Source organism: Lactuca virosa, chromosome 4, assembly GCF_052849685.1.
Source record: "Lactuca virosa cultivar CGN04683 chromosome 4, Lactuca_virosa_CGN04683_v6, whole genome shotgun sequence".
Lineage (NCBI taxonomy): Eukaryota > Viridiplantae > Streptophyta > Magnoliopsida > Asterales > Asteraceae > Lactuca > Lactuca virosa.
In genome coordinates this window covers 3,292,494-3,364,113 of record NC_136429.1, presented here as the reverse complement: position 1 = coordinate 3,364,113, position 71,620 = coordinate 3,292,494, and the positions used below count along the sequence as shown (strand labels likewise).

Genomic DNA, 71,620 nt, shown 5'->3' with positions numbered 1-71,620 from the left:
CAGAGTCAAGAGGGTATATTCATAAATCAGGAGGCTTATACGAAGACCTTACTTGCGAAGTTCGGAATAGTGGGAGATTCAAAAGTGAAGGTACCAATGGCATTGGGAATGAAGCTTACACCGTCATTCGACAAACCAGCAGCTGATATGACTCTCTATCGACAAATGATAGGTTCATTAATGTATCTAACCGCCAGTTGTCCAGACATTATGTTTTCTGTTTGCTATTGTGCCAGGTTTCAGGCAAATCCTCACGAACCCCACATGACCGCAGTTAAGAATATCTTCAGATACTTTAAACGAACAACCTCACTTGGAATTTGGTACCCTTCTAGCTCAGGGTTCTTTGTGCAAGCTTTCTCTGACGCTGATCTTGGAGGTTGCGGTCTAGATCGAAAAAGTACAACTGGGGGATGTCAATTTCTTGATGGAAAACTTGTCAGTTGGCAATCAAAGAAACAAACATGTGTCTCCTTATCGACTGTTGAAGCAGATTATATTGCAGTGGCCTCTTGTACATCCCAAGTTATTTGGATTCAAAGTCAAATTCGTGATTATGAGATCAATATGAAGCGAATCCCCTTATATTGTGATTCTAAAAGTGCAATTCGCATTTGACATAACCCAGTGCAACATTCCAAGACTAAACATATTGCCCTGAGGTATCATTTCATAAAGGATCATGTAGAGGATGGCAATGTTGAAATTCACTTTGTAAGATCTGCTGATCAACTGACTGATATCTTTATGAAGGCCTTACCTGATAGGGGTGGGAATTATTTGGTCAGGAACCGACAAAACCGAAAACCAAATCGAACCGAAATCGATTTCAGACCGAACCATATTCAAATTCGGTTTTTGGTTTGGTTTGAGACCAAACCGAATTGTAAATTTGATTTTTGGTTCGAGTTTCGGTCTCATGAAATTTGAACCAAACCGAACCGAAAAACCGAATTTCATAAAACAATTAATTAAAAAATAAATTTTATAAATTATATTAAATAAAAGTATTAATTATAAAGTAAAATTCATTTTAACCTATTTACTCTTTAGATCATTTTGTATGAAACTTTAGATCTTTCTGTTCGTAACTTTAGGTTTCTATGTTAAAAACATTTTAATTTATGTTTGAAAATTTTTTAAGTTAATATTTGGTTTCCTCGGTTTTCAAACCGAACCAAACCGAATTAGAATCCGATTTTCGGTTTGGTCTAGAGAATTTGAATTCGATTTGGTTCGGTTTTCGAATTGGACAATAAAAAATTTCAAACCGAGGAAATCGATTCGAGGAAACCGAAAAACCAAAAAAACGAACCGATTCCCACCCCTATTACCTGGACAAACCTTTAATTGAATTTTTCAAGGCTTAGGAATGATAGAAGCTGAATCTGTTCCAAAACCATCTTCGTAGTTGGTAAGAATTCGCTGCGAATGGGTCCGAGCCCTCAGAGCGACTCGGAGTCTACTGTTCATGCGGCGAATGGGTCCGAGCCCTCGGAGCGACTCGGAGTCCACTCTTCATTCGGAGGTTCGGAGGTTCGGAGCTTCATGTATCCTTTGTATATTTTGTTTGTTGCTATTCATTCTGATTTTGTTCTTTCTGTTTTTATCTCATTTTCAGAAAATCAAAAATACAATAATGTTTTTTTTCTTTCTGTTTTTATCTCATTTTCAGAAAATCAAAAATACAAAAATATTTTCTCTTTCTGTTTTTATTTCTTTTTCAGAAAATTTAAAATTCAAAAATATTTTATTTATTTTCGTTTTTATTTCTTTTCATGATAAAATTAAAAGACCAAAAATATTAGATATTTGAGAAGGCTTGAAGGTACATATTCTTTATGATCTCAATTCTGAACAACGGGACAGGTATAAAAATTCTGAATCTATGCACTAGTTAAGTGTCCCTAGAAGCATGCTGTTGCATGTTGTCTGAAGCCTCTAAGACTCTATGTTAGAAGCCTTAATGAATCGATAATACCATTCGTTTCTTCCTAATCAGGCTAAAAATTCACATAAGTCACTGAGCTACCTTACTATTCTCATAATGAGTTAAGAGTTGACTGCTTGGTCATTCTCGTATAGCAGAGGTAGAATTCTCTTCGGAACCACCTTTCTAAATTTCTCCATCATTTTTCACTTTCATGAACGTAACCCTTGAGACGCTCAGATATTACCACTGAGGTTTACGGTTACACAAATTTTGTGTTAGTGATCTTCAATTCGTTATCACCACGAATTAAGTGAAACCCAAATTCCAACACCAATTTCAGAATTGACGGTGAACAATTTAAATGTTCTAGCTTTTTCACCATAGAATTGACGTTACCCAACCCTAGTGGTTTGTAGCTTGAAATCTCATTATTTTTATTTTTTGCGAGATCTTAATGAAATTTTCTAGACCTAAGACATTTCTTCCCAAAAGATCCAATTTTTCTTTTTCTTGAGATTTCTACACTATCCAGCTACTCAAATATTTCCGAAGCATACTTGTTAGTATGACTACTCTGGTCAAACAAGTACTTCTTCCGAACGTTCGGACTTATGTTAAGTTTCGGAGTTTGGTTGAAGATGAAGCCACCCTCATGCCTAAATAAGAAGAATCATTTCACTATTTCTCAACAAACAAATGATCGTAATTCAACGGGAAACCACACAAGCACTTCTGAGTCTCTCTTGACTCCGAAGGAAGAGATCGTTGCCCGGGATCCATCTGCTTTATGTCAATTATGACATCACTAGAATCCCACATGTTTATTTTAATTTATTTCTTTATCTTTGGCACACTCTTGCACGAAAATTCTTGTGATTTTCTAAAGTCTGGTTCTTAACTCTAAATGATTACTTTCTTATTCTGAGAACAGGATGTGGTGATGGTTGCTTCGTTACGAATGTGCATAACTGAAACGGAAAAACTTATGGGATAAGATTTCAATTTGGGCGCGTGAAAATTTCAAAAAGTGGCTGACATCACATTGTCAGTTCCGCCGCCTGACACACGCCTAGCTGTCACGTATTTCAAGGCTACTTTTTCAGGATTGTGGAGTGCCAAACGCAAATTTCTCTCACCTGTCACACCGTATAAGAGGAAATTCGACTCTTGATTATCATTTACCACTTTCAAAGCTCTCGAATTCTCTGGCAAGAAAACCCTTATTCTCTTAAACTCTGTTCATCTTCTCCATCTGCATCAATGGAAGCTTCTTCTGAAACTCCATCTATGGTTGAGCAAACGGCTCAATCGACTCTGCTGAACATCAAGGCCAACTAAAACCTAATCCTCAATCTTGACTCATCCAAATACGATGTGTCTCTCCAGCCGATGATCGAGTGTCTTCGTCATTCGCCTTTGGCATCGGCGCTTAACATGGATGAGAATGTTCCTTTGGTTCACCTCTCCAAAGCATTCTCCACCGCTAGTTATCAAGAGGGTGAGGCTGTCATTACCTTTGACATTGATACTCAGAAAACCTACATCTCCAAGTCAAGGTTCAGTCGATTGCTAGGGTTTTCTCAAGATAGGGATTTTGTTGATCCAGACTCCATCTCTTCCTCTGCTATTCTATATATGTTTTATCAGATGGGTTATTCAGACACCCTAATAATTTTGTCAAATTTCAAGAAGCCCAATCTTCCTCCCATGTGGAATGGGTTGTTCACTTAGGTAACGATTGTATTCTGCCCTACCGTGCCTTTACAGAGAAGTTCTTCACCGAGCTCTTCTAAGGCATTGATTTTAATCATTAAGCACAACTGCGATCATTGTTCTTTGTGTTTGATTCCTATTTTATGTTCTGAATCTATCGATCTTTATTTTATTGTCACAACATGACCTTGTAGTTTGTCAAACAACTGGTAGAGCTTTAGTTTTTTCAGAGATCCATTACTCTAAAGACATGACTTAACATTACCCAACCTTTTCCTAAATTGTTGATGAACTTGAGGTTGTACTCGAGAGGAGTTCGGACTACTCCATGTGTTGTCACGTTGTTCACCACGATCCTATACCGGTTTGATACAAAAGCAACAAATTCACCAGGAGTTGTAGTGAAGGTGTCAAAGTCGTTTAGCATCGAGGTCAAACGCTTATCCTTCATGTTCTCTAACCCTTCGAACAAGTCTTGAAGTGTATCCCAAATCTCTTTAGCAGATTTGCACAATTTAATGTTCTTAAAAAGAGAAGGAGGAATCCATGAGAGTGGAAACAACATCTCTTACCACTTGTCTAATAGGAACATGAGGACCTTCTTTCACCGACCTCCATATTTCTTCACCTTTTTCTTTACCAATAAAAAATCTCTCCATTCTAACTTTCTAGTGATCATATTCTTCAACAACTAGCAATGGGGAATGCGATGGGCAACCCACACTATTTGCTATTTGCATTGAGTACATTTGTTGAGATTGATTAGAAGCAGCCATTGAAGTTAAGATATTAGAGCTGAAGTGGTATATAGAAGAACTTTTATCTTGAACACACAAATGATTGAGATAATAAGGTAATCAACACTCAACTATAATCTGTTCTTATTGATTCAAGGACAACAACTTAGGCTCGGATACCAATTGTGAATGCAAGAAGATGCGCGGACAAGGTTTGAGAACTCAAACCTTGAATTAACTTAAGATCAATGTCTGCTTGTAATGAAGATCCAGTCAAGTCTGGTAAACCAGTCTTGTCTCAGAATAGATATAATCAACAAAGTGTTCAAATATGGAAAAGTAGTAAGTATGAACAATGTAAAGTAATTCAAGAACAAGAAGAATGTAAGAGATAATGATTGACTGAATGATTCTTGATTAGAGTGAAAAAGGTGCACACTTATCTATCTTGATACAAGGAAGACACATCCTTAAATAGCTAAGGAGTAACTAAAAGACAAATCATATAAGTGCGCATGGACTGAGAGACTTATGAAGATCAACAGACTGACACACCCTTGTTGTTGATCTTGTCTCTTGTACTATACTAGAAAACAATAAGAACACTACAAAATAGTACTTACAACAATTAATACATTACAGACTCAAAATACTTCTAAACAAACATAGATCTTGGACAAGTCTTCATCTCGGAACATTTACACTACAGACTTAATCAACATCTCGGATTGCATAAGCATCAATTTTTCATGTTCCAACATGAGTAAATTCACTTGCGAATGTTACAAAACTAAATTTAAAACAAACCGATTTCATTTCGTTTTTTTTTTAATTTGGTTTATTTTTATCAAAAAAATAAAATAAATATATCAAAATTTATAATTTTTGTACTTTTTAAATAAACATTACTATTGATGTATAAAAGACATTTTTTTCTAAATTTTAGCTCAAATTCACATTGTGAATGGTGGACTCTATATTATATTCAGTTCAAATTCACAGTGTAAATATAAGTAATTCAGATTCAAATTGTGAGTTCTAAAAGTTAAATTATTTACAGTTCAGATTCACAATGTGAACAACTTCACTTATGAATTTTATAAAATTAAATTATGAATAATCAAAACGTTAAAATATTATAAAATTACAAGAATTAAATTTCAATTTCCATGTAAAAATATGCACACATGAAAAGTACATATATGCACAAACGTCGAAAGTGTATATGTTCTTCAAAAATAACTTTTATATGTGCAATTTTTTTCAATATTTTTTTTGTTTTTTTTTTGTGTGAATGAATTACTATGTGACTGACTTAATGTTTTAAGTCACTTTAAAAAAAATCATACAAAAAAATTTGCAAAGTTCACGGGGAAAATATGGGTGCGCAAAAAAAGGTAATTATTAATTGTTTTGTGGTTAATGTCATAAAAGGGTAATCAACTATTCAAAATGTTATAAAATACCATTCTAACAATAGTATTTTTAAAAACAAGATGATAGATGATTACCTTTTATATATATATATATATATATATATATATATATATATATATATATATATATATATATATATATATATATATATATATAAGCTTCAGGCTTGGGGGAGTGGTGCGGTTCAGAACCGCGGTTTCGCCACCGTGGCAGCGTGAACACTGCCCCCCGAGTGTGTTCAAGTGCGGTTCAGACCGCAGTGTGGCACATTTTGGCCGTGTGTTTTGATTGGTCCAAGCCTTTTGACCGTTTCAATGGTCCTTTTTTCGAATTCAATTTTTTTAAACTAACCCTATATATACATCTCAATTTTTTACAAAAACCTCATTCAAATGCCTTAACATTTTACCATATTTTTCTCAAACCCTCTCAAAATGTATTCTTCTAAAAAGCCTACCAACGGAAAAACACCCACTAGAAACACCACAAACCTAACACCTTCATATGATCAACCGATTTATTCGCCTTCGTATTTTCCACAACAAATCTCACAACTACAACGAACAACACAACCACTACCACACACACAACCACAACCCGACCTAGATTTTAATCCGTTTGAGTTTTTGTCTCAACCTGAGTTTGTTCAACGAACACAATCACAACCTCGAACAGTCATTTCTGATTCCGAACCGAAATTCGTTCAAGAAACTCAACGCACTCGAGCACCAAGTAAAAGAAAAGAGAAGGTCGTGGAACCCCTAGAAGTGTTAGTGTTGGCACAAGTATGGATTGATATTTCAGAAGACGCGACGACTGGAAAAGACCAAAAACATGACCGTTTTGGATTCAGGTTTTACATAGGTTCCACAAAGGAATGAACCGTGGAGTCTGTCGTTTAAAACATCAAGTGTACTCGAAATGGAGGAAGATGAACATGGAAGTCATGTTGTTTAATGATTTGTATACCAACATGAAACGTCAATGGAAAAGCGGAGAAAGCGATGATGTGATTTTGCAGAAAGCATTGAAAGTGTATCAAAAAGAAAATGTGAAGGCTTCTAAGTTTCTTGAAGTTTGTAATCTTGTGAAAGATAACAAAAAATGGCAAAACAGCAAAACATTAGGCAATTTTTCGGTTTTTTTTTTAAATGTCATGTTATTTTTTTTAAATAATGGAATGAATGGATTTTAATTTTTAATTAATGAAATGTTATTTTTTTATTTATAAAATTTAAAGTTTTTATTTAAATTAAATTGTTAATAAACAAAAAGTATGACACCATTCTTTAGGTCTAGCAAGAAACCATACTTATCACCTATATACCACTGTGTTAAAAAAAAAAAAAAAAAAAAAAAAAAAAAAAAAAAAAAAAAAAAAACCGTAACACCACTCCTTCTAACCGTCATCATTTGTAAAGTCAATTTTATCATCTCAAAACATGATAAAAATAGTAAAATACTGTTATGAAAAGAAGCAAATGAACCAACCTGCATCAACACACCAAAATAAATCGAATTTTGTTTTGGTTTTTTAGAGGACGGTTACTGTTCATTATATTTTTGCAGGGGTCCAAACTGAAAAGTTTCCTTTTCATTAAGCTTTTCTCTTCCCCACACACATATTCACACACCTAGTAAAAAGGCACTTGGTACTCTCTCTCCTCAAACACCTAGTAAAAAGCTCTCAGTATCCTCTTTCTCTCTCTCTCTCTCTCTCTCTGTCCACATTATTATAGTCTCTCTCTCTTTCTCTCTCTCTCTCTCTACTCTCTCTACCTTTCTTCATTCGGTATGGTAAAAATCTCCTGATTTTCCCTCATTTTCTGAGATGTTGCAGGCTCTAACTGCGATCGGTAAGGTATTATTGCTATATTTATACATACATATTCCTAAATGAGCAACCTTACTTTTTTGCTTTATTTCCATATAAATTTTTTGCAACTGGTTATAGATGTGGAGTACGAAACAGATTTGAAGATGATATCTTAATTCTGATTTCTGTACAGTTGAAGTTTGGTGGGTGTTTTCGATTGCGGAAACCCTAGCTGTTCGGATTTAGTATGAACAGTTGTGTGGTTTGAAAAGGGGAAGCGATTCAACGGTGTGTTTTTAATGATTATAGTTTCCGGTTTGGGTGAAGTAAGTGCTGTTTGATTTTTGATCTGAAAATATCCAAAGATAGGAAGAATAATGATAATAAACTAGTTTTTGGAAAAGCGAATGAACGGATGAACTGGTTAGATAGATAGATTTGTGCTTGGGAAAAGCAAATAAATTTTTTTTCTATAACTCACTCTTTTAATTACCTTTACATCTCTACTGTGAAAGTGAAAATGACATTTCCACGTCATGTGGGGAACAATCCTCATCGACTCCAAAGAAACAGTGCTTGCCCCTTTTCGCATTTTAATTGGGGACATCATTATTTTCATGCAACTTTAATTTACTATTATCATGCCGGGAGAAAAGAAACGATGTTTCTTCTTGTTTCATTTAGTTACATTGATTGATGACCTTTTTAATCAAATTGCCTTTTTTGTTTGGAACAAAAGCTATACAGTTTGCAAGAATGAGCGAGTTTTAGATAGATTAGAAAACCCATCACACATTCGTCCTCATCATTCATCCAGATTGTATTCGTAGTGAGTTTGCTTTTTCCAACAAGAATAAATAATGAGTTATATGTAACGAAAAGTCATTCATAGTGATAGTATCATCATCTGTATAGTTGAAAAAGTTGTTTTGTAGCTAGATTCCAGGGACAAAGATCCAAATTGTGTGGGCTCTCTATAACTGAATGAACATCTATAAATCACTACTACTGTTGGGGTCCTCTTTACTGTGTACTTGGCATATGCTGTCTGTATGGCAAAAAGTTTTCTTCCATGTATTTCAATTATTGGGTTTGGGTGGTTTTTAGTCAAGACTTTGAGGGATTCATAATTGAATTTAAATGTTTTAATTGTTTTGCAGATATAAAAGGTATTTGCATTCCATGAAATATTCAGAGGGCCAAGTGAAAACAGAGGAATTAGTTTCCAGACATGGAGTGGAATACAAAGTGGGACTGGGAAAACCATGAAATATTCAGCTCAAAAGTTATGGCAAGCCCTAAAAAGCTACAAACCAACTACGAAGAGGAATTGGATGGATCTTTTAATCTTTCCGGTGTTGTTGGTGGCAGCGGAGGGTCCGCCTCTGACATGGGGAACAGCTCCATATCAGCTTCAACCGAATCATCATTTAAGGACGGAAATGGAAACGGAAACGGAATCGGAATCAGAGTTTCCAAATTCCCATTCCAGGGTTTCGCAGGCTTTCCCAACTCTTCAAAGAAAGAATTTGAATCGCCTCCGCCATCAGTTAGCTCCGGCGAACCGTTCATCGGTTTAAAACTCGGGAAAAGGACATACTTTGAGAACAACAACTCAAAAACATCATCTTTCTCAGATATACCTATTTCATCGGTTTCTACAGTCAAGAAAGTCAAATCATCATCATATTCCCAAACTACCCCTACCCCACGCTGTCAGGTTGAAGGATGCAATCTTGATCTCTCATCTGCAAAAGAATATCATCGGAAACATCGAGTTTGTGAAAGCCATTCCAAATCTCCCAAAGTTGTAGTCGGTACCCTTGAACGCCGCTTTTGCCAACAGTGTAGCAGGTGATGGATGAAATTCACAATTCCATTCCGGGGTCCATTTTGTCTGATAAAATTTCTTATTTGCATGCATAGATTTCATGGTTTGTCGGAATTTGATGAGAGGAAGCGAAGCTGTCGCAGGCGTCTTTCGGATCACAATGCAAGGCGCAGGAAACCACAGCAGGAGACCATTCAATTCAACTCAACAAACATGTCTTCATCATTTTATGGTACACATCTCATGCTTTTTGGTTTTGGTTTTGGTTTTATAGATAGATGATATTGAAAATGGTTTTTAGGTGGGAGACAAAATTTGAGTTTTGTTTTAAACAATGGTGGCCCTCTGGTTCAAAGTAGACCACCTGCTGTAAGTTCAACATGGGAAAATTCATCTGTCAACATGCCTACTACTATTGGTTTCAATAGGTCAGTGCCATTGAAAGCCACCAGAGTCGAGGCTCTTGATCAAGGTTTGATTTACATTTTTTTTTTTAATTTAGACTAAATTACAACTTTGATCCCCAGTGTTTTGGTCTTTATTTGAGGTTTTTTTCGTCTCTGTTCCAAGTAAAACATAAGTTTTAATTATAAAAAATGTTGCAGGTTTTAAAGAGTCATTGAGTCCTCCAAATGTAGACGCGCTCGATATTCGTCGTGCTCTCTCTCTTCTGTCAAACAACACGTGGGGTGTATACGAGTCGGATTTAGTTGCGGTGGAGCAGCATCACAATCACAATCACAATCACAATGGCAATCCAATCCAACATGGGATGCAGTCTGTTCCCCAACTGCCACCAGTGGAGGAATACTGGCGGCAGCCTGAGCCACCCATTGATGCCGCCGCCAAAACAAGCAATTCCATTTCCACCACTCAATTCCAAGACTTTCAGCTTTTTAATCGCTTCTATTCCAATCCAATTCCAATGGATGAAATCTATGATGATTCTTCCATATCCAAATTTAAACTTGTTTAGGTGCTGCTCATTCTTAGGGCTTCCCATGCTTTGCCCTGCCCTTATTAATAACAAAGTCAGCAGGGGTGGGTCTCCGTACAACTGTCTATTCACATATGTTTTGGTTGTTGTATTCATTTTGCATTTCTTGACACGTGTAGTGTAGTATAATGTTGATGTATGGGATTTTACTTGCTGCTATTATATCCATCCATGGTTATTGGTTGGAGTTTTCAGTTTTGTGGGTGGGGTCCACTTACCGACTGTACCGCTATGGTGTATGTTATCATATGTTATACATGTACATCATCATCAATGCATGGCTCCAAGTACATGAGCCATGAGGTGAAGAGTATGGGGTGGGAGTAGGTGCCAAAAATTCACTTATTGAAGACGATGAATGATGGTAAGAAAGAGTGGTAGGGTAGTGACCACCCTAACAATGTAATGTGGTGGTCCTTGACCTTGAGTTGTTGTATGAGGGCTGCAACCAAGCTGTTTCAGATGGACCTTTGATATCGACGGCCTATCAACACTCAATTTGTCTTAAATGAAAAGGCCAAACTTTGGAATTAGCATGACTATAGGTTTTAGTAGCTTTTTTTTATTAAAAAAAAAATACTTTGGATTAATAATTTTGCAACAACTTCTTGTGTTGTTCATACCTGATACCTCTTTAGTTTGGTTTGGGTCAACAAACTAAACCAGAGTTTTGATTTTTAGACCAAAACCATAATCAAGCTTTCTACAGTATGATTTTGGTCTTCCAAACTTTTCTCAGATTCAGAATTCTACTCTTTTAAAATAGGTAGAGCATCTACAGTTAAAATTACCAAAGGCTTCTGACCTAACTATATCCGGTGTTGCCCTTCCTCCTTGAGAGTTGAGGGTTCAAGTCTCGTCGTGGACATAGGTGGAATTAAAAATAATTTAGTTAGAAGTAGATTACGTAAAAACACTACTTTTATGTTATTATTTTGCAATGCATTTTGTATTCATAATTTTATATCATTATTCAGCAATGAATAAATGAATATTCACAGGTTAAAACTAAAATTAAAATTTATTACAAAAATACATACATAAATTTATAAAAGAATAATAACATTATAATGAATATATGAATAATCGAACGTTAACAATTAAAATTACTTCAACAATACACATACAACATTTATTGCAAAATAATAACATAAACATAATGTTTTTATGTTTTCACACTATTTACTGTTTTTATTTGAGCTTTTATATATATATATATATATATATATATATATATATATATATATATATTGAAATTGTTCATTAAAAACCCGATAAACCTTTTCCCATAATCCATCAAAAAAAAAAAAACAATACAAATATACATAAGATAAGTGTCAGAGGAAATTATAAAGCTTCTACTAGAGGTCTAATAAAAAACACATTCCAAATACATAGATGTTGGGGATGAATTTCAAAATAAAAAATAATATGAGTTCAAAAGCAATAAGAAGAAGCTAGCATTGAAAGAAAATTATGTTTTTTAATCAAAATGAAGTCAATTTAGATGGTTCTATACCTAATATTACATACATGGCAGCCACAAACACACACACACACACACACACATATATATATATATATATATATATATATATATATATATATAATCTAGAGATTTTTAGTAAATTACTTTTTTCATTAACTTGTATATGTATGGTTAATAGAGGAGAAAAGAATAGGCAAGTGAAACCAAACCCAAGGGTTCTTCCAAGTCAAACTAATTTTGGTTTGGTTTTGGTTTTAGTGAAAACGTAAAACCTAACCATGTGCACCTTATTAATACCGAGGCGAGTAGAAACCAAAGTTTATCAGCATTCATTTCACAGCCACAGCCAGTCAACCAAGCAAATGTGCCAAGCTTAACAGTCCGTCCTTTTGGTTTTACTTTTGGATATCAACAAAACAATTACACAGGTCAAAATGTGTAGAAAATAAATATTAAAAGATTTTCTTATATGGTTGAAAATAAATATATATAGATTAGTATTAATGTCCCTCCCTAGCCTACAATATAAACAAAGACCAGGTTAGATAGTTATGAGTAATTGAGAGGTCCCTGATGAACTATGTATCAATTAACCACACCACCGACACACATGACAAAAACTTTAGCAGCTTTCCAGCAAAAAGAAAGCTAAAGCTCTGCTGGGGTGGGGACCACTACACCATTTAGTCTAGGTTTAAGTTAACCGTGGTCCAACAAACACATAACTCATAATACACCAAAAACAGACACCTAATAAAGACAAAGACAGCCCTAACTGTTCATGCAGAATCAACAATAATAATAATAATAGTAGTAACAAGTATACATATCCAGCCAGCTCTTACCCCCACCCAAACAACTGAATCAGTTTGTTAAGACCATAAACTCCGGGGTTTTATATATAAATAAATAAGCTACAAGAATTTAACAAAACACAAACCACAGTAACTGAAACTCAATAAGATAACCTCAGCAACAGGAAGGAAGGAACACGACATGAATGAGAATGACTCACTTTCAGACCCGACCCGACCCGACCCGACCCGACCCATACTGAGACTGAGCAACTCTTGACCTACTCACTGGAACAAAAATTATTAAGTCAGAAGGATCACCACTCACATCACATATCAGTAAATTACATTTTTACCCGCTTGCTTTTTGCAATTTTCGTCCTTTTTGCTCCTTGTCCCAAGTAATATATGACTATGCTTTTTCAGACCACAATCATCTATACTCACCAAAACTAGTCATTTTACTCGGAATTGGAACAAAAAGAAAAGGTGACAAAAATTGCAAAAGAAAACTTTCAGGGACCAAAAATGCAAGTTACTCTCCAAGCAAGATTAAAAGCAGATCAGAAAAACAGAAATGGTAAAGGGTAAAAAATGACTAGCAACAATTTTCGCTTTACATTCATAGTATAGTATAGTACCAAAAACAAAACAGATTTATTTAACCAAAAGAACAACTGGATTAAACATTTGACAAAACAGACCTGATCATTGCCTTCTACTTCTTCTTCTTCTTCTTCTTCAGGGAAATTTTGGGATTCTGATGGTTTTTCAGCGTCACAGTTCTGTCTGTTACATTTTGTCCTAAATGGATAATTTATGTTGTTACATTTCTCACACTTCCAGCTCCCCTCAGGCATATCTGTTTCACAAAACAATAAATATATAAAACATATATCCATCCAACCAAATATATCCGTAGTATACATATGCATGTATCACTTACTCGAACTCTTGCCCGACTTTCCACCCTGCATATTAACACCATATAATAAAAATTAATTAAATAGTCAGAGACTATATATATATATATATATATATATATATATATATATATAAAATATAAGATTTGTCAAAAACCTGAGATCCTGGCTTAGATGTATTGCATTTCCTCATGTTACAAACCGTTCTAAAAGAGAAATTCACATTTCCACATTTTGGGCATGCCCAGTCATTTTCTCGTGTACCATCTGAATTTCCAAGTAAAATAAGAACATAAAAAAAGATATTGTTTCATCATCATACAAAATTATAAGTATAACATACCTTTCTTTTGAGGTGTCTCTTCTGGGAAAAATCCAGGTCGTGGCCCCTAAGATGATATAAATATTATTATAAATAAAAAAATTGTGTAATATTTTGTATTTTAGAAAAAAGTAAAGATTTCAACACATACCATGGGCAAGCCTAGACCGTATCGATCCATCAACTGAGGTACACCATACATACCATTCCCTATGATGGGCCCACCAGGATACGAGGGGGCAGAGAGGTGCATGGGTCGATAAGGGTTTCCACCTCCAGAAAGGCGGTGGTTGTTATAGTTGTAATAGGCGGAGCCACCAGATAATGGGACATCATAAGGAGACATAGAGGTTCCATTGAATAAAGATGAGCCATAAGGCATGTACATTGAAGATGGTGCACCAGAATTTGCATAAGGAGATGATGAAGAGTAGCCATGCCCATGACCATGCCCCTGTGGTGTCAGCATTTGCCTTGGGGCAGATTTCTGCAAATCAACAACTCTTTTACCTCTTTAGTTTGATGCAATAAACAACAGTTTCTAATTGTAAGATGTGTTTACTGTTTAGTAAGTAACTTACTGAATTATGATCAGCTGGTCTAGGCTGCGTACAGTTGCGCATATTGCAAGTTGTCCTAAAAGAGAAGTTGACATTCCCACAGCTGGGACAGGTCCAGTCATCTTCCCTACGACCACCTGAAAATCATATATTATACACATCCAATCCAGACCAGAATTTAGGATTCATCAAAATGTTGAAATAACAACTGTCAATATGGGGATGAAACTTGCATCTCAAAAGTAGAAGTTTTTTTTTTTTTTTAAGATAGGAGCTTAAAAACTGCAGGTGGCTCAAATTTAATATATAGCCTAGGATCAGAAATTGGAGAAACATTTGTTCAAAGTTTAAACCAAGCTAACGCCAACCACTAGCTAGTCAATCAATACAGAAACGGCTAACAGAATTAAGTGAAGAACAATAAACTAAAAAGCAATTAGCATGATAGATTATGAACTGAGCATACCATCGGTTCTAGCTCTTTTGACGGCGGAGGAGTTTCTGTTATCCATCTAAAACCAGAAGATAATGCAAATTATTATTATTATTATTATTATTATTATTATTATTATTATTATTAACAAGGTATACAAATAAGTACTCGAGGAGAAACCCCTTATGAATTTATGATCCATGTTAGATCAATGATAAAAGCGATGATAAGGACTGGAATGCATAAATTCGATGACGTATAAAACAGATAGAGTTCGAAATGTTTGTTGGCAGGATAAGAACATCAAATTTCATAACCAAACCCTATTTTCCATGTACGGTGAAGGAGAAAGGTGATACAAATCAAACAAAACAAGAGTTGGAATGAAGAAAAAAGATTAATAGATAATAATCAATCTAATTAGGCAGGATTAGAAAGTGATTTTACTTGAGACATGGCGAGTGGCGACGGCTGGAGGAGAAATTCGTCGAATCGGCCGTAAAAAAGCAGACGAGATCCGGAGAGAGGCGAGAAGCGAAGTGTTTGTGTTTGTGATAAACCAGCCAACTACTGAACGGACTCAACCAGGGCCGGGGATCAGGGACCCAGGGTGTGAAGTATATTTGAAGCCCAATTTTGCTATGGAAAAGCCCGGCACCCAATCATAAGTTCAGACGAGTAAAAAAAAATGCCTTCAGCCCTAACGTATAACGTATTAAAATACATAAACTATATTTTTAAACGACGATGGATTTCATGTAGGCCCCCATTTGTTGTTGGAATTGAGCTTGTCTATGCATTTGCAACTCAACTTCAGTTTGTCTTCTTTCCATCTCATTTCTTATATCCATTTTTCCATTCTAACAACTTGTTATTGAAACTTTTGTACCTAAAAAATGATAATACAAACATATATAATTAGTTAATCTAACAATATAACCCTTATTATACATTTAATTTTACTAAAATCGGAAGGGATGATATATTAAGATTGATTTATGTAATTCAACAAAGCATGGAAGTTGAATGATCACTTCATTAGTTTTGCTTAAAAAGATAACCTAATAATATCACCGGAATAAATTGTAGACTAGAAACAATTGTGAAAAAATTTATTATTTGCCAAATTTACACCTAGAAACTCAAAAAAAAATAGTTTTAAAAATACAAACAAGTTTGATAATTACCTTCACAAGGCTTGTAACCAGATCAAACATACTTTTTTTATTGAATTTTCATATCATATGAAGTTGCACATTTTTAAGGAAATGCAAATGTAAAAGAAAGACCCTACTATAAAGCAATAAGAAAGGAATGCAAATAATGGTTTTATTGTTTACTTGAATGAATATCACGAGAGTATACATGTATATTTATATTTGTATATATAGCTAATCTAGGAGATAAAAACGGAAGGTTACAACAAGCTTTGAATATGTAAAATACATTTGAATTTGAATATCTAAAGGATAATATCAGATTGGCGGGTTATATCTTAATATGCCCCCGCAAGATGGACGATCCTGAGATGAGACCAATCTTGGATAGCAAATAGTGAAAACGTGGTCTTAAGAGGGGTTTGGTTAGAGCATCAGCTAACTGGTCATTTCCTGCAATATGTTGAACTCGTAAGGTGCCTTGTTGAACTTTCTCTCTCACGAAATGAAAATCTAAAGAAAGATGTTTCATTCGAGAGTGGAAAACTAGATTGGCAGAATATGAAGTTGCACTTAAATTGTAGCAATAAATGGTTAGGGTGGTACTTGATTGGAAACCAAGTTCGCTGAGGAGAGATGTAAGCCATTGAACTTCAGTGGTGGTGGAGGCGACAACCCTGAATTCAGCCTCTGTTGAGCTTCTTGCAAGGGTGCTTTGTCTATTTGAGCTCTCATACCATATAAAGCAATAAGAAAGGAATGAAAATAATGGTTTTATTGATTGCTTGAATGAATATCACAAGAGTATACATGTATATTTATATTTGTATATACAGGTAATCTAGGAGATAAAAACAGAAGGTTACAACAAGCTTTGAATATGTAAAATACTTTTGAATTTGAATATCTAAAGGATAATATCAGATTGGCGGGTTATATCTTAATACCTATAACTTAATACACAAAGTTAAAATAGGACGTCTAGTTTATGCTATAAGTTAAAAATCAGTGAACATATATCACTACTTTCACGCCATGAAAATAAAAAAGCTGTGTTTCATCATATTCAATACAAATAAACTGGAACTATTAGCATCCATGACTTCATTAGAAACAAAGGATAACTAGTAAAATCATAATGGTTTGGCAAGTTTTACATCAAAAAAACCAAAAAAAGGCAGTCAAATGACACGTTTTGAACATGATACTTTTTTAAACAACATACCATTGAGCCCATTTATAATTCTTACTTCAAATACGAACATATTAAAGTAAGAGCCATTATACAACTTTGCTTCAGAATTTCAACATGAAGTCATTCAAATAGATGTCAACATGAATTTAAACAGAATCTCAACATTCAATTAGATAATCATTTTAAGATTTCAGATTATAATCACAATTTTCAACATTCAATCATATAATCAGATTTCAACGTGAATTTCAACATAATTTCAACATTCAATTAGATAAACAACATTCAATTAGATTTCATAAGTCATAAGTCATAACTATAATATGAATTCTAATAAACTAATAAATTCAACAGTTTGATTTGTGATTTCTATAATGATTCAAGTTCAACATTGAATTATAACCTATTAAAACGGAATAACTTATGATAATCGATTACCTGATAAAACTATAAACCGATAATGACTCATGATTCAAATGAGTAATTGAACCTACCCTAAACCCTTCACCCTTGCAGTCGCTGAAGCCTGAATGGCAAGATGATCGGCGATCACTTCTCTTCTGCTGCGTTTTGCTAATCTGCAATGACGTTGAATTCTTCTCGCGTGTGGACTACAAGAACGATGAGATATTGAGAGTATTGGTTGAAACTGATTTGAATATAGTTAAAAAAAATTAGGCCCCTTTAAAAAATGGGTCATGTACACAAATCCCTCTTGCCCTCCTTTATCACCGGCCTTGCATAAGTTCATACTTCATAACATCCAAAGTCTGATCCAATCACATTTTGCAATACTTTTTAAATCATCTTATTTATGATTGAATCATTTTAGTTCATCACTTGTTGAAATCTATAATTAATTTGATCAACCGGTAATAAGTAACAAGTAACATATCGGTTTCGTGTTGGCATTTGACTATGTTATAAACTGAAATTTCATATTTTTACGCTTCTGAGCTTATAAAAAGTATTCAATATTGCGGAGTATTTTACACAGATCATAATCCCGTTTTTCTGACTTGATTAAGAGTTTGTTTAATTAGGTTAGTAAAAAGTTAGGATTAACTGAAGAGCTTGTTTTGGTGAATTAACTAGGTAAAAGAGAACTTACTACAACTTGTTAGTAGTTTTCAGTACCAACTTTGATAGAACACATCTTAAATAACAAGATCTAGATTGATTACATAATTAAGAAAGTCATAGTAGAACTGAAACGTTTTTTATTACCGAATTTCATTTATTTTATTTCACTGCAATTTCTAGTTTTAATTAATAAACAAAAATCCTCCTTTTATTATTTTCTACATTTGACTAGTATGTATCTTACGCAAAGAGGCATTGACTTTTACCCATTAGTGCAACCAAACAGTGAAATTATTATTTGTTTAAGACGTCTATGACAATGTTTTAACAAATTGGCGTCGTTGTCGGGGACATGGTACTACTAATAGTTTTATGCCAAGATCTTTACATATAGGTACACCATTAGTCTTAAATCCAGAAATTAGAAAACCGCAAAAAAGTTGAAGAAGCAAGCTAAACTTCAGAAGTAACAAATGAATTTCTCAACTTGATCATCCTCCTTACTGCCAGAAATCACCGTTTCATCATTCCCAAAAGCACCACCGTCTTCACCTTCTCAAATTCCAGTTAAAACATACTCTCCAGCACCTTCTAAAGAATCCAAAACTAAAGACCCTTCTGAATCTGATTTTGATAAATCAGCCATGAATGCCGAAGAGGGCGAAGAGAAAACTCTCAGATAGCGGGCCATGCAAGAGGTCACTCAACAACCTCTCTGCATTACCTTTCCTGAAGCCCAAAACATCGAACTCAAATATGGGTTAATTCATCTCCTTCCCACTTTCAGATTCCTTGAAAATGAAGACCCACATAAATTCCTCAAGGAATTTCATGTGGTATGTTCAGGAATGAAGTCGCATGCCATCACTAAGGACCATATAAAACTAAGGGCATTCCCCTTTTCAGTACAAGATACAACAAAAGAGTGACTATATGATCTTCCATCCGGCTCCATAACCACGTGGAACATGCTTGCAAAACTATTTTTAGAGAAATATTTTCCAGAAGTGCGAGTATCAAACCTTCGCAGAGAGATCCTTAGTATCAAACAAGAAAAAAAGAGACTTTACACACATACTAGGAGCGCTTCAAAAAAGTGCTTGTTCGGTGCCCACAATACGAAATCAATGATTACCAGCTTTATCAGTGTTTTTGTGAAGGCCTAACACCCATGAGACGAAGGTTGATAAATGCTTCCAGTGGCAGATCCCTAAGTGACATGACACCAACCAAAATCCGAGAATTGATAGAAAAACTCGTCATTGAGTCGAAACATTTAGGGAATGAAGACGAATGGTATGATGATCAACCGCGAGGGTTTAGAGAAATAAATTCCTCACTTAGAAGCTCAGATTTATGAACTGAAAAAGCAGTTTTGCTGCTGACAAAAGAAAAAAGAATAATATCTGTGAAAAACGGTGTGGAATCTACCTGAAGACTGAATATTCAACTTATATGTGTCGACTACTACAGGAGGATGTAACTGCATTAAAAGTTTTCAGAGGCTATCAACGGAATTTTCAGAATAACTTCCAGCAACAACAACAATATCATAATCCGCCTGGATTCCAACGGCAGCGAAATTTCCAGTAGCAACCAGGTTTTCAACAACATCAAAATTTCTAACAGCATCCACTACTACAAAATAACACATAGAATACTGTTAAAATGACATATAGAATACGGTTTTGCAGCCGTACTCTATAAGGGGGGTTTCCTATTCGAACATGTAATACAATACGGTTGTAAAACCGTACTCTATAATCATCATATAGTACGGTTTTCTAGATAATACAATACGTTGCAAAACCGTACTCTATAATCATCATAAAGTACAGTTTTTTAGATAATGCAGTACGGTTGCAAACCAGTACTCTATAATCATTATAAAATACGGTTTTACGGTTTTTTAAAAGTATCCTTATTCTTTAACGAAACACATTGAATACTGTTTTTTCAATGTAACCGTACTCCTTATAAAATATCATAAAGTATAGTTTCTTATTGCCAAAGGACATTCTAAATAAATATATTTCATAAATTAAATACAATAATTACACTTTTCTATAAAGAAAACATGCCTATAAATAATTTATACACACAAACATTTCATGAACAAACATAATGTATATAAAAGTCAAAACAAAAGCATGATTAGTCATTAATTTCTAAAATTAACAATATCCAATTCAAACATGATTTGCAATAAACCTAATTTGTCCATCCTAATCAACGAAAAATTAAATATATAAAAAGACAAATAGATCCATTCGGTAGATGTCAAACTCCATAATTGCAGCCACATACCTGCGACATAAGACAAGAAAAGAAACTAAAAGTTGCAACTAATGGAAAAAAGGGAACATATAGTTGTGATGAGAAGAAAAAACTGAGTTAATTGCAGGAAATAGCAACATAGTTTCATTTATTTGTTTATTAAGACATCCGACTACCATTTCTTCCTATTGATATACATTGAGAGATATATCCCATAATAGAGAGATCCTCCAAATTCAATGTATTTTTTACAATATATATTTTTCGTAGTTTAATGTCCTAATAAGATAAAGATATGAAAGTATGATGCTACAGTAGGTTCATATTTTAAAGTACAATGTCTTGATGAGTTTTTTTAGTTACAATGTTGTATAAAATGAAATGCAAGTGTAGTGTTATAATAATCAAGTACATTAAAGTAAAATGCTATAATAAACAATTAGGTAAGAATAACTAACCTTTCAAAGGGGCACTTGACTCAAATACTTACTCTCAAACCTTGAACTCCACATAACGATGATTTCATTTAACACCCAATCCGGAAACGGTTTTTTATCGTTCCAGTTGTTCTATATATAAATTAAAAAATAATTTATAATTTAATAATGAATTTTTTACATATTAGATAAATTGCACAAATATTTTAAGATACTTACTTTGTTTGGGAATTCATTTTGTTGAGTCAACACGAACTCAAACATCCATCTCATGACGTAAAAACCGCACTCCCAACTTGATGGTTGTTGGTTGCACTACAAATATGAACAATAAAGGATTAGAGAACTTTTACTTTGAAACTAGGGTTTTGATCTGATGATGGAACAAGTTCTGTGTTCCAGGTATCAGTTTTTAATAAAAAAATTAACAAGAAGCAAGTTCAAGGTACCCATGAAGTACTTTTACCTCGACAAGTGTCCATTTCATTGGATGTGTTGTGTCGATAGCTTCCTTAAGCCTTGCAACAGCCCTAAAATGAAGATCAGAAAAAAAATTTAAAAAAGCCATAGAAAGAAATAACAGTCAGAAATACAAAAAGATTTCTTACTCTTCGACATATTTCACGACTATGTAGTTCTCCACGGGCTTCTCATCCGGATTTTTTTGGGAATTCAAGATATACCCTGTGCCTTGGTTAGGGCAGATTACTAGCAGCATCTAATGCAATCTAGTAATGTTAATACGTTTTAGTATACACAATAAAGAAATAAAGCCAATAAAAATCAAAGCAGTAAGATTTAATACCCTTGCCAATAGGGTGCGACAAAAAAATGTTTGTCTTTATGGAAGCCCATTGCATCAACAATGTAACTTACAACATCCTCACCATTTGACTCGCATATTGTTGCCTGAATCTCACTCGGGGAAATGAAAGCACATCTGTTCACTTTATTCCCACCACGTGTTTCAAGCATTGAATGTAACATGCTATAAACCAGAAAATATACATTATAAATGTAAATACTATAAACGAAAATAATTTAAACATTGTTGTTTGTACTTACATTTGAAACCATGTTATGACACTAATATCAAGCCATTGTTTATTCAACAGACGTAAAATCTCCTCGGGGTAAATGTATGTTTCAATTTTCTGAGCTCCAAGGATCCCGGGTTCGGCTTCAACATAAATCGCATCATCAGGAGCATCACGATTCATCAAACGTCTATATATTCTTTTCATGAGAAGGGGCATTTTTTCTAGGTCGACTTGCTTATTAGAATTATGTGGTATCAAACTTTCCTTTGCTGGCTTAGTCTTCTTCATAACACCCTTCGAGATTACTGGCACACTCTTGGTTATGCGAGGTTGCTTTGTTTTTGTACAAACATTAAAAAACTGTTTGATTATCACATATTGGTACAATTTAACATATACATATAATAACTAATAAGGTTGGAGAAATTACCGGGTCGACAGCTACCGGTAGAAAGGAACATCTTTTATCTTGTTCAACATTTGGCTTGAACTGTGAGGACTGTTCACAAGTTAGATGTGTGCACAACTATTTATTACTCTAATTCTAAACAAAGTTAATGATAATTCTATGTACCTGAATGATCTTAATTGCATTCCTTGGCCACTCAACTATACCATGAAGCGCCTCACACATCTTACTTGCTTCTTCGGTCGAGACGGGAAGAGGGATACAATCATATTGGTCATAGATCTTGTCTATGGATACCCTCAAATGATTTGCATTTAAAGGAACTGAATGTATTTGTCCATTCCCATATGGAAAGACCATCCCTTTTGCACATTTCTGGTTCATCGCGTCGTATGGTATCACTAACTCGCAAGCAGTAGGAGTCTACAAACATATAATGTATATGTTAATATATGATCAAATATCTTGTATATAAGAAAAAAAACACATGATTACCTTTATCCCATCCAACTAATCTGATACAGTCGAGACGACACTATTTTTCTTCAACAACGGACTGGTAATGTGTATGCCTTCATTCTTTGAGAGAAACTGTTGCATATATGTTTTCATCTCTTCCATCTGAGCATTCATCTCTTCTATCTTGGCTTCCATTTTGGCCTCCATCATAGCCTCCACCTCCACCTCGATCTTCATCTTCTCCTTAATATCTTCCAAGTTATATTTATCATGGCTCTTCCCTTTTTTCTTATCAACCCTAGGCATGGATTGTCTCAAGCCAACGTTGTGCCCAACAGCCCTCGTACGACCTGGATGCTCGGGTCCTAACACCTCTGTAAGCACATCGGCTCCAGGTCCAGGAAACCAATCTCCATGAGATAATTGGGTATCCTTTTCAATCTGTTAATCCAAATAAAATTGCAAGGGTAATTAAATCCTAAATAGTTTTAAAATAAATGATAACATTACAGAATGAATACTTAACTTACCAATTCAGATGCCAAGGAGTAGAGATCAGTAGGTAACGAGTATATCCCTGTGGGATCACGTTTTAACCTAGCAAGGATAAAATTCCTTGCACGTTCACTTCTTATATTATGGAACTCCGTTGACTCACCAGACTCCATCTCTTTTTCCCATTGATGTTTCATACCACGATAACCACGTGGGCCTATCCGAGGCGGATACTTGTTCAACTTTGCAGTCGTTGTAGCTTTGTTGCTTATTTCCTGGAAAGAAGTAAGTAGCAGAATTAGAAACATTGCAATATACTATTATCATATAAAGAGGGCTAAAGTGAGCCAAACCTGGAAGCTCGGTGATGTTTTGAGTTGAACAAAAGCGTTCCATGTAGGCTCATCTAGGTATGGATATTCAGGTACCAGATTTCTACCCTTCTTTAGGTAGTCATTAACAAGCCTGCTCTTGTAAGCCTTCCATGATTGATTGCAAATTTTTAGTACCTGTTTTTTGTGCCTATCATCTTCTATATTCCAATGTTTCTGTTTTTTTAACAATAAAGTACAATAAATATTAGTAATATATATATATATATATATATATATATATATATATATATATATGTATGAATGTATGAATTAAATGAAAGTACAATTAACAGGCTCACAAAAATACCTTTGTGTTTAACCACAATTCATCGATTTCAGCCTTAGGAACTTCATCCCAACACAATATGAGGATAGAAATCCTCGTCCTTACCATGACTCCACAATAATTGCTAAACTGAGATTGGGTCTCTCCGATATTTTGGCCTAGCTCATCAAATTCAATTTCCAAATCCCCTTTGTTTTTCAGGTTTCCCCTTATCAGTGTCACACTTCTTTTTTTCCTTTGTGGTTGATCCATTGTATGCCTACAAAACCAAGTAACATAATTTCAGATATACATATTAAGGAAGTTGTTGTTAATGTGTATTAATGTGAAGAAGAAGGTGGTTCAGAAGTTTAAATAAGTGTTTGATGATAATTGTTGGCTTCTTCAAATTGAGAAGTCGATGTGCTGACTTCAGTTTATTCTCCTTTATCGAGCTCTGATAAACAAACATCAAATTCTAATCCATCTTTGAAGTCTATCCGGTCGAACCAGAATACCAATTTTCAGTTATATTTCCAATAACAAAATACTAATGCCCTAACTTAAAAGTAATGAGTTACAATTTGTTATATGTACAGAAACCAGGAAAGAAAAGAACTTGAAAAAGTTTGATACTATCACACTAATTTGTGCCTGTATCTTGGGTTTCGTTCACGAACGGGGGGAAAATGATGATTAGAAGAATTACCTGTTAAATGTTCTCACAATACGATTGAACTGCTCTCTGCTTTTGTCACAGTGGTTTGCTCTTCGATGCTCTCACAGAATTTTCTTTGATATCTATGGTCTCCCCGTCAACTGCATTCTCAAGCCTTAAACCCTAAAATTGAATATAGCGGGGAAAAATACGCGCCTAAAATTGCTCCTACCATGATCTAATGGATCATGGGTTACTGATTTCTCGAAAATTAGTAGCATATTCCACAAAATTTTGCTCCACATATTCCACAAAATTTTGATCATGGAGCAACTGGAACTCAACCCTTTTTCCTGTATGTCTATTGAAAAGCAAAATTGTGATTTGTGATTTAATAATATGTGAGTACCTTTGGCATATAAACCCTCGGTTAACTCATAAAGGTGTTAATGATTATGATTATAAAACTAATATATATCCGTATCAATAAGTATAAGTTTTTTTTAAATAACCAAATAATCTTATATTACATCTATAAATATCAATATTATAAACATATAGATACATACATATCTAGGGCTGTTAATCGGTCAACCCGAACGGGTTTCAGGTTAAAAGGGTCGGGTAAGTCGGGTTTTCACAAAAAAATATTTTAACCCAAAACCCGACTCTATTAAGGACAGGTATGGGTTAATCGGGTTCGGGTTAATCGGGTATCAGGTTAATAGGGTCGGGTTACCCGGGTTAGTCGGGTTAATACATTAAGAACTTAATTTGGACATATTTAAAAGATTAATCGGGTTCGGGTTTTTTTGACACCCCTATACATATCTTTTGACACCCCTATCCATATCTACATGCATACACATAAATAAATATAACATTTATAAAGCACATTGTTAACGTAACTTTACTAAAGTGCAATGAAAATCTTATAATATTTAAACCAAAAATACTAGAATTATTTATAACTTACCAAAATTCTCAAAATAATTTGAATCATATTCACGCGTCTTCCATTATTTTCCGCTTTAATGTCTTTTGTCAGGGCGTGTTACTGCAAAATACTAATTGTAATAATAGTTATTATAAAGTACTAAAATTTTATAATCAATTTTTTTAGTTTCACGACAGATAAATAGTTTATTACCTTTCTTGCTTTCCGTTTCCGTTTTTTTGCAATCCATAATCCTTCATTGTGATCTGCTCTTAAATAAGCAGTATCATCAATATTGATATTTGTAGATGGGATACCAATAGAAAATGGGGGTAGCTCGTCAAACTGATTGTATTCTTCCTCGTCCACTACATTTTCAATGGCAACTATACGTCGTTTACCATGCAAGACAATGTGTCATGTTGAATCTTTTGGGTCCTCCACGAAGAATACCTGGGTAGCTTGTTTTGCTAGAATGAATGGTTCAGATGCATAACCATCTGTGGAAAGATCAACAAGTGTGAAACCGTCGTTGTCAATTTTAACACCTTGTCGATTGTCGACCCATTTACACTTCAACATTGCTATAGCGAAGGAATTATAATTCAATTCCCAAATTTCTTGGATGACACCATAATAAGAATTTTTAGCAATCCTCGACCTTGTTTCATGGTTTGTGCTATAAAATTCTGTCGATGATGCTATTAGCGTCACCCCGCTATTTTGATGCGTACTTTTATCATCTTGCTTCTTAGTATAAAATGTATACCCATTAATGTCATAGCCTTGGTATGTTGCAACAACATGTTGTGGGCCGTTCCCCAACTCCACTACTAATGGATCCATGTTTTCTCCCCCATAACTTTGTTTCACCTTGTCTTTCAACCATTGTGAAAAAGTTTTATTATGCTCAGTGGTCAACCATCTATCACTCTTATTTTTATTTTTTTCTTTTAACAGTAACTTGTGCTCATTTATGTATGAAGCAACCACTGTCATGTGTTGTAAGACTGTAAAATGTGCAATGTGGAAACTATTTCTGTCTGGAACTACCATTTTCAATCCAACTGTCCCAACCCCTTCAAGTCTTCCCTCGTGTCGAGAATGTGGAACCCCTATACTTTTCACACCTTTTAAATAGCTTGTACAAAACTCAATTACCTCTTCTGTGGCATATCCTTCAACAATACTGCCTTCTGGTCGATGTCGGTTCCTTACATACCCTTTTAAGAAACCCATATATCTCTCGAATGGATACATGTGTCGTAAGAATATCGGACCACAAGCCTTAATTTCTCTTACAAGATGGGATATTAGATGAACCATGATATCAAAAAAGGAAGGTGGAAAATATATCTCGAGTTGGCAGAGAGTGATGATAATATCACGTTGCCATGAATCTAACACCTCGGGGTTAATCACTTTCGAATGAATCATGTTAAAAAATAAACAGAGCTTTGTGATTGCATGTCGGACACCGTCTGGCATTATTCCACGAATTGCAATGGGAATCATATGTGTCAACAGAACATGACAATCATGAGACTTCATACCAAGCAATTTCAAGTCTTTCATCGACACCAACTTCTTAATGTTAGCAGAATAGCCGGATGGGACTTTCACCCCGTGCAAACATTTACAAAATTTGGTCTTCTCGGCCTTAGACATGGTATAACAAGTTTGTGGTAGATACGTACGCTTTCCATCACTCTTAACAGGTGCAAGTTCCGACCAAATTCCCATTTCGACCAAGTCTTCTCGAACTTTGATACCATCCTTCGTTTTCCAAGGAATATTCAATAACAAGCCTATCAAACTTTCAAAAACATTTTTCCCAATATGCATCGGATCAAGACAATGTCGGACTTCCAGGTGCTTCCAATATGGCAACTCCCAAAAAATAGACCTCTTCTTCAAATATTTTTTTGGAGGTTTCTTACAACACTTTCCAAACATAATGTTCAAGTCATTAACTCGTGATAATACATCTTCTCCCTTCTTTGCTGGTCTTGTCACTCTGTCTTCAATTTTACCATCGAACAAATGTTTTTGTGTACGATACACATGTTTTACTGGAAGGGACCTTCTATGACCCATGAATACATTCTTCTTACAATTTGTTAACCATAATGAGCATGTGTCATCTTCACAAATAGGACATGCCTTTCCTCCTTTTGTAGTATATCCTGACAAGTTTCCATATGCTGGAAAATCACTTATGGTGCAATAAATCATCGCTCGAAGTTGGAAAAATTCCTTCATGTAGGCATCATATACTTCTACGCCCGAGTTCCATAATTCCTTCATATCATCAATTAATGGAGCCAAATACACATCAATATCGTTCCTAGGTTGCTTCGGACCTTGAATTAGCAAAGTCATCATGATATATTTTCGTTTCATGCATAACCAAGGTGGAAGATTGTAGATGCATAAAAGTACCGGCCATGTGCTATGGCGACTACTCATGCTTCCGAATGGATTAATTCCGTCTGAACTAAGTCCAAACCTAATATTTCTAATCTCCCTACCAAATTCTTCAAAATTAGAATCAATATTCCTCCATTGTGGTGAATCAGCAACATGTCTCATATTTTCGTCTATTGTACGATCTTCAGCATGCCAACGTAATAGTTTGGCTTCTTTGGCATTCGTAAATAACCGTTTAAGTCTTGGTATGATAGGAAAATACCACAATAATTTAGCAGGGGGGCCATTCTTTGTCACATCACTATTTTTTTCTGTTTCGCTTTCTCGCTTATACCGCGATGTTCCACATGTAACACATTCATGTAGGTCAACATACTCGTTTCTATAAAGGATACAATCGTTTGGACATGCATGTATTCTTTCAATTTCCAAGCCCATTGGGCACACCAGTTTCTTCGCTTGATATAATGAAATAGGTAACTCATTTTCTTCGGGAAGCATTTCATGCAATATCTCTAATAGGCTTGTGAAACTCTTATCACTCCAACCATTGTTTGCTTTTAAGTTAAGCAACTTTAGCACAGCTGAAAGTTTGGTAAATTTTATACATCCAACATACAATGGTTTTTCAGAGACTTCAAACAATTGTTGGAATTTTTGATGATCTTTTTCCGCAACATTATCCTCCAGATCATGCAACATGTCATCTAAACCATCACAACTCTCATTATCCAAATGATCACCAGCCTCATCATGACTACACTCTGGAGCAGTTGTATCATGATCAATTAACAGTTCACCATGTCGTGACCATCGTGTGTACCCACTCATAAACCCCTCACATATTAGATGTTCTTGTATTATTGTAGAATCATTAAACTTATGACAATTTTGACACTTTTCACAAGGACACCAGATGTGACTTTCTCCTTTATTCTTCCGATCATCCTCAGCTACTTTAAGAAAATCAAGCAAACTTGCCAAATATTTTTTGCTAGCACGTGGTATTTCATACATCCAAGTATTACGATCCATCTGGAATTTAAATAATAAATTAACAAGCAATATGATGCATGCATAATATACAAAATGTTATTCCAAGTGGCAAAAATGCTAACCCACTTTTTTAATATTTTTTTGTCTATGTAAAGATGCAGTAAGATATTGACTACTTAAGAAGAAACAAACAACATTTCCTTTAACTCTCCATATTTGACTAAAATAATCAACTGTATCTTACATGACTTTATTCTCATTTATTTAATTCGAATTGCATCCTATAAACCATGTCCATTTTAATAGGTTATTATGTAGTGGAATACATAACTAAATAAAAAACAATGATATCATATATATTATTATTATTATTAGTAAAAAACAAAATAAATTAAACAAATACAAAAATGCTTCCTGAAAATAGGGGTAAAATAATCTCACTGTTTTTATTTTTATTTATATTTTAAATTATAATCTCTTCTTAATATTAATATATGATTTTTTTACTTATAATATATTATACTAGGCCTTCTGGAGTACCGACAACGAACCTGGTCGTCGTCTAGCTAGCTACTAACCACGAATATGAACACCACCTTGATCCTATCATTGTGTTGACCTGGAGCCACAATTGTGGTCTCTCGTGCTTCCCACCACAACCAATCTTCTTCTCTATTCCTCTCTTCTTCTCTGTTGCAGGTGAAATCGACCACCACCACAATCACAGTGTGATGAGTATACCAATTTTGTTATGGAAGGAAGGTGGAAGACGATGATGCTAAGATGGTGGTGGGGGTGATGGTGGCGTGTAATGGTGGTGGGTAGTGGTGATGGGTGGTGGTGGTGGGTGATGGTAAGGTGGGTGGCAGTGGTGGTTGGCGGGTGGTGGTTGCATGTGGTGGTGGTGGTGTTTTCAATGGGTGATGGGTGGTGGTATCAATGGCTGATGGGTGGTGGTATCAATGGGTGATGGGTGGTGGTAGTGGTGGTGATGGATGATGGATGCGGGTGGTGGGTGGCTGGTGGTAATGGCGGTGGTGGGTGGTGGTAGTGGTGGTGGTGGTAATGGTGGTGGGGGTAGTGGTGGTGGGTAGTGGAGGTGGGTGATGGTGATGGGTGGTGGTGGAGGAGAGTTATGGTGATGAGTAGTGGAGGCGTGTGGTGGTGATGGATGGTGGGTGGTGGTTGGTGGTAGTGGAGGGTGTTGGTAATGGTGGTGGGTGGTGGTTGTTTTGATGTGTGATGGGTGGGGTGGTGGTGGCGGGTAGTAGTGATAGGTGGTGAGTGGTGTAGGTTAGTGGTGGGTAGTAGGTGGTGGTGGTGGTGTATGGTAGTTTTGGTGGGTGATGAGTCTAGTGGTGGCGATGGGCGATGGAGGTGGGTGGTGATCGGTGGTCGGTAGTGATGGTGGTAGGTGGTGGTGGTCTTAGTGGGTGGTGGTGATGGATGGTGGAGGCAGGTGGTGGGTGGGTGGGTGGGGGTGGTGGTGATGTGTGGTGGAGGCGGGTGGTGGTGATGGGTGGTAGGTGGTGGTAGTGGCGGCTGGTGGTCATAATGATGGGGGGTGGTAGTGATGGGTGGTGGAGGTGGGTGGGTAGTGGTTGTGGTGGGTGGTAGGGGTGGTGGGTGGTGGTGGAAGGTAGTGGTGGTGGTGGTGGCGGGTGGTGGTGTCGGTGGTGATGGGTGATGGATGATGGTTGTGGTTGACGGTAGCAGGGGTTGATGATGGTGGTGGGTGGTGCTGGTGATGGTTGGTGGTGGTGGTGGTGGGTGGTGAGTGGTGTTGGTTAGTAGGATTTTAATTTTTTTACTTATTTTTTATTTATATTAAAATTATTTGATGATTTTAATTTAAAAAATTATTATGGTCAAAATTGTTTTTATATATATATATATATATATATATATATATATATATATATATATATATATATTATCAGTTAATTGAAACTTTATAATTTTTAAGATCTTTTATATATATTTTAATTATTTATTTATAAATAAAAAGAGTAAGCTTAATAAAATCTATACAAATAATTAGATAGTGTCTTGTATATTCATCGTATTAATATATATTTTAAAGAATTATTTAATAATTAGTTGTACTTGTAATATAATAATAAGAATAAAATCAAAATTATATTATTTAATTAATAAAACTATTTTTTTAGATATATCAATTAAAAAAAGGATCAAATAAATATAAATAGTTATGTCGTGATTGTGTTATATCAATTAAAAAAAGGATCAAATAAATATAAATAGTTATGTCGTGAGTGTGTTTCCATATATATTAATATTAATATTAATATTTAAATATATAAAGTCATAAAATAAAATATAACAAAGGGTTACATATGATATCTAAGGAGGGTACAATCAGCGGCAAACAGAGGAGTGAAACAGATTGTTCATTGCACAATTAAGAACTTTTGACAGCTAGCATTTAAGAACTTTTCTTATATAAAAATAATAATAACCTCTTCATCTACAAAAGGAACCGATTGTTCATTGCACAATTAAACGGAGAAGAAGTAAAGCAAAACAGAGTCAAGATGTGAGAGTTAGACAGCATATATACATACATCGATTCGAGAGGGAGATACCTTAAGAGAGTTCTGACTAGCGACGGAAGATGGTTTCGTTGAGCGAGTGACTGCCGACCTCTTGGTGGTGACCGGAAACGTCCAACTGTTAGTGTTTTATAGTTTATGACTTTTCTTTTATGCTCTGTCTGTCTAATTTCTATATATATATATATATATATATATATATATATATATATATATATATATATATATATTCTCTAAGGAATCCAACGGTATGATTTTTTTAGTTTAGAATTTTCAAATTTTAATTTGTATCTTTAATCATATTAACAGGTAGGCGAAAAACATGGTGATATATAGACTTCGATCAACGTTTTTTGGCTTGATTAATGCTGATTTAGGGGTTGTTTGATATTGATGCTAACCCAGTCAGAAAGGAGGACTCGGTCCTCAATCAGAAGCTGTTGTATTTGATTTATCGACAGACTCGGTCCAAAGAAATCTGAGGATTCGGTCCTCATCTCAAAACCTCCTGACCGAGACAAAGCATCATCTTTTCCTTCCTTGCCCTTCTCCTTCTTTTGTAGGCGCCTTCTTCTCCATCGCGTATACGCATCGACTTCCACTTCACCAGCGATATCGTGAACATCGACTTCCACTTCAACGCAGCATGGTAGCGACTACGAACTCCGAAATCAGATAACTTTAAGCTTTTTTTCTTGTAAATGCTATTCGAAATCAGATAACTTATAATGTTCGGATCTGTTATCTATACATGGAATCTGTTTCTTGCAAAATAAATTTGAAAGCGACATTGAATCTGATTTGAACCTGTTTTGTGATCTTTCTCTTAGTGGTTATATGATGTAGACAATTTTTTGTATCACCTGTTTGTGATTAGTTCGAATATGTATTTTGTACATGGAATTTGTTCGTGTTTATGGAGTATTTAATGTTGATTGTTGAATCTGGTGCAATACCTTGCTCTTCCCTCATGCCCTGTTGCTTTTTTGTACAACTTGTTTCATATTTTGACCATTTTGTCCTTGGTACCAGTTTGGAAACTCATATGGTGCAGTTTAGTAGTGCAGGAGTGCAGGGGTATGTTTTGTTTCATCTTTTGACCATCTTGAATGGTCTTGAAAAGGAATAAGTAGTGTAGGGGTATGTTTTGTTTCATCTTTTGACCATCTTGAATGGTCTTGAAAAGGAATAAGTAGTGTAGGGGTATGTTGGTCATGATTTTGTCCTTTAGTTTCATTCTAGGCCTTTTAATTTTCCATCATTTTTACTAATTAATTCATGCATCTAATGTAGGGGAAGATCTTGGAGGATTTAGAGGCACAATTACAAGTTGCTACATCATCAATTGATCCATCTTGCAGTGGGTGGTTAAGGCTATTGTCCATCTTTATTGCATGATTTCATTTTCATAATACATTGACTGGTTTGTATTAAATTTGATTTTAACTTTTGTGTTAACTTTGAATGGTTTGTATTCATAAAGATTGTTACTTTTTTTGTATTGAGGAAACAAAAAAAATTAAAGATGTTTAGGTTTTTGGATCAAACAACAACCTGAAAATATGCTTGTTTTTTTAGGGATGCGTTAGAGACCAAGAGGGCAGAATAGGTATATTGGTGAAAATATGGTTTAGTTTTTTCTTCACTCGTCTCTTTATCAATTTTCATTGAAAAAACTAACAAAAACCAATGAAAATAACATTGTTAGTTTTTTCTTCAGTCGTCTCTTTATCAATTTTCATTGTTAGTTTTTTCTAGGATTGAAAAAACAACCTTTGGATCAGCAATCTAGAAGCTGCAGTGTGGCCTTGGAAGACATCGTAAAAATCTTATCCACTAGCACTCATGCGTTCTAGAACGAAACCAGAGCGAGTATAAAAAATCTAGAGCAACAAATGTCTCAACTTGCTACTTCTGTGAGTCGACTGGAGTCTCAAGGTAAATTATCGGGGCAAACTGAAAATAACAAGAGAAACATTACGTGAGTGCAATTACCTTGAGGATTGGTAAAGTTTATGAAGGCTAAAGCGAACCGAAAAAAGAAAAGGAAGAAAACATGGCTGAAGATAAGCTTGGGGAAAAGGTTATAGAAGAAAAAGAAGCTGAAAAAGATGAAGAGAAGGAAACTCCAAGACCAACAAAGCCGATCCTGAAGGAGTAAAAACCAGTTCCACCATTCCCGTCACAACTGAAGAGCACGAAGCGCGAACGAGAGGATAAGAAAATCATGGACAACTTTCGTAAGGTGGAGGTAAATATTCCACTTTTAGATGTTATTAAACAAATTCATCGTTACACTAAGTTTTTAAAAGAATGATGTGTTTCAAAGAAAAAGTTAAAAATTAACGAAACCATGAAAGCTGGTGAAAATATTTCTGCAATTTTACAGAAAGGTTTACCTCCAAAGTGCAGGAATCCATGATTTTTATCGATTCCTTGTAAATTGGGAAGCCTAACTTTTCCAAAAGTCATGCTTGATTTAAGTGCTTCAGTCAATTTCCTCCCACTTTTTGTTTTTGAAAAATAAAAATTGGGACCTTTAAAAAAGACCGAAACTATCATTTAGTTGGTTGACCGCTCAACAGTACACCCAAAAGGTGTATTGGAGGATGTTCTAGTCCAAGTGAATGAGTTAATTTTTCCCGCTGATTTTTATATTCTAGACAAGGGAATGTGGATGTTTTTATAAAACTCAATTATTTTAGGAAGATCTTTTATGAAAATTGTTAAAACCAAAGTTGATGTCTTTGTTGATACACTTTCAATTGAGTCTGATGGTGATGTGGTTAATTTTGAAATAAATGATGTTGAAATTCCAACTTATAACTTTTCTGTTAACTTTCTGGGTACCAACATGCCTTTGTCTGAGAACTGTTGTGAGTTTTCTAATCATCTTGTGCAAGAAAGATTTTCAGACAAAAATTTTAGTTGTGGCACATCAAAGAAGATGACAGAAAAAGGCAAGCTTGGGGAGGAGAAGCTAATTTCTGCTGAGGAAGCATCAAAAAAGGAGCTGAAAATAGGCAAGTTTGGGGAGGAGGAGAAGAATTCTGAAAAGAGGATCAGAAAAAGAAAAAAGATTTAAGAAGCTGACAAATGACTTATCTGATAAAAATATGAAGTGAAGGTTTGTATTATGATCGGATATACTTCAAGTATGAACAAGAAGGGTAAAACTAATCTAAACGAAATAATCAACAGAAACTAAATAACACAGAAGTTCTCCAAATGTTCCTTTCACCAAGAAAAAAGAGGTTTTGTCTTCACCAAGAAGACAAGGTTTGTCACAAAGAAAATTAACACAAAGCCATGAACTCTAGCGCTACATTAGGTTAGCCCTAATGTAGTATATATATACTAATTTATACATTTATATCCCTTGATTGACAGGATGGTATCTAATCTATACTAAGAACTGATCTTATCTTTTAGATACGAGATCTTATCTATTCTATATTTATCTATAATAACTGCCTAATATACAAAAGATTACAATAGAACAGCTATAAGCTGATGCGGTTGAACTTGTTAAGCTAGCGATGGCGCTGTCGACTCGTAGACGCTGACACTGATGGATCAGCATGTTATGTGTTTGACTCATCAGATCATAAGGTGTGACCTTACAATCTCCCCCTATCTAATGATGTCAATCTTCTTCTTCAGAGTCATCATAAGAGCCATTGTAGACTTGTCAACTTCTTTCAAAATTTCAAGCTTTACCCATATGAATTGATCAAGTTTCAGCTCATCCAGTCTTCTATTCAGCTCCAGTGATATCAGCACGCGATATCCTCTTTCTAGCTTATAGTGACCTAGCCCTTCCAAGCAAAGATGAAACAAATGCTCAGTGGGAGCAAAAGGAAGGTCATCAGTGCGTTGAAAGCACATCTGATTTTGACTATCAAGATAAAAAATCCCTTGCTCTGGTTCTGGAATAAACATGTACTGAACATGTTCAACACCAGCTGGTAATACATTATTGATGTATATGGTACCATAAAGAAGAAGGAACTTGGTATTCTTGGACTGCCGGGGAGTGCCTGTTCTTCCTGATGAGGTTGATCTAGATGAACTCGCTGAAGGACCAGCAAATGGTACCAGGTTTAGTTTCTTCACTTTGTTGAGAAGTTGCTGAATTGTCAACTTCACTTCTTGAGCATGAACACTTTTATGCTTGTTGATAATTTCAAGAATCTGCATCCAGTCGTTGAATCCAAATTTGACTAGCTCACGAGCAAACACAACTTTAGTGTATTCATACTCAATTTTCTTTCTTACCAAGTGAAGTTTTAGTTACTCGTTCTTTGGCTTGGTGCATCTTACTTTGATGATGGGATCATGATTTATTCTACGAGTCAGAATGTCTCCAAACTTCTTTCTATCAATCCGGTCATATAGTTTTGAAACAATGTGTTGTCTTTCTACATTGTTGTTGAAAATCTTCTTAACCTAATCATCAGTTCTTCGACGTTCAACATTTTTATCAGCAGAAACTAGTTTGGCAGACAAGCGTTCTTGCTTTCTGACTTCTTTCTTCTGTTGAATAGCAACATTGTATTCCTCCATTATCTGTTTAACTTCATCGATAGGTAAGCTCCATGTTTCTGCCAACTCACTCATATCAAAAGTGAGCTTGCTTTTCTTTTGAGGACGTACTGAAGTATCGCCAGCTGCAGTGGAACTTCCATCTTCAGAGTTAACAGCTCCCCCCTGAGAAGGAAGCCTTTCTTTTTTGTGGATTAAGCTGGACACCATCATCAGAATTAATGTCACTATTTGTTCCTGAGTAACCTCTTGAGCAAACTCCCGCTCAAAACAAGAATCAGGATAGATAACGTTTAATGGAACAGCAGAAACATCAGCTTGTTGCATGAAACCAAGATCTAGAAACCCTTCATAGTCATCAGTGTCTGATTGGTCACCAGCGTCTGGAATGGGCTGATCAGTTGCAACATTAGCATCAAGAATATCAGCAACAACAATCGGCTCTAGATGATCAGCTTTAGCTTTACTCCTTTCCGTCATCTCAGGCTGAGATGCAATAACCATATGTATTTGCATTGGTTGAGGACCCTCTTGGTATTTCTACCTCTTTTTGGCAGCATCGGATTGGGGATGAGAGTTATGAGGAGGATAAGGAGTTCTTGGAGGAGGATGTGATGGTGGAGGAGGTGGTAGAGGAGGGTTTGTTGATGAAGGAGGAGGTGGAGGACGGTTATCACCTGAAGTGTTTGGTGGAGTGTCATCAACAACCATGCCATCATCATCTTCATTATCCAAGCCCATAAGTATCTTCATTGTAGCCACATTCCTTTCAAATTTAGTCAGTCTTTTATTCATTGACTGAGACAACTGCACAATTAAGGAAAGTTGGGAAAGCACAACAGTTTCAAAGTTGGATCTGGATTCTCCTTGATCACCTTGATGAAAAACAACATCATTAATGGGTGATGGAGTAGGAGGAATCGTTTCAGCTTGAGGAGAAGGAGATGGTGTTGGAGAAGGTTCATCCTGGATCATTGGCTCGGTAGTATATCCAATTGGAGGAGTTGATCCACGATGTTCAGTGTCATCAGTGGGGGAAGTATATGAAAAACGTATGTGCTTGCTTTTCCTTGGAGGAGAATTCATATTTTGAGTGAAGTCTTCTCCCATGTAAGCTACTGAATGATATTCATTGTTATCAATGTCTTCTCCCTTATCAGCTCCTTTTTGATGACCAGCTTCTGAATTCTCATTATCACTACCTTCTTCATCACCAACATCATCATTGTCATCATCCTCTTTAGAGTCTGAGGATTCAACCACATAGGGATTTTCAATCCACTTTCGCATTCTTGCAGTGATAGACAGATCATCAACAGATGGGGCAACATTGATGATTTTCGAGGAAAGAGTAGAAATGGGAATGATGATCCCATGACTTTCAACATAGCCTTCTTCACAAGACAAGATCAACCCAAGATAGTGTGGGTAGGGAACATGCATTGGTCTCTTGTTTCCAGAACAACAATCAATCAGTTGATCAAAAAAGATTTGAGCAAAATCCAGTTTCTTGTTGTAAACAATGGCATATAAGATTCTTTTCTCAAAGAGATTCAGTTGATCCAAACTTTCAGTCTTGTAACCAAGACATTTTCCAATCACACCTGTTAAATATTTCCATCTTGCATTGAAACATTGACGAAGAGTGTTCATGTAGGGATCATAAGTGAGGCCCTCGAGTTTGAAGTTATACCCTAGTTTTTCACAAACAGTGTTGCAACTATATTCAGAATGAGTTTTAGAGTATCTATCATATAGAGGAAGGCGAAGAGCAGTTCGAATGGTTTCCTCATCAATAATAACCCTATATTGACCATCTCCAATGGTTCCAGGGATGGTTCCAGCAATGGTATCAACAGAGCATGTGTAGTAGAACTCACATACTTGTTTAGGGTAGAAAGGTTCCGGAAAGTTGCAGAATGCATACCGAAGTGGACCGCTTTTGAAAAATTCAACAAAGTCTTCGATTCCAGAATTCACGAATTGCTTAGGTATATCATCTGAGAATGCCACATTTGTTGATTAAATGATGATGCTGGCATCATAAGCATGGCGACCTTTGATGATATTAGCGCTGGGAACAAACTCGTACAAGGGCTTTGACATGGTGAAAGTTGTGCGGAAGATGACAATTGAGAACCTTTTGAGAAAATGCCAATTGCTTTTGAATCGCTTGTGAAATTGACCTAGAGCGGTTGTAACACCTATTCCAGGTATTGATTTATTTTTTTATAATTTCTAGGGTTTTGTGCATGGACTCGGTGATTTGGGGTGCTCCAACTCGTCGAGTAGAGACTGTTAGGGGACGTGGGGTTTGGGTCCTACTCGACGAGTCGGAAGGCCCCGACTCGACGAGTAGGAGCTGTAAAGAGAAACCCTAATTTTTAGGGTTTGCACCCTATTTAAAGAACTTTTACGCCTCTTGTGGCCTCCCTTATCACCCTAACATCCAGAGAAAAACCCTAGATCGATCTTGAACCTTCTTGAGTGAGAGAAAGAGCTTTTATGAGTGATTTTGGGGCATTTGTGAAGGATTCTAGAGCTTGAAGAGGAAGGAAAAAGGAGAGGAGCAGTAGATCCAAACATCTACTCTGTCTTGGCCATCATTTTGAGGTATAAAGTCGTCACCTTGATCTCTAGTTGATTAGATCCCTTTTCTTGGAAGTAAATGGTCATTTTTGGTGCAAAATGGAGTCAAGCTTGGATCTGGACTTATCATAAGGATATGGTTCCAGATCTGGACCTCTCAAGGTCCCCAATGGCATAAAGTTGCTCACTTTATGCAGCCTAGCCCTTTCCATGCACAAAAACCTTGTAAGAAGCCTAGTTTTGAGGTTATGGCCTTGCAGGGCCTTGCATGCACGTAAAGTTTGCAACTTTACGTGGTATCTGCACTAAGGAAGTTTGGATCTGGAGCTTGGGACCATAGATCCCACTGAAAAGGGATGAACTTGGAAAGGACTGAAGGAACTCGTCGAGTCCCTTAGCTTAATCGACGAGTCGGGGTAGGGTTTGCCCGTTTCTGGGTTCCTGGATGGGTGCAGTGAAGGATTAGGGTTTTGGTCCGTTCAGACTTTAGTTTTCTGGAAATATGATGAACTCGACGAGTCAATACGGTGACTTGGCGAGTTGATACGGGACTCAGTGGAATGGACTCGGGAGGAACTCGACGAGTTACAAAGGTAACTCGGCGAGTTAACGAGTCATACAAGAACTCGTCGAGTTGATGGGTGTACTCGACGAGTTGAGGTCAACATGGACTGTTGACCTTGACTGTTGACCAGAGTTGACTTTGAGGGTAATTATGGGATTATGACAAGTTAATCACATGATGGTTATAGGCAGTTGAGGAGGAGCATTGTGTGGGACATACCTGATTTTAGCTTGTCAGTTCAGCATTTGAGAGGTGAGTCTTCTCACCATACCAATGGGTCTAAGGCACTAAGGCCGGCCCATTTTATGTTATGTGGATTGTTGATTGATTATGCGTTATGATAGTATGACGCTTGCATGGAAGACCACGTGGGGGTTCCTGTGTCATTTTTTATAAGACCTTGGAGGGTTTCCATGGTATCCTAGTATATCTTCTTGTATAGTTTGCATTATGTCTTGTTTGGTAGTGAAGACCTTGTGGGGGTTCTCAAGGCAGGAAGACCTTGTAGGGGTTCCCAAGGCAGGAAGACCATGTGGGGGTTCCCATGGCAGATAAGACCACATGGGGTTTCCCGTGGCATTAGGTGTAAGACCTTGGAGTGTTTCCATGACTTCCTTATATGTTGTATGCATGGCTTATGTGATGTGTGTAGCTTTATAGCTAATATGATATGTGTTATGTGGATTGTGTGTGGGGTATGCTCTGGGGGACTCACTAAGCATTATCTTACAGTTTGTGGATTTGTTTCAGGTACATCTGAGCCCAAGGGCAAGGGCAAGGTTTGATGGCGCGGCGTGCACTCTCACTCGGGCATTTTATGGGACACTATGATATTTTGAAATAAAGTTGTACTTGATATGGTTTGAAAACAATTGTAACTGGTTTTTGTGGATGATGGAAATGTGTTTTGGATAATTAAAAATGAAAAATTTCTTTTGAAAAATTGGGTTGTGTAACGCCCGCAGATATGGGCTAGTCAATTTAGAAACAATGAGCATCAAAAATGAGTTTTTGATGGAATATTATTTATAAGGATTAGTCTTAACCAAGTTATAGTATATGTTACAAGGGTTCCGTACATATAAAGAATGCCGAAATCCGAGTTATAACGAAGAAGTTATGGGCCGTCGAAGTTTTACGGCGAAACCGGCACGACATCGTGTAACGTAAAAAGTGATTTTTGATAAAATAATTTTTAGCCTTAGATATCTAAATGGAAGTTGTAATATACGTTAAACCAAGAGTGTGCATAAAAAGAACGTCAAAATCTGACTTCGTATGAGGAAGTTATGATTTTTCTAAGATTTGAAATAGCAGTGCACAGCCCGAAATTCGAATTTTAGATCGATCAATTTTTGGCCAACGCAACCTAAATGAGAATTGAAGATCTCATTAATAGTAGCGCAACAGTAAAAAGACAGACGAAAACGGACGTCGGATGAAGAAGTTATGAATTTTTAACGGACTTTTCCTGTCCTGGCCTGTTAAAAATATAACTTTAAAAATAAAGTGAAAATTAGTTGACGGAGTCTATATGAAAGTTGTAGAGTACGTCTCCACCTACTCGTGGATGTAAAGAGCATCAAAAACGGAGTTCGTATGAACAAGTTACAAATTATAATAGCATATTTACGTATTAAAATAAAGTATAAATCATATATATATACATATGTATATATCATTAGAAAGGTATCGACGATGCGGTCATTATAAGACTAGTGTTGAATACTTTCGACATTAGTTTAGTACAAATATCGCTAAATCTATTTAAAATAGTATTATAAAGGGGTGTTTAGTTGTTTATATATAACTATAAGGTCATTAAGTAACTATGATGGTAGTTTTTGAAAATTCAATTACTATAAATAAGAGCGTTGGGCTCTCATATTTCTTGCACCATTCTCTTGATTCAAGAGTCTTTCTCTTCTTATCCCCCGAGCATTTCGGTCCCTCGTGATTCGACTTCTCTTTCTGTAGTTTTAGTATAGTAAGGTGAGCGCTGAAGCGCTGCACGAATCTTTCTTAGAAAGATTCAGCGACGAAGTTCTGCCCCTGCAGAGCCCGACTCCTAGCTAAAATCCCCTTGTAAGTAAGTTATGCTTACCCTATTTTAATATAGCTTATATTTAAAATTAGTATTGTTATTATGAACTTATAATAAATATTTGGGCTATTGTTATGACTTATATAAGTGTCGTTATAATGTCTTTTTAACTACTCGCGGTACGGGGAATCTGGTTTAAAGGGTCGCATAGGGTTGTTGGATTTCAGAAGTGCTATATGCCAAAATGGTCCTGCCCTCCGGTGTTTTATGTCTGGCCCCTGTCTGTACATAGTGGGTGAAAAGTATTGTTTTAACGCTTATATAATAATAATAATACTAAGACTATTAATTAGTCTCAGTGAATATTAGACTAAACTCTAGTTGTAATAATAGTAGGTTTCGTCAAAGGAAGTTGTTTTTTAAGAAGCGAAGCGCTGTCTTAGTTCAGAATCACCACCTTATCAGGTGAGTGCATAGTCCCTTTCATGAACATGATTTTAATACAAGTATTGATTAAAGTATTAAATATATGTTTATGTGCGAATTATTTGATGTTGCCTGAGATACGTGTTAAAGAACATACCTGATAATATATTATGATTTATGATAAAGAGTAAACCTAAATTAATTATAAGGAATATTGGGTAGTATCTTCTTATGAGTACGAGTGAGATATACACGGAGAATAGAACTTTAAAATATGTCATTGATTCGGGAGCATGGATTAGACATAGTCATTGTCCCTAGTCCGAGAGTATGGATTGGACATAGTCAATTGTCACTAATCCGGGTGTATGGATTAAGACATAGTCAGTTGTCCTTAATCCGGGAGTATGGATAGGACATAGTTATTTGTCATTAATCCGGGAGTATGGATTTAGACATAAACATTTGTCCTTAGTCTGAGAGTATGGAATGCTCACAGTTATTGATCCGAGAGCAGGAATTAGATCCGAGAGTATGGATTAAATAAAGAGGTAAAGTTTTGTGACATCCCCTTATTTCTCGGCCAGAAAAGACCGATTTATTTTATGCTTTTTAAAATCAAAACAGAGAAATCTTTATAAAAGATTTTGCGGAATTGGTCCCCAAAACAAAATATGATAAAAGTTTGTCAAAACCTTTCTTTAAGAAATATATCATTTCCTTTTATATCAAAACCTCGGGATGTCATGTTCCGATACAGATCAAAAGCATAAACAAGACATTATAAGCCTTACAACAGTTATTTATAACTACTGGCCTATAATCCAAAATCACTCATCATCATCATCCGACTATGCTCGGAGTCCTCTACCTGTAATATAAACAGCTGAGTGGGTCAGGCTTGGAAGCCTGGTGAACATATAGGGTTTTCAACCCACAGTACATAATTTAATATGCTTAAACATTAATCAATCAACCGAATTACCCCAACCCCATTATCTTATTTATTTCTTAAGGGTTTACCCTAAGATTCAATTATCACTCCTTCCTAAGGATTCATCCTAAGGAATAGCCACAAGGTCACACCATCACCAGGGTTTATACAACAGGGGCTAAATTCATAGCTCTTATTTATTGACAGTATTATTGACAGTATTCACCCCTGTCATACATGTCAATGGGTTTTTAGAGTACTCCAAATGAACATATAGTTCATTACACCTACAGGTTGCGGGCCTAGTAGTGTTCCACAGACCGTCTAGAATAGTCCATGGTTGTCATCCCTACTCTGCTGAATGACGGGGGTCACCGTTTGGGTAAGGGCTTATCTCATATTTCACCACTCACCCTCAGCTTATGATCTCCTTTCACCACTCACCCTCAACTTATGATCAATATTACTGATCATCTCCTTTATCCAACTCACCTTTCATCACACACCCATTATTTCATCTACCCATGTTTTACCCAACATTTTTGTAGATAAAAATACATATACAGTTTAAATTATTTAAAAACATGTATAAATCACACCTTCAACATCCAACTCAAATAAACAAACAATAAATATTCACACAGCACGTATTTTATATAAAATACTTCATATCTATGTGTAAGGTGAAAGTAACTACACACTCACTTGATTTAACGAAAATCGGGCAGCAATTCGTTTCCTAAAACAATCGTTTCTAATAAAACCGGGAGTTTTATTGAGAAACCGGGCTCTGCAAAGGGTCGGGCTTCGAAACCGAAAAGATAAATTTTTCGGGCTTCTCGGGCACTTCGTGGCGTATTCCGGGGGTTATAATCGATACAGGGGCTTAGAGGGATGTGAAAATAGCCAAAATATTGAAAAAGGGGCCAAAATTGCCAATTTTCCAAAAGTACCCGGAAGATCTCGCAAGCCTTCTATATATAGGCCCGAGGTTCGGACCCGAAGCAGCGAGAAGCAGACACGCGTCGCAATCTGCGAGGTTCGGAGGCTAAGGCGGTGCGAGGTTCGGACCAGCTGCGAGCTTCGGATTGGTCAGCAGCCTCGGTTCGGACAGATGTTCGCTTCGGATTGGGCCTCCTCCTCGGTCGAATCAGAAGCCTACACGCAGGTCGGATCACGTGGGTTGCATGCGAGGATCACGTGGCTTCTTCGGACACCTGTGCGACACGCGGCTACTGTTCATGTGAGGGAAGGCGACACGTGGCTCGCATGACTCACCAATTTCGGACACGTGGCACTTTCTAAGCGAAGGTGACGTGGCAAAAACGTGACTATGCGAATTTTCTCGATTTTGTGCAAAAACTTCTAAAATCCATAACTTTCGCATACGAGCTCCATTTTTGACGTTCTTTATATGCACGCGTAGGTAAAATTACGTTCTACAACTTCCGTTTAGACTTCGTCGGCTAATTTTGACTTTAATTTTTATATTATTATTTTTAACAGACCGGGACAGAAAATCCGTTAAAAATTCATAACTTCTTCATCCGACGTCCGTTTTCGTCAGACTTTTTACCGTTGTGCTACTATTTACGAGACCTTCGATTCTCGTTTAGGTCGTGTTGGCTAAAAATCACTCGATCTAAAATTCGAGTTTTTAGCTGTCTACTGTTAAGCTGAAACTTCAAAAAATCATAACTTCCTCATACGAAGTCAGATTTGGGCGTTCTTTTTATCTAACTTCTCGATTTAACGAATACTACGAGTTTCGTTTAGATTACTAATGCTAAAAAGTAGTATCAAAAACTCACTTTTTACGACATTCGGCATCGTGCCGGTTTGTCGCGAAACTTCGACAGGTCATAACTTCTTCGTTATAACTCGGATTTCGGTATTCTTTATATATCCGTAATCGTTGTCACGCCCACTACAAGTTTCTTAATAGATATCGGATTTATCTAATATTTAATTTTTGACGCTCATTTTTATTCTTAATTATTTAAACCCTAATAATTAAGCATAAAACACATAATATTCACATAATTCCTTTTCATTTCTTTTAAATGAGTTACAAAGGTTAACCTAGATCATTATGTCAATATTAATGCCTAGCCTAGAAACACGGGCGTTACAACTCTCTCCCCCTTAGGATGATTCCGTCCCCGGAATCACACAACGACAAACAACTACGGGTAGCGACTTACCATGTCACTCTCCGTTTCCCAGGTGGGATTTGGCCCATTTATATGTTTCCAATGCACAAGCACTAAATCGACTATCTTACGTTATAACTTCTTAGTCTTACGGTCAACGATTGCCTCAGGTTCTCTAATTAACCTCTTGCTCTCATCCAACCTTAATTCAAAAATCGGAATTATGTCGGGCAAATCTCCCGTGAACTTCCTCAAATAACACACATGAAATGTGTTATGAATACCCTCCAGTTCTTCCGGTAATTCTAGCTTGTAAGCTTGATTCCCGATCCTCCGAAGAACTTTAAATGGTCCAATAAACCTTGGACCCAACTTTCCCCTTCTACCAAACCTTATAAGTCCCTTCCACGACGAGACTTTAAGTAAAACCGAATCTCCAACTTCGAATGATATCGGTTGTATTTTCTTGTCAGCATAGCTCTTTTGAGCGGCTAACATCCTTTCCCTAATCACTTTCAACTTTTCAGCAGTTTGATGGACCATCTCAGGTCCCATAAACTGCTTTTCCCCAGCTTCCAGCCAACATGATTGCGTTCGACACTTTTCTCCATACAAAGCATGATAAGGTGCCATCTTGATGCTTGAGTGGAAACTATTACTATAGGAAAATTCTACTAGACGTAAGTGTTTACCCCAGTTACCTTGGAATTCCAGGGTACATGCTCTCAGCATATCCTCCAATGTTTGAATTGTTCGTTCGCTCTTACCATCGGTTTGTGGATGGTAAGCTGTATTCAAACACAACTTGGTACGCAATTCCGCTTATAGACTCCTCCAAAACCTTGAGGTAAAACGGCTGTCACGATCGGATACAATCGTTAACGAAACACCGTGAAGCCTTACGATTTCCTTCACATAAGAATTCACAAGTTTATCCATAGACCATTTCTCGTTGGCTGCTATGAAATGCGTACTCTTAGTGAAGCGATCAACGACCACCCAAATCATCTCGTGACCGTTCCTTATTCTGGGCAGTTTAGTCACAAAATCCATGTGATATCTTCCCATTTACCCATGGGTACAGGCAAAGGTTCTAAACTCCCATACGATTTCTGATGTTGTGCCTTAACCCTAGCACATGTTACACACTCGGCCACATAGTTTAGCAACATCGAGCTTCATCGTCGGCTACCAGTAATAGGGTTTTAGATCCATTTTCGTACTTCCGGGATGAATCGAGTACATGGTCTTGTGAGCTTCTTCCATCAGAAGACCTCTTACTCCTCCCATCCTAGGTACCCAAATCCTACCTTTGAATACCTTCAGTCTTTGACCGTTTGTATCAAACACCAACGTTTTATCCCAAACGTTCCTCCTTTCGATCATTTTTCTCTAAAGCTTCCTCCTGAGCTTTCTTTTATACTTCCCATTTGTAGAGACAACTTCAATTCTCAACGCTCTTGGCCTCTTCCTTTCAAGATTCACCTTACGACTGAAAGCATTAGCAACAATACTTGCTTTACCAGGGTGGTAAAGTATCTCACAGTCGTAGTCCTTGAGTAACTCTAGCCAGCGCCGTTGCCTCAATGCACACGCTATCACTCCATCCCTTTGGGTCAGAATACAACCTAACCCAACTTCTTTAACAACGAACGTGATACTTCTATTGATCGCTTTGATCAGCCTTTACTTCAGTTCGGCTTAAGTCAGCTGCTACATCGAACTTGGTTCTCTGAACCACATAACAAACTCATCGTAGTCGGACTGAATTCGATATGACCACTAGGGTCGGAATAACAATCATCTTCTTAGTCATTACCGAAATGATGGTAACGACAGACTAGAATAAGACGGAATCAATTACGAGTTCCTTGGTAACCTTATGACTTTCACTGATCCAAGTGTGAGTCCTGTGCTTCCAGTAGTATAGATCTCTACTACTATTCAGACCTACTCATACTCGTCCCAAGTACGGTCTCGCAGTCCCCAAGTCCTAAAATCACAAAACAATTTAACACATACGAATGTGTCCAATTAATCATAAAATTTTCCTAGACTCTACTAGGACTTCTTCCATGCGTATCTTCAATCATCAATTCTGCTTCAACTTGGTTGGTGATGGAAATTTCAGACGATGGAACAACTTCAAGAATTACACCAACCATTCCATCATCCTGCCAATCGAAGGCGTTCTTCAGACGTACCGTACTCCTCTAAACGTTTCATTATTTTATCAAACATATTCTAAGACAAGATACCACTCTTACGATACTTCTGATAGGTATCATTCAATATCATAAGCTTTTCATTTCCTCCATATACTCAATTCTCTACGAGTCTTCACCATAACGTTTTGTACACCCAAGCAGACGTTCGGTGTACCAGGTGAGAATTTAAGATAGGAAAGCTTTATTTACGATAAACGTATAAATCTCCTTATCACTTCGAAACGTTTACATGTTAGTTCTAATCTCGTAATCATATGCTTAGAATCCTACACACATAAGGTTTCCAGATCCGGTCGGCAACAGACCATAGATCCGAACAAATAATAGCATCATTATAGCTATAACACAAAACATTTAGCACATAAAAGCATTTTAGGCATCCTTCCTAAAATAAACTAGTGCTCGTGTCAATTTAGGTGTACTACCTAAAATATAATAGACACACTCAACTCACAATCATCGCTTAGCATTCTAAGTTTAAGTCTAGAAATCCTACAATTTCTTAGTTCGCTTAAACTAATGCTCTGATACCAACTGTGACATCCCCTTATTTCTCGGCCAGAAAAGACCGATTTATTTTATGCTTTTTAAAATCAAATCATAGAAATCTTTATAAAAGATTTTGCGGAATTGGTCCCCAAAACAAAATATGATAAAAGTTTGTCAAAACCTTTCTTTAAGAAATATATCATTTCCTTTTATATCAAAACCTCGGGATGTCATGTTCCGATACAGATCAAAAGCATAAACAAGACATTATAAGCCTTACAACAGTTATTTATAACTACTGGCCTATAATCCAAAATCACTCATCATCATCATCCGACTATGCTCGGAGTCCTCTACCTGTAATATAAACAGCTGAGTGGGTCAGGCTTGGAAGCCTGGTGAGCATATAGGGTTTTCAACCCACAGTACATAATTTAATATGCTTAAACATTAATCAATCAACCGAATTACCCCAACACCATTATCTTATTTATTTCTTAAGGGTTTACCCTAAGATTCAATTATCACTCATTCCTAAGGATTCATCCTAAGGAATAGGCACAAGGTCACACCATCACCAGGGTTTATACAACAGGGGCTAAATTCATAGCTCTTATTTATTGACAGTATTCACCCCTGTCATACATGTCAATGGGATTTTAGAGTACTCCAAATGAACATATAGTTCATTACACCTACAGGTTGCGGGCCTGCTAGTGTTCCACAGACCGTCTAGAATAGTCCATGGTTGTCATCCCTACTCTGCTGAATGACGGGGGTCACCGTTTGGGTAAGGGCTTATCTCATATTTCACCACTCACCCTCAGCTTATGATCTCCTTTCACCACTCACCCTCAACTTATGATCAATATTACTGATCATCTCCTTTATCCAACTCACCTTTCATCACACACCCATTATTTCATCTACCCATGTTTTACCCAACATTTTTGTAGATAAAAATACATATACAGTTTAAATTATTTAAAAACATGTATAAATCACACCTTCAACATCCAACTCAAATAAACAAACAATAAATATTCACACAGCACGTATTTTATATAAAATACTTCATATCTATGTGTAAGGTGAAAGTAACTACACACTCACTTGATTTAACGAAAATCGGGCATCAATTCGTTTCCTAAAACGATCGTTTCTAATAAAACCGGGAGTTTTATTGAGAAACCGGGCTCTGCAAAGGGTCGGGCTTCGAAACCGAAAAGATAAATTTTTCGGGCTTCTCGGGCACTTCGTGGCGTATTCTGGGGGTTATAATCGATACCGGGGCTTCGAGGGATGTGAAAATAGCCAAAATATTGAAAAAGGGGCCAAAATTTTCAATTTTCCAAAAGTACCCGGAAGATCTCGCAAGCCTTCTATATATAGGCCCGAGGTTCGGACCCAAAGCAGCTAGAAGCAGACACGCGTCGCAATCTGCGAGGTTCGGAGGCTAAGGCGGTGCGAGGCTCGGACCAGCTGCGAGCTTCGGATTGGTCAGCAGCCTCAGTTCGGACAGATGCTCGTTTCGGATTGGGCCTCCTCCTCGGTCGAATCAGAAGCCTACACGCAGGTCGGATCACGTGGGTTGTATGCGAGGATCACGTGGCTTCTTCGGACACCTGTGCGACACGCGGCTACTGTTCATGCGAGGGAAGGCGACACGTGGCTCGCATGACTCACCAATTTCGGACACGTGGCACTTTCTAAGCGAAGGTGACGTGACAAAAACGTGACTATGCAAATTTTCTCGATTTTTGTGCAAAAACTTCTAAAATCCATAACTTTCGCATACGAGCTCCGTTTTTGACGTTCTTTATATGCACGCGTAGGTAAAATTACGCTCTACAACTTCCGTTTAGACTTCGTCGGCTAATTTTGACTTTAATTTTTATATTATTATTTTTAACAGACCGGGACAGGAAATCCGTTAAAAATTCATAACTTCTTCATCCGACGTCCGTTTTCGTCAGACTTTTTACCGTTGTGCTACTATTTACGAGACCTTCGATTCTCGTTTAGGTCGTGTTGGCTAAAAATCACTCGATCTAAAATTCGAGTTTTTAGCTGTCTACTGTTAAGCTGAAACTTCGAAAAATCATAACTTCCTCATATGAAGTCAGATTTGGGCGTTCTTTTTATCGAACTTCTCGGTTTAACGAATACTACGAGTTTTGTTTAGATTACTAAGACTAAAAAGTAGTTTATCAAAAACTCGATTTTTACGACATTCGGCATCGTGCCGGTTTGTCGCGAAACTTCGACAGGTCATAACTTCTTCGTTATAACTCGGATTTCGGTATTCTTTATATATCCGTAATCCTTGTCACGCCCACTACACGTTTCTTAATAGATATCGGCTTTATCTAATATTTAATTTTTGACGCTCATTTTTATTCTTAATTATTTAAACCCTAATAATTAAGCATAAAACACATAAAACACATAATATTCACATAATTCCTTTTCATTTCTTCTAAATGAGTTACAAAGGTTAACCTAGACCATTATGTCAATATTAATGCCTAGCCTAGAAACACGGGCGTTACAAGTTTAAGGTCTGAGAGTATGGATAGTGTCGTTGGGAGGAACGACGGGGGTGGGGTAAGAGTTGCTTATATATATGGTGAAATTGTATAATTTGTGAGTTCTAAATTATATATATGATATAACATTGTGGGATTTGGGGGTGGGGTAAGAGTTGCTTATATATATGGTGAAATTGTATAATTTGTGAGTTCTAAATTATATATATGATATAACATTGTGGGATTGAAATCCCTATGTACTCACCAGGTTTCCCAACCGGATTCACTCAAGTTTATTTGTATCACAGGTGTCGATATGAAGTTACATTACACTGAGAGATTAAGGAGATGTAAATCACTAGTGTTAATGAATGTAAGTTTCATTTATGCTTATATTTCTATATTGACGATGACATCCCACCGTTTTAAAATGAATAAAATACATTTCTTCGGAAATGCTTTGATAACGTATTTATCATGTTTTTCTGGGAACAAATTCCGCAACACTTTTCTTTAAAGGTTACTCTGATTTTCAAACAAAGCATAAACAAATCGGTTTTTTTTCTGGCCGTAAAAATGGGGATGTCACACGTCGTTACAACGGTGAATTCCCAATTTATACCCAAACATTATCTTCTTTCTTACGTAATCATGAAAGAATAGATATGCGCCATAATAATCTCATATCCCAGGATAATGATGAAACTATTGACGTCATTTAAAAAAAATACTATTTGGATAAGATAGATACTTTAGACACGTCATCAGCATCACCGTAATCAATCAGTAAGAGGATTGATGCCATTTAAAAAATACCGTTTGGATAAGATAGATACTTTGGACACGTCATCAGCATCATCGTAATCAATCAGTAAGAGGATTGATGATTATATAGTCAGAATATTGTATTCGATAAAGAGAAGTGGAAAAAGGCAATCGGGTAAAAAAATATCGTCGGCTGACCGAGCTATACTTCTGAAGAATAAGTGTATTCTTGGACTAAGCAGGTAGCCTAGGTCGGAATATTGTATTCGACCCTCATGTGAGTGTAGTCGGCTTACCGAGCTGCACTTTTGAAGAATAAGTGTATTCTTGGGCTAAGTAGGTATCCTATGTCGGAATATTGTATTCGACCTTCATGTGAGTGTAGTCGACTGACCGAGCTACACTTTTGAAGAATAAGTGTATTCTTGGGCTAATCAGGTAGCCTAGGTCAAAATATTCTATTCGACCTTCATGTGACTGTATTCGGCTGACTGAGCTACACTTTTGAAGAATAAGTGTATTCTTAGACTAAGCAGGTAGCCTAGATCGGAATATTTTATTCGACCTTCATGTGAATATAGTTGGATGACCGAGCTACACATGTGAATAATAGTTGTATTCTTCGGCTAAGCAGGTAGCCTAGATCGGACTATTGTATTAGACCTTTATGTAAGTGTAGTCGAATGACCGAGCTACACTTTTGAATGATAAGTGTATTCCTGGGCTAAGCATGTAGCTTAGGTTGGAATATTGTATTCGACCTTCATGTGGTGTAGTCGGTTAATCGAGTTACACTTTTGAAGAATAAAAGTGTATTCTTGGGCTATGCATGTAGCCTAGGTCGGAATATTGTATTCTACCTTCATGTGAGTGTAGTCGACTGACCAGGCTACATATGCTACACTTTTGAAGAATAAGTGTATTATTGGGCTAAGCAGGTAGCCTAGGTCGGAATATTGTATTCCACCTTCATGTGAGTATAGTCGGCTAACCGAGATACATTTTTGAAGAACAAGTGTATTCTTGGGCTAAGCAGGTTGCCTAGGTCGGAATATTGTATTCAACCTTCATGTGAGTGTAGTCGGATAACCGAGCTACACTTTTGAAGAATAAGTGTATTCTTTGTTTTTTTTAACTTCTTTCATTTTCCATCTTATTTAGTCATAAATAAAGGTGGTGGTTGCAACCGTTTTCCCTACAACATGCTCCTCGTAGGTTGGTGCCTTCGCCTATCCATAGCTGTGCATATAATATCAGACATGCCTTTCTCCTCTTCTATCCTCGTGGGTTGATCTTGGGTCATGTTGTTTCCATCCTTTCTGTTCGGGTCTTCTTGTCTCCTCACTATGGCAATTCGGTTATAGATCTTTTCTTTTGTTTAGTTCATTTGTAAGCTTTTGTTTTTTGTGTCTTACTTGTGCCATATACCTATGTCAAGATTTTCATTATCTTCCTACATCTTTGTGATCTTTTTTTCCATGTTTTGTTGTCCTTTGCAGGTGGAGTTACCTTACTCCTTGTTGTTGGTATTTGGCTATCCTCAGCCATGTTTGGAATGGCAGGATCAAGTATTGCATTGGTTCTTATTCCTACCACTCTACCTTGCTCTCCATCTACCCCTTACTCTAGTTCTTGGGTAGTGGCCGATGTAATGCTTATTGTCTATTTGAAATTTTTAACGGTCACAAATGTACTTCCTTCCATAATATGGAACGACGCTCTATCTCCCAATAGTTGTAATGTCTGCTTTATGCACCCATTACCTACGAGGCCATTATTACTAGACACTTGGTCCTTGGTTGCTGTGTGTCTACTGGTATTCTTGTTCTTTTTCCTCATTGCCACCCTATTCTCTCCAAAGGCCTCAAAATTGTTAAGATCGCTACTGACGTTGTTTGCATTTTGGGCTTGTTCTATTTGCCCCAATTTCCTCTTTGTTTGTACTGTTCCAACTAGGGATGAGATTTAGAACCGGAAAACCGGACCGGAACCGGAATTGGACCGGAACCGGAACCGGAACCGTTAGAACCGGAATATATAGAACAGGTTCCGGTTCCGGGTTTAAAAATTGGCTTTATCCGGGTTACGGGTAATCCGGGTTTGGGTCCATCGGGTCCGGGTAAAACGGGTCTAAAAACCGGAACCAGTGTTTGGAACCGGAACCACTTTTAGGGCCGGAACAGGTTTTTGTGAAACGTTTAAAAGATGCATATCTCATTCGTTTCAACTCCGATTGACATGCGGTTTTTTCTAACATGTAGTTTAGAGTTTGTACATGATTTTAGACTATAAATTTGCCATTTTTAATTTTATATTCATTGACTTACAGTCCCCCCAAGTCGAGATATCAAAGTTGGAAGTTTTTATTTTTTCAGTTTTTTTGTATTCGGTGAAAGTTTTAAAACATGCATATCTAATTCGTTTAAAGTCGGATTGACATGTGGTTTTTTGCAACTTGTAGTTTACAGTTTGTACATGAGTTTAGACTTTAATTTTGTCATTTTTGGTTTAACATTCAATGATTTACAGTCCTCCAAAGTCATATCAAAACTGAAAATTTTCAACTTTTCAGCAATTTGTTTTTGTACTTTGTATTATGTGAAAATGTTAACACATGCATATCTCATTCGTTTAAAGTCGGATTGACATGCAGTTTTTTCCAGAGTGTATTTTAGAGTTTGTACATGATTTTAGACTATAATTTTGTTAATTTTAGTTTCATATTCAATGAGTTACAGTCCCCCAAAGTCGGGATATCAATATGAAAATTTTCAAAGTTCAACCCACTAAGTAGTAAGTAATTACCAAAAAATTCCGGTTTTTCCGGTTCTAAACCCACTTTATCCGGTTCCAACCTACCCACTTTGATGTTTTCGGGTTTTCCGGTTCTAGACCCACTTTACCCGGAACCGTACCCGGAACCGAACCGGAACCGGTTCCTATATACCGGTCCGGTTTCCGGTTCTACAAAATCCCATTAGCCGGTTCTGGGTTTTCCGGGTCCGGGTCCATCCGGTCCGGGTTTGGACCCACTTTCATCCCTAGTTCCAACACCTGACACTATCTGAAACTTGACTACCCCATGAATTGTCGAAGCTATGGCTTTGAACTTGTGTACTGTCATCCTCCCAAAAATAATGTCATATGGTGAGGATGCATTTATGACAACGAAACACACAAGCATGGTGTTATTCCTGTCGTTGATGTAATCAATTAGGATAAGCGGTAATGTGATTGTACCTTCTGCCACATGTTATGGCCCGGGAAGCTGATCAGGTGATTATTAAGCGGTTCTACCTTTTTCTGCGCGTATCCTAGTAATTGTTTGAAAAAATTCTTATACATGATGTCCGTGGAACTCCCATTGTCAACATAAATGTCATTGATATAGTTCTTCCCCATGAATCATCCAATTATAATTGGTTTGTCTCCTCCTTGGTTATTATGGTTGTAATCCCATTTATTGAATGTGAACGTATAGTCTTCCCATTCACTAATTGTTTCATGTCAGTCAGTGTGTTACAGCATGAATATTTCGTTTTTCCTTGCATTTGTTATCTTTGGTTATACGGGCGCTATGTTTTCCAAGTGTTTAGATCGCAGGCTCTTGATTAGGTCGGTCAGTTGTCTTGATTGCATTTTATTTTCTTGTTCCCGACGTAGCATGGTACATTCAGTAGTTTCATGTCCTGTAGCTTCATGGAACTCACAATATCTTTTGTGATCCTTGTTTCCTGTTTTTTCTCTGATTTTACCCCTCGCATTCTTCTTGTTTTCATTTATCGTTTCCACCTCATTTTGGGCACCATTTCTATCCGTTGATGGGTTGCGATTCTCATGTGGAAATGATTCAAGCGGGTTTGCCTGGTACTTTGGTATCTTGTATTTTCCAACGCATGGATTCTAGCATAGGGTGTCCGATTTACTTTTTCTCACTGGTCAGTTTTGAACTTCTCGGATGCTGTATCTTCTTGTTTCATATATCGGTGGACTCTTTTCATCATCTCTTTTCTTGAAGATGGTTGCTTACCACCTAATTTCTTAAACAAAGGTCCCAGGAACAATGTATATGTGAATGCAGCGATCACCATGTTATCTGCTTTTTCTGGAGAGTTAAGTGTGGCTTTGTTGAATCTTCGAACAAAGGCACTTAAAGATTCACTTTCTCGTTGCCTACACCCCAAAATAGCTTGTGCTTCTTACGTGTATCTCCTTTGTTGGATGAAATTCCCCATAAATTATTCCATGAGTTGATTGAATTCGTGTATGTTTTCCGCTGGTAGACTTTTGTACCACAGTCGTGTTGCCCATATAGAGTAGTCAGGAAGAAAACGCACCAATGTTTTTCGTCTAGATAATTAGCTTCCATTGTCCACCTATAGTTTTTGATGTGGTCGTATGGATCTCCCCTCCCATCATACTTTGTGATTTATTGTCTATTTTCTCCGACTGGTAGTTGGTATTCACGTATACTTTGCACTAGGGGTGAGTTGTCTGACCTCAAGACCCGTTCATTGATGGCGTTTCCATTTGTGTTATTTTGTCATTTGTTATTTTTTTAATTATTGCAGATGTGGTGTTGATTGTCAATCTGGTGTGGTTTGTAAAGCATACGTTGGCTGATATTGGGGAGGCCAATATGTCTGGTAATGTGTGTATGGGAATGGTGGTGGAAATGGTAGGTACGATGGTGTGTTATGCTAGGTAATTGTGGTATTTTTAAGGTGTTGTTGTAACAAAGGTGGTAATGTTTGCAACTTCTGGTTGTTGCTTCCAGGGGTTGGTCTGGTAGGTCTTCCAGACATATTTCTCCTAGTCGTGCTCAAACTACTAGCCATTTCCATTCTGACTGAAACTTCTTTCCTAACCTTCTTGGTTTTTCTAGCCATATGTTTGTTTACTTCTGTCTCAGGTTTCACATTTGGTTGGGTATTAGGTGGTGTGGGTTGTTGGGATGAGGACACTATGATGGGTCATGTGGTTGGGATAGTTACAGTGGGTGGTGTAAAGGTAGGGTTAGGTTGATAGGGCTAAAAGGTGTATTAGGATAAGGGCACGCGGTTTGTTGATTGTCTTGCATGATTACATACATATGAAGCCAATGTTGCTGTGTGGTATCTCGGTGCGTTGTTGGCTACCGCGATACATGCTTCTTCTAATGAGCACTCTAGATATCACACCGCTTAACTTTGACAGAGCTAGGTTAGAAAGTCTTACCGGGGAGGTGACCCTAATACTGCTCTCCGATGTCTAAGTTAGATGTCATGTTCGGTTCGTGTTTTATATGAGATTTATAGAAATTGCTTACCTTCATCCGGAGAGATCGAGCTTCGTTTTATGGTTGAGGCTTTGACCAATTCATGATCTTTCCTTTCCGGACTTACTTTGATCCTAAGGTCACAAGGGTAAGACCCTTTAATAAAATAAGCTTGCCTTTTCATTGTTTCATGGGATGTTGCTTTATAGGTTGTGTACAGAAGGTAGGACGATTCCAGATGTACATGGTCGATATATCCTAATGGGCCGAATACAGACCCATATTTATTTATGAGTTATAACTCTTCACCAAATTGAGCCCCTTGGTCGGCCTGACTTTATGTGTGTTTGTGTGTGTGTGTGTGTATATATATATATATATATATATATATATATATATATATATATAGAGAGAGAGAGAGAGAGAGAGATTCCCTAAATGTCTAATCATAGACAAATTCATAGTCATCAGATCAAATCGTTTATCATCTCTACTCTATAGTTTAAGATTAGAAATCTACTATAAGAACCTAATTCACTTAAACCATGACTCTGATACCAACTTGTAAGACCCAGATTTTCATACCAAGTACACCAAAAAAATTCATTTCTCATTTAAAGTTTACAAAACTTTTGGTGTATATTAGCAGTTTGGAATACAATTAGTTATCACTAAGGACCGTATTGGCCTCAAGTCAAGTACAGGATCGAGTCGGGCGTCACAATAATCTACTTGCAAAATAAATTATCACAACAACATAAGCCTCACGACTTATTGAATAACAACTACAATAACATAATCACATAAATCAGATAAATCATATATATATATATATATATATATATATATATATATATATATATATATATATATATATATATAATAACTCATTATCTCATATATATAATTAATTGATATCAATTAGTGGTATTCTTATAACCAACTTCTCAATAATGATTTATTATTCAATCATAGTCTATTTCTTAATCAATGATCTATCTCTCGATCCATAATCTATCTTTCAGTCAATAATCTATCTCTCGGTCGATAATCTATCTCTCGGTCGATAACTTATCTCGCGATCGATAATCTATCTATCGATCAATAATCTATCTCTCAATTGATAATTTATCTCCTCGTTAATAATCTATCTCTCGATCGATAATCAATCTCTCGGTAAATAATCTATCTCTCGATCGATAATCTATCTCTCGGTCAATAATCTATCTGTCATTCGTGATCAATTTCTCGATCAATGATCTCTCTCTCTCTAAATCAAGATCAATCTCTCCATCATAATCAATTTATCAAATGAGATTTATCTCTCAATCAATATTTATCTACTAATCTAGTCTCAATCTTCAAGTTAATCAGTCTCTCAATAATAATCTATTTCTCAATACTCATCAATCTCTCAATCGATGATCTAATCCTCATCAATGATCTATCTCTCAATTATCAATCTTATCAAAGGCCTATCTTACGAATGATTTATCTCATTAATAATTAATCTCTCGACCGTAATCAATAACTAATCATATAAGTCACAATATATTACACATAATGAATAATACAATTATTATCACAACGAATGTTAGAGTAGTCTTACTCACCTGGTTAATCGGCAGACTAATTCCAGTTCTGATTTCAATCCTTTGCTACTTATCCACTCGTCGTATGGTAACACTTAATCATCAAATAACAAGTTATCAAAGGGCTTCTAGCCCAACGGTATTAGGTGTTGCCCTCCCTTGAGATCGAGGGTTCAAGTCCCGTTATGAACATAGGTGGAATTAAGGAGTAGTTTAGGAGTATATTAGATTGTCGTTCAAAAATAAAATCAAATAACGAGTTCCTTAGAACTTGTCACAACGCATTACTAGCTACCCTGTATGACCTCTTGTCACCAAAATAATTAAATCTCATAATCTAATCATAACATGCTAAACTAGTAAGTCAATAGTTAAATCTATCATAACGGGTATTTCTCGAATATTAGGGTTATAACTCTCACAGTTCGACTAAATCTTTAATCGTAAGGCGTACTCAAAGTCTCACATACGGGTCCGTAATAGCACCATATCACGAACACCCATAGTATATACTAGGGTATATCAAGTCTCAGTATCTATAACATATCATAATTAAAAATTAACGGGGTAAAAGGTACCTCAATGAATCTTGTACTCGACCCCATATCTTCCATACAACGATATATCTTCTTCGTCATAATCTCCTAAGAACGATTCTTGAGCAGCATCTCCAATCGAACTTGCCAAAGTCTCTCAAATGACACCAAATATTCATATTAAAATCTGAGCGTACCATATCGTGGCCATCTCTATGCCACATCTTGGTGATCAAGTGAACCCTAGTTTCGCCACGTGTCATACTCTCCCGCCAAGTGTCCCGGTGACTTGCCTCATACCATGTCGTGGTGAATCTTCTACCACGTCGTGGTGATCATATTGCTATGTGTTACTCTCCGGTTGACACATGTCTCAGTGAGTCATTTATTTCCACATCGTGGTAAACACACCACCACGTCATGGAAACCATAAAGTTGACCGTTGACTTTGACTTTCGTTGACTTTCTCAAAATAGTAACGTACTTTCGTCTAAATCTTCAAATGGTCATAATTTTCTCATACGAGCTCGACGTTCTTTATATCCACGAAATGATCTCAACAATATTTATAACTCTCCGTAATTATATTTTGCTAAATTTTTCAATTTAAAGCAACTCCAATCTTTATTTCACTTACTCACTTAATATAATTATCATCTTGTGAAATAATACATGTTACGAAAAAAACCAGGTGTTACAACAATCGTTTTCGGAGAAGATAACTATTGCTAAGATGAAGGGATATTATCATTGTTTGAAGGAGGATTGGATAAATGAGAGAAGGTGCAGACATGGTGGGTTATTTTAATTTTATAAAATTATAAATAACAAATAAATAATAATTTATTTTTAAAAATAAATAAAGATAAAAAAAAGTCTTTTTATGTATTGTAAGACGAAATAGGCAACACCATAATGTTTAATAGACTTTCCAAATAATAAAAAAATGACTCACGAAGGTAATAAACTTTTTAATTTGTTATAGTTAGTCTAATTTGTTATAGTTAGGTAAAAAATGACTCAGGAAGGTAATAAACTTTTGAATTTGTAATAAACTCAGGAAGGTAACTCATGAAGGTAATAAACTTTTGAATTTGTACATCATATATTATTCAACATATTGAAGTTGTTCACATATTACCCTTGCTACCACATAATGTAGGTTACAAGGGTAATATGTGAACAGTTCAACACGTTGGATAGTATAAGGTGTATGAGGATAAAAAAGGATTAAATGTGCACAATATCAAGAGTTCATTATTTTCATAAATGGTCCCTTTGGTTTTCCAGGTTTTGAATTTTAGTCTCTAACTTTTTTTTGGTGTCATGGAAGATCTATGTGGTTTCAATTTCTATTGTAGTTGGTCCCTAATTCATATGAAATAGCTTCTTCACCTTTTTTATATTTTGTATATTTTTCTTTTTATATTTTGTATATTTTTCTTTATTAACCTTATTTCAAAGAAAAATACACCTACCTCATGGAAGATCCATGTGGTCGGTCCATTACCCATATCGTTGATGACTTTTTAGATTGAGAGAAAAAAGATAATATATATATATATATATATATATATATATATATATATATATATATATATATATAGAGAGAGAGAGAGAGAGAGAGAGAATTACAGGTAGGTCGACAACTTTTTATTGTTTGCTGATACCGATAGAGAGAGAAACGATAGTGATGACCGAAAAGTTAATGGTGGTAATGAGAAAGATGATGTCCGCGGACCTTTTATTATTATCCTTTTTCGTTTATTTTCATGTCTGACATCATATTTGTTGAATATAGTGTCCAAAGTCATAACTATTGATAATATTTTTAGTAATAACATTTGGGTTGCCCTTAAGACCCAATTAAGCAATTAAAAGACAAAGAATTTAAGAAAAATTAGTTTATTAATTTGTCATGCTTTGATAAATTACTTAGAAGCTAATTTATAATTAATTAGAAGTTGATTAATTATAAGGAATGGATGTTAATTATTTAAAATGTTTAATTAATAGAAACAGTCCAGGAGAGAATTCAACAAAAAGACAATTGCTTTGACCTTAAGCAACTGGATGCTTATAAATTAGGAGCTAGGGATCAAACCATAATTGTTCATTCTCTTGCTAGAAATTTCGTTCTCTCTTACCTCTCCTTAAGTCGGATGAAAACTTGACCCTTCTTAGGTTTGTGGTTTTGCGTTTATGCTTCCCTCTCTTAGGGTTTATCGCATTATTCAAGTGGTGTAGTTCTTAGGTGTGATTCCATTAAAAGAATTCTCCTTTGGATCCTTGGCATCCAAACAAATGTGACAAGAACAAGATCTCAAGCTAGAAGATCATTAGTCGACAAAGAGGCATGTTTTTCTTATTCATCTTGTAGTTTCAATAACAGAATAAACAGTAGGATCCTTGTAGGTTAGTTGAACATTTGACTATAAAAATTGTTATATGCTCCACTACTACATGTTCTTAGATAATATGTTCAAAACCTTACAATCTTTCTCATCACTTCCATCATTTCTCTCTTTGTCATAACAATAAACAAGAAAAGGCATGAGATGAGTGAATTTATTTATTTATTTCTATTTATCTTTCCTTAAACTAGTTTAATAAAGAAAAATATAAAAAAGGTAAATAAATCATTTCATCCGACTAAAAGACCAACCACGATTGAAAATAAATTCATATGGATCTTTTATGAGACCAAAAAAATTTAGGGAGTGTAATCCAAAATCTAAAAATCACAAGGTTTAATGATAATAATAATAATAATAATAATAAACTTTGATTTTATTCACAGTTACTCTTTTTTATTATTAAAACTGTATATTACCTTTATAACCTAAATGTGGGTCGCAAAAGTCAATGTCAACAACTTCAAAAAAAAATCAATGTAAAAAACTTCAAGATGATACATAATATAAAAATAAAAATAAATAAATAAATAAAACAACTAAGACCAACCGATATACGGACCACGGTGGGTATCGTGGTCTAGCTGGCCTCGATCGTGGTTCGTGCACATTAGCCCGAACTATCGTGGTCCTCCGTGCTCGTGGTATTCAGTGGTGAGCATCACGAATCGAAACGACCAATGGGGTTGGATTGCTCACTTAAAGGATCGAAACTGAGAAAATGAGCTCATGCGAGCTGGTTTTTTTTCTTTTTTTTTTGCTGGGGAAGAAGACACAGTTTCCAAGTCTTGGCAACTTTGATCCCTGAGATGCAGTTCATTGACAGAAAGCACCCCTAACCAGAAATCCTTTAACATATATAATCTTTAAAATGACAAATTACATTTGGATTTATATTTCCTAATTAATTAAGTAATTTGATTTATTTAAATTATTATTATTATTATTATTAAATCACTTATTTGTATAATTAGTATTTAAAAAAATTATATGTTTTTTAATGTATTTTTGAATTAAATTTAATTAAAAAAATAAGATAGAATGATGTGTTTAATGGTATGTATCTCATGATTAATGGCAGGGAATGTGATGATGATATAACACTCACCACTATAATGATTAGTGGTGGATATAAGGCTATCCAGTATGGGGGAGTATCGACACGTCTTGGGCTGACGTGGCTGAGCTCCCCACACGTGAACACCGCCCCCAACTCCGGTGGGGTGCGTGTGATGTGGCTCCGGAGACGGGACGAGACGACGAATGAGATGCTTTCTTTTGTAACGGGTGGATTTTGGTGGGGTAACGGCTCTTTTGACCGTTAACAAATAAATTTTTTTTTTAAAATTTAAACACAATCAACTTCACCTATAAATTACCTACTATTCTATTTATAATTTACACTTCAAAAAACACTCTCTACATTTTATTACAATCTACAAAAAACACTCATCTTTCTCATATTTTTTTTCTCTCTACATGGATTCAAATCAAAACACTCCAAATGCAAATGTTAGCTACATGTAATTGTTAACCTCCCTAATCCAACAACAACCTCTATTCACCACTTTATGCCCCCCAAACTTCTACCAACAACAACCACAACAATTCAATCAACCCCAATTCCAAGCCTTTCAACAACAACCTTCTCAACAATTTCAACAACCTTCTCAACAATTTCAACAACCTTCTTTTATACCTCAACAATTTCAACAATCTTAAGTCTCCTTATCTCAATCTCAACCTATAAATCTCGACAATGACGACGACGACGAACGGGTCCAAGAAACACAACAACCAACTCGTCGAAGGCAAAAAAAAAAAAAAACAAAAGATCCAAAAAAAAGAACTACCGCGTGGAACGAAGATGAGGAGGAAACTTTAGCGAAAACTTGGATTTTCATATCGCAAGACGGGGATGTCGGAAACTCGTAAACGAGTCAAAGTTTTTGGTGTCGTATTTTAGATCACTTCCACGCGTTATTAGGAAAGAAAACGGAGCGGACGTACGACTCGATCAACGCAAAATGGCGTGATTTACGAGCGGCTTGCACCAAATTCAATGGCATATTTGACAAGCTTAAAAATATGCATAGAAGTGGTAGCAACGATTTCAACATTTTAGCAACTGCGGCCTAAGAATACAAAATTACCACCAATGGTAAACCGTTCAGCCACCAAAAAGCGTGGGAAGTTTGTCGTAACGGTCCAAAATGGGTTCTATATCCGGAAATGGCGCATTCGGGATCTACCACCGGTTCCAACACAAGGGAAAGAACGTCCGGGTCAGACGTGGGTTTTGGACTCGACCTCAATGATGACTTCGACGCCACCGAGGGGGAGGGCCCACCGGCCGACCACCGGGAAGGGACAAAGCGAGAAAGGGAGTGTCTTCAAGCGGAAAAGCACTGGCAACTAGCGAAGACGGGCTTACGACATCCATAGATAAAGCTCTAGTTTTTCTAGAAAAAAAATACGAATCAACGGAAGAAGCTTGTTGCCAAAAATAGCTCTTACCGATCTTCAAATCATAAACACAAAGCCCCAATCGGATATCAACCCGGAAAATCTTGCGACGTTTCTTAAAATTCAACGACAAGTCCGGGACAGATATGTAATTTAGGTTCTAATATTTATGGTTTTAAGTAATTTAGGATTTTAATTTTTTATGTTTTTTTAAGAATTTTAGGATTTTAATTTGTGTTTTTTATATTAATGTAATGTGTTTTTAATTTTAATGTAATGTGTGTTTTTTATTTAAATTATGGTTTTTATTATGGGAGAATTTCATATATGCCCTTCTTAAACATCAAAATATCATATTTACCCAAATTAATTTCTAAATATCATATTTACCCTTTATAAAATTTCTAAATATCATATTTACCATTCATAAAATTTCAAAATATCATATATGTCCTTTTTAAACATCAAAATATCATATATGCCCATCTTAAATATCAAAATATCATATATGTCATTGTTAAACATCAAAATGTCAATGGTAATATCTAAATATCCTCCATCTACAACATGATAATAATCAACAACAAAAACTAAACAATCAAATTATACATTTCATAGAGGGTTGAAGATGAATCTTTTTGTTTTTCAAGAGGGTGACATTCCAACAATTTACAAGTTCACATTCCATTATCATAGACGTAAGGATAATATGGTTAAAAATTTTAATTATTATAATAATTCTAATGTATAAAAAATGATTATAAAATATAAAAAACATTATAAAAAAGGATTTGGGCAAATATGATAAAAAAGGTATATGAAGAGTAAATATGATATTGAGAAATTAAGCTGGACAAATATGATATTTTTAGGTTTAAGAAGGGTATATATAAAATTCTTCCTTTTATTATTGTGTGTTTTTTATTTAAATTATGGTTTGTATTTTGTTTTTTATTTAATATAATGTTAAGAAAATAAAAAAATAAAAAAAGGAATTTGTGGAGTGGCAACCATTTCCAATGTTTAGTGGGTTGGTGGTGGGTTGGTGGTGAAGCTGATGTGGCGCACATGTGACAACACTTTTTCGGTAGGTTGGGTGTGACCACTCCCCAAAGCCTAACATACCTAAATATAAGACGAGACGGTATGGGTCCAATTTTGCTCGTTATGGGTGACGTGGACACCCCCTAACAGCGTGGTAACGGGGGAACACCGCTCCCCTTCTCGTTGCTTCTCGTTATGGCATCACTCGTGCTCGTTACGACCGATTGAAACGCGGTGAAATATCAACGTTGGGCTAGTGGATCGTTGCAAACGGTCAAAACGTAAATAAAAAAAACTTTTACTTTTTTATCTTTATAAATACTAATTTTAACCCATTTTTTAAACCTTTCTCTCTATATCTTATACACATACTTTCTTTAAGTTTTTAAAAAATGGAGCAAAACCCAAACACCTCCCTCCATCATCAAATCCAAACACACAACCAAACACAAACTCGCCTCTCGGATTTGCGGGTTATGAAAATTATTTCAACTTTTTATCGTCTCAAGGATCACCACAAATCCCATACCAAGGCGCCGCTTTCAATCCCGCTTCACCACCACTGCAATTTCCCAACTCACCTTACCTTCAAGAAAATCTATTTGGTCAAAACCCAAATTTACAACAAAATCTTTTCCCTACTTTTGCTTCGATGCAACAAACAACCAACCAACCACCACCTACAACACAACCATCGGTTGAAGTGGAAGCGGGAGGTAGTAGGAGAGGGAAAGGGATAGGAAATTGAAAGGGAAATCGATAGCGGTTGAAACAGAAAATGCAGATGTTCCACAATGGTGGACACCGGAGGAGGAATATGCTTTAACGGCGGCTTGGTGTACTACTTCAAAAGACGAACTCCGCGGAAATGGAATGAAGAAAGGAGCTTATTGGGGGGCGGTGCGTGACAAGTGTGACAACTGGAAAATTTTAGAGCAAACAAGGTCTAAACTTTAACCATGTACGGGTAACTTCATAACGTAACATTTATGCAACGAGACTATGAATGCCAAGATGCATGTTTATATAAGTTATTATGAATATACCTTGAAAACCATTCTTATATAAGTTATATATACTTATATATTGAAAACCATGATTATATAAGTTATTACAAGTCAACACAAGTCAAAATAACAAGTCTAAAAGCATGAAATTGTATATTACTTTAAGGATTTCGGTTTTGGAAATCTTGGAAACACTTTAGGACCGAAATCCCTTTTCTTGGATAAAGCCATGACCGAAATCATCACCATATGAATAAGTTTAAGGGATTTCGGTCATGCTTGGCCGAAATCACCTTCTTTTGGCCGAAATCCCCTTCTTTTGACCAAAACCACTCCATGACTTCTTTTGACCAAAACCACTCCATGAAATCATGCTTGGCCAAAATCTAACCCCTTTATGGCCCAAAACACCTTAAATATCTAGATATTTTACCTTGATTAAGTTCCCAAAGTGATATGTTACACTTACCAACGTAAGTGTCACTTCTCTTACACTCTATCCCTTATATCCCATATATAATACACACATGTGAACCATTTCTCATTCACAGTTAGTAAACTATCAAACCTTCACAATTCTCTCTCAAATATCAACCTTTCATTTCCTTATCAAATTTCAAAGATTAAACTCCCCTGGAGCTTCATTCTTCAAGTTAAATTCCTTAGAATCATTGATACGACATCCTCCGCGTTTTCTAAACTCGAAGATTACCGTTTCTATCCCGTTATCTGACCGTAATCACACTCGAGGTAGTTCAAACCCCTACATTTTTTCAAGACTTTTTCTATGTTTTTAGGGGGGAATACAAGTAACACACAATAATATTTTCGTTATAACGCAAACATTTTAAATACGTTGCTATACTATTTTACGAAAAGCGTTAAATGCACGAAACGGTTTTACTATCAATCGCGTATGATTTCACGAACAACATTTTGATAAACATTATATATATATATATATATATATATATATATATATATATATATATATATATATATATATATATATATATATATTTCAAATACAAAATGTTCATTTCATCGAAGTTTTACAAATATACTTTACGAAACTTAACCCCATTTGTAACCCGTTGAGCAAAGGGTAAAATTATATAAAGTGCATATATAATTGTTTTACGTCATTTTCATTATTATCCTGGAAAGAGGGGATAATTACATATACAAACGTTTTCATTACAAAAACACGTACACTCGTTGAATAAATTTGTGAGACATTGTCTTCATCGTACCTAACTGAGGTATTCGCGTAAGTCCTGTATTTATAACCGGAATCTCCGATACGAGAGCATGATACTTGTGTATAGATCTATACGGGACTGATGATCTCACACCCTGACTACTAGCTATAGTCAGACTGACATGTTATGGGTGACAAATGTCATAAATAACTCGGCGCCTGAAGAACGACGAGGCAGACACTGCATTTTAAAAGCACAGTTATAAAAACTCACATAGTGAAACGACGATACGTTTATTTTACACGAAAACACACTTCTTCAAACGGTTTTATATACGAATGAAACTACATATTACTACTTTAATGTATGGAAAACACTGGTACATTTCAGTTTTGGAACTTTTACAACTTACATCTCATTCTTTAGAAAATATTGGATATTCTGGAACAAACATTATCATTTTACAAGTGAACGGCTTACATTTCATTCTTTAGAAAATATTGGATTTTCTGGAACAAACATTATCATTTTACAAGTGAACGGCTTACATTTCATTCATTAGAAAATATCGGATTTTCTGGAAACAAACACGATATCTTTTCACGGAAAGGCTTACTATTTTTCATAACAAACTCGTATGAACTCACCAACATAATTGTTGGCAATTTTTCAAACAATTTGTATTCTCTGGAAATCAGTAGAACAGGTAAACACCAACTTTTGAGGATGGGGCGCTAATGCGTCAAACAAGTCTTTTGTCATCATATTGTAATTGACTTTTGAAACATGTAACACTACAATGATGTAACTTTTTCAATTATATATATGATGGTTATGTTTGCTTTCTTTACTATTACACATTTGTTATGATACAATACATGAAAGTCATCCACCCTCAGACGTTTCCGTCATCCTGGTTTGGGGGTGTGACAACAAGATTCACGCTATTTTGAAGAAAAATTTGTATCACAACAATGACATGTTGAGTAGCAAATGGAGTCAAATAACTAAGCGGTGTAGCAAATTCAATGGTATTTACAACCGGCTTGAGGCGCAACAGCAAAGCGGAACCAACGACTTCGATTTGTTCAAATCTGCAAAAGAACAATATCGGGTCGAAATGGGACATGTTTTCGAGTTTGAAAAATCATGGGAGTTGTTGCGAGCGGATCCAAAGTGGAATAAAACGCCTACATCGTCGGAGGTTCAATCCAAAAGGTCTCGCAATTCGAGCTCGGTCCACGTGTCGTACGCACGGTCTCACATCGACCTAAACGCCGACACCGATGAGATCCCAGATGATTCGAGCTCGGTCCACGTGTCGTACGCACGGTCTCACATCGACCTAAACATTAGGTTTTAAGCTTTTAAAATTATTAAAAATAGTCTTTTTAGACTAAAACAAAGCAGCTTTTTAGCAAAAAAATCGAATTTTAAGCCTATAAACCAGGGGAACCGGGGGAACGGGGCGGGACCGGGGGCGATGGAGTAACCGGGGGCTATGTAAACGAGGGATCTAGGGGCAGGACAGGGGGCGGGGGCAACAACTGATTTCGGGGGCGGGGACAGCTATTTCCGCTCCTGTTTGGTCCCGTTGACATCTCTAAATGAGAGCGAAATTCGACGAGCACAATTTATTAATAAAAGAAAAAAATGACTTGAAACGTCGTCATTTGGAGTTCCTAGAAAGACAAGCATGAGAGAAGCAGAAGCAAAAAGATAAAGAGCTAATGACACAACAATTGTCAATTCTTCGGACTATCGATGAGGGTTTGGCACCTCAAGATCTAGCAGTGCTACAAGCAATGAATGATCAAATTAGGAAGAAGTATTTGGGTTAATTAGGATTTTAGGAGTAATTTGAATGGTGTTTTAGGAGTATTGTTGAATTAGTAGTATTGTTGTGTGTTTTAGGAGTAATTTGAATGGTATTGTAGTTATGATTTTAGATTTAAAATTATGTTTTTTTAATTGTAATCGTAATTTTAGATTTTAAATATTATGTCTTTTTTTTTGTTTTTAAAATTGTATGTTTTATAAAAATATATTCATTTTAAAGATTAAAAAAACAAATGGTATTGTATTTTTTTTTGTTTTTAAAATTGTATGTTTTATAATACCATTTGATGTAACACAGCTTAGTTGCTGACACCCCCGTGCTCTAAACAAACTAAAAAAATCATATTACCCTTCTACTTGTTGTAGGTAGTCAATACATGGTGTAGGCAGACCATGTGCACAGCCTAGATGAGGTACAGACACGTATGTTTGACTAGTGTGTGGTGTGGTGTAACTGTAATCTACAACAAACTTTGTTATCAATTTCCAAGTCCAAAAAAATTATATTATAATTGTACTTGTATTTTCAATATTAATAATTGGAATAAAAAAAATTCTTGAAGCTATCGATCAAGCACAAGTGCACAACATAATAAATTACTACAACCTCAATAAAAGATATAAAAATGTTTCTGGTATGCATAAAAACAAAATCCGACACAGATCATGAGCTGACCTCAAATTAAAACCGTTTATCTAATATAAAACGTAAAACATGAGTAGAGAAACAATGGCGGATCCTAGGAACATGGGTGCTTCATACCTGAACCCATGTGAAGGGGATGTAGAGGTTGACGACGTCGTTCCTCCTGCTGTTGGAGAAGTGGTGGGTGTAGTAGTTACATTACTGAAGATTGCAGCGTCAGGTGAATTTGGTGGTAACTTTAACAGCTCTGCATGCGAGATCAATGAAAACAAAAGTTATTTAAAAACTAGTTTAATTATTATCATACTGTAACAAATTATAATAATAATAATAAAAAACGAAACATAAAAACAATAGCCAAAATTTAAAAAATTTGGACACTATAAAGACATTTTTTTCCACATTGGGTTCATTTTTACCATAAATTTCTTTTTAAAATATGTTTCAATCTAAGACTTTGTAGTTCAAAAAAAAGCCGCACTACTGATTTTTTTTTTGTGGTTTCACAATCCATAATTTTAACTTTTTTTTTCGAAACAACATTGTATTAGGCATTTCGTAGTGTTTTCACTATTTCAGAGTTTGCCCTGCAAAATTGATGATTATTTAAGATATTTCTTAAATATTTGGCTAGTTTTTATGGAAAAAGTTAAAAAGATTTTTCTATTTTTGAAAGGTGTAAGAATAAATTGGGTATATATAGCTATATATAGCCTAGAGTCCTAATAAATTCAATTAAGATCTACAACCACTACCAACCTTCAGACTTCGTCAATTGCTCACTAGTCATACTTTCGGTACATATATGCAACTCATATCATGTTCATGTATATCCACATTAAATCTCATAAACGTTCACTTGTCGGTTTCGTTGAGTTTTGTTTTACCTTTTTTTTTTAAATGGAGCATAAAAATTTATAACTGGACACTTAAATTTTATATTTCTTTCTAATTTTTACCATGCACGGAGGAGTATAACAACCAAAAAATATACAGATTAAAGAAGGTCCGTGCATGCACACCCATATAGATCACAGAATTTGGGAAAATTTGGTATCGTTGTGATATATATGGTGCAGTGAGTGATTGATAATAAAATTAACAAGATTCAAACTTGATCCATCGAAAATTATTCCACTAACGATATCGGATCAGATCAGTCTCAAAAGAATGAAATTAATTTGGAAAACTGAAAATAATAATAATTACCTTGTTCTTTTACATTATCGAGGTACTTGATCGGTTTAGCGCTTCGACTATGTAAAGTTATATTCAAAATCAATATCGTCACTCTACGTTTTTGGTGTAATTTGTGCATTCATGTGTGTGTTAAGAGTGAAGTTGTAGAAAACTGGAACATTCTGTTCGACAGTTTCAAAATTTTGAGTTGAATCAATCGGTGTGTAACCATATAATTAGATACTGTTTCGTTGTTCATAGATTATCTTGTAGATCAATAAAATAAAATGTTGAGATCAAAATCTAAAGGTAAAAGTAGTAGAGAAGAAGAACAGATAAATTACTTGGACAATCGCTGATACTTGCACCAGCAATTTTACAAGCAGAAGGCAGCTGAAGAAGACGAGCCTCTTGAATATTCATGGACTTAAGCGCCGGATTGGTTCCGTTATGGATCTGCTGTATCAGAAAACACAAACACGCCGGATTACTCTCTTTCATCTCCGTCACCGAATCACAACACTTCTTCTGCGGCGTCGACTCTTTCCCTGACGCAAACGCAACACATGTCATCACCTCCGGTAGCTTCGAAGCACACTGGTCGGCTAACGACTGCGCCGAACCACCGATTCCGCTCCCGCATATCACGATACAAACCACCGTAAACACGCTCAAACAGTAATTTCTCATCGCCATTGTAAAAAGTACTGATAGTAGCTTTGTGTTTTTTTGAGGATTTATAGTGGAAATGGAGACAGGATTAGGATTGAGGTTGGGGTTGGGGTTGGTGATTAATGAGGGGCAGTTGGGTGTGAGGTGTGAACTATGGAGTTAATGTCTGCGAGGAAAAGTATGGTGATGGCAGATGCAGGGAGGCGCACTTGTCTGGTTGCGTTTAATGAGTTTCGGTTCATGGAATTAGGGATAACGGTTCACTACTCGATGGCAATCGTAACGGAAATGGTCACAATCACAATTTTATAATTCAATTTCAAACACACCGACATCAACACCTTGCACAGTCGGCAAATTCCCCCTCCTTTCTCTTGCACACCGGCGATGAAGCCAACCCTCCTACCTATACTCCGTGTCTTTTTATAATTTCATTTTTCTTAGAACGATAAATCTACGCTACTCCTAAACTACTATTCACATCACATATGTCTCCAATGAGACTTGAACCCTCAATCTCTAAGAGGGAAGACAACACTGGTACCGCTGGGCTAGAAGCCCTTTGGTTTTATAATTTCATTACATTTACTTTTTGTTATATATTTCTATGTTTTATAATTTCATTACATTTACTTTTTGTTATATACTACCTCCTCCCACCGTAACACCATCCTCTACGCCCAACGTTGAGCCTCTGATGCAAAACGGGGAATTGTCAGGCTACGCT

The 71,620-nt window shown here is 36.1% G+C and overlaps 6 protein-coding genes and 1 long non-coding RNA gene across 19 annotated transcripts; 2 read left to right on the top strand and 5 right to left on the bottom strand.

Annotated features, from left to right (window-relative positions):
- Positions 1–7,467: 7,467 nt before the first annotated feature.
- LOC145169168 (squamosa promoter-binding-like protein 12) lies at positions 7,468–10,662 on the top strand. 6 transcript variants are annotated; one of them, XM_079087742.1, is made up of 6 exons: positions 7,468–7,676; positions 7,830–7,962; positions 8,797–9,490; positions 9,563–9,699; positions 9,769–9,939; positions 10,073–10,662. In XM_079087742.1, exons 3-6 carry the CDS (start codon positions 8,868–8,870, stop codon positions 10,441–10,443), a joined length of 1,302 nt encoding a protein of 433 aa, XP_078943868.1. In that variant the 5' UTR covers positions 7,468–7,676; positions 7,830–7,962; positions 8,797–8,867; the 3' UTR covers positions 10,444–10,662. The 6 variants fall into 6 exon arrangements, with proteins under 6 accessions (XP_078943868.1, XP_078943870.1, XP_078943866.1 ...); XM_079087744.1 differs by having other exon boundaries at positions 7,468–7,681; positions 7,830–7,924; XM_079087740.1 differs by having other exon boundaries at positions 7,468–7,681.
- A 2,264-nt stretch (positions 10,663–12,926) lies between these two features.
- LOC145169166 (ranBP2-type zinc finger protein At1g67325-like) lies at positions 12,927–15,570 on the bottom strand. The gene is made up of 9 exons (XM_079087737.1): positions 15,433–15,570; positions 15,019–15,064; positions 14,574–14,689; positions 14,144–14,479; positions 14,014–14,059; positions 13,828–13,937; positions 13,694–13,718; positions 13,452–13,609; positions 12,927–13,035 (listed from the first exon to the last, which is right to left on the bottom strand). Exons 1-9 carry the CDS (start codon positions 15,439–15,441, stop codon positions 13,033–13,035), a joined length of 849 nt encoding a protein of 282 aa, XP_078943863.1. The 5' UTR covers positions 15,442–15,570; the 3' UTR covers positions 12,927–13,032.
- Positions 15,571–19,918: 4,348 nt separating this feature from the next.
- On the bottom strand, positions 19,919–22,967 carry LOC145168644 (uncharacterized). Its single transcript, XM_079087404.1, has 9 exons — positions 22,749–22,967; positions 22,605–22,673; positions 22,200–22,534; positions 22,011–22,122; positions 21,743–21,852; positions 21,601–21,664; positions 21,354–21,449; positions 21,188–21,266; positions 19,919–20,058 (listed from the first exon to the last, which is right to left on the bottom strand). The coding sequence occupies exons 1-9, from the start codon at positions 22,965–22,967 to the stop codon at positions 19,919–19,921; spliced, it is 1,224 nt and encodes a 407-aa protein (XP_078943530.1).
- LOC145109615 (uncharacterized) lies at positions 20,575–25,189 on the bottom strand. 2 transcript variants are annotated; one of them, XM_079046820.1, is made up of 14 exons: positions 24,886–25,189; positions 24,219–24,456; positions 23,891–24,085; positions 23,573–23,812; positions 23,079–23,483; positions 22,749–23,006; positions 22,605–22,673; positions 22,200–22,534; positions 21,940–22,122; positions 21,743–21,862; positions 21,601–21,664; positions 21,354–21,449; positions 21,156–21,266; positions 20,575–20,727 (listed from the first exon to the last, which is right to left on the bottom strand). In XM_079046820.1, exons 2-5 carry the CDS (start codon positions 24,447–24,449, stop codon positions 23,094–23,096), a joined length of 1,056 nt encoding a protein of 351 aa, XP_078902946.1. In that variant the 5' UTR covers positions 24,450–24,456; positions 24,886–25,189; the 3' UTR covers positions 20,575–20,727; positions 21,156–21,266; positions 21,354–21,449; positions 21,601–21,664; positions 21,743–21,862; positions 21,940–22,122; positions 22,200–22,534; positions 22,605–22,673; positions 22,749–23,006; positions 23,079–23,093. The 2 variants fall into 2 exon arrangements, with proteins under 2 accessions (XP_078902946.1, XP_078902945.1); XM_079046819.1 differs by having other exon boundaries at positions 22,200–22,507.
- Positions 25,190–25,304: 115 nt separating this feature from the next.
- LOC145168641 (uncharacterized) lies at positions 25,305–29,236 on the bottom strand. Its single transcript, XM_079087402.1, has 2 exons — positions 25,985–29,236; positions 25,305–25,891 (listed from the first exon to the last, which is right to left on the bottom strand). The coding sequence occupies exon 1, from the start codon at positions 29,234–29,236 to the stop codon at positions 26,189–26,191; it is 3,048 nt and encodes a 1,015-aa protein (XP_078943528.1). The 3' UTR covers positions 25,305–25,891; positions 25,985–26,188.
- Positions 29,237–31,584: 2,348 nt separating this feature from the next.
- On the top strand, positions 31,585–40,412 carry LOC145169164 (uncharacterized). Of its 6 annotated transcripts, none has more exons than XR_013742339.1 (7): positions 31,586–31,890; positions 32,080–32,419; positions 33,064–33,130; positions 33,349–33,379; positions 33,529–34,021; positions 34,678–34,897; positions 40,220–40,412. It is a non-coding gene; the product is annotated as an uncharacterized LOC145169164 (long non-coding RNA). The 6 variants fall into 6 exon arrangements; XR_013742335.1 differs by having other exon boundaries at positions 33,064–33,193; positions 34,686–34,897; XR_013742334.1 differs by having other exon boundaries at positions 33,064–33,193.
- A 25,960-nt stretch (positions 40,413–66,372) lies between these two features.
- Positions 66,373–71,138, bottom strand: LOC145169162 (non-specific lipid transfer protein GPI-anchored 1-like). 2 transcript variants are annotated; one of them, XM_079087736.1, is made up of 3 exons: positions 70,566–71,138; positions 69,160–69,289; positions 66,373–66,797 (listed from the first exon to the last, which is right to left on the bottom strand). In XM_079087736.1, the coding sequence occupies exons 1-3, from the start codon at positions 70,915–70,917 to the stop codon at positions 66,758–66,760; spliced, it is 522 nt and encodes a 173-aa protein (XP_078943862.1). In that variant the 5' UTR covers positions 70,918–71,138; the 3' UTR covers positions 66,373–66,757. The 2 variants fall into 2 exon arrangements, with proteins under 2 accessions (XP_078943862.1, XP_078943861.1); XM_079087735.1 differs by lacking the exon at positions 66,373–66,797 and having other exon boundaries at positions 68,978–69,289; positions 70,566–71,130.
- Between the last annotated feature and the right edge of the window lie 482 nt (positions 71,139–71,620).

Coding starts and splice junctions, on each gene's coding strand:
- LOC145168644 (XM_079087404.1), bottom strand. CDS start 22,967: ATGAACCAGAAATGTGCAAAAGGGATGGTCTTTCCATATGGGAATGGA. Junction 22,535..22,604: donor TACCGGTAGCTGTCGACCCG/GTAATTTCTCCA, acceptor ATAATCAAACAG/TTTTTTAATGTTTGTACAAA. Junction 21,450..21,600: donor TGAAATGGACACTTGTCGAG/GTAAAAGTACTT, acceptor TCATATTTGTAG/TGCAACCAACAACCATCAAG.
- LOC145169166 (XM_079087737.1), bottom strand. Junction 14,690..15,018: donor CAAAAGAGCTAGAACCGATG/GTATGCTCAGTT, acceptor TATGATTTTCAG/GTGGTCGTAGGGAAGATGAC. Junction 13,610..13,693: donor AAAGTCGGGCAAGAGTTCGA/GTAAGTGATACA, acceptor TTTGTGAAACAG/ATATGCCTGAGGGGAGCTGG.
- LOC145169168 (XM_079087743.1), top strand. CDS start 8,868: ATGGAGTGGAATACAAAGTGGGACTGGGAAAACCATGAAATATTCAGC. Junction 9,491..9,562: donor TTTTGCCAACAGTGTAGCAG/GTGATGGATGAA, acceptor TTGCATGCATAG/ATTTCATGGTTTGTCGGAAT. Junction 9,700..9,768: donor CATGTCTTCATCATTTTATG/GTACACATCTCA, acceptor AATGGTTTTTAG/GTGGGAGACAAAATTTGAGT.
- LOC145109615 (XM_079046820.1), bottom strand. CDS start 24,449: ATGGATCAACCACAAAGGAAAAAAAGAAGTGTGACACTGATAAGGGGA. Junction 24,086..24,218: donor AATTGTGGTTAAACACAAAG/GTATTTTTGTGA, acceptor TTAAAAAAACAG/AAACATTGGAATATAGAAGA. Junction 23,484..23,572: donor ACTCCTTGGCATCTGAATTG/GTAAGTTAAGTA, acceptor TTGGATTAACAG/ATTGAAAAGGATACCCAATT.
- LOC145169162 (XM_079087735.1), bottom strand. CDS start 70,917: ATGGCGATGAGAAATTACTGTTTGAGCGTGTTTACGGTGGTTTGTATC. Junction 69,290..70,565: donor AAGTATCAGCGATTGTCCAA/GTAATTTATCTG, acceptor TCTCGCATGCAG/AGCTGTTAAAGTTACCACCA.
- LOC145168641 (XM_079087402.1), bottom strand. CDS start 29,236: ATGGATCGTAATACTTGGATGTATGAAATACCACGTGCTAGCAAAAAA.